The 67809-nt window shown below is 42.0% G+C and overlaps 1 protein-coding gene across 3 annotated transcripts; it reads left to right on the forward strand.

Moving 5' to 3' along the window:
• Positions 1 to 1302: 1302 nt before the first annotated feature.
• wipf2b (WAS/WASL interacting protein family, member 2b) lies at positions 1303 to 47143 on the forward strand. 3 transcript variants are annotated; one of them, XM_068013516.1, is made up of 9 exons: positions 1303 to 1539; positions 3048 to 3248; positions 27315 to 27447; positions 28505 to 28637; positions 29133 to 29255; positions 31686 to 32342; positions 39072 to 39281; positions 40993 to 41094; positions 43403 to 47143. In XM_068013516.1, exons 3-9 carry the CDS (start codon positions 27382 to 27384, stop codon positions 43441 to 43443), a joined length of 1332 nt encoding a protein of 443 aa, XP_067869617.1. In that variant the 5' UTR covers positions 1303 to 1539; positions 3048 to 3248; positions 27315 to 27381; the 3' UTR covers positions 43444 to 47143. The 3 variants fall into 3 exon arrangements, with proteins under 3 accessions (XP_067869617.1, XP_067869616.1, XP_067869618.1); XM_068013515.1 differs by lacking the exon at positions 3048 to 3248; XM_068013517.1 differs by lacking the exons at positions 1303 to 1539; positions 3048 to 3248 and adding an exon at positions 1563 to 1935.
• Positions 47144 to 67809: the final 20666 nt, after the last annotated feature.

Raw genomic sequence — 67809 nt, forward strand, 5'->3', positions numbered from 1 at the left:
TTGGGATTTTCCTTAATCCTACCCGCCAAGACTTTTTCATGTTCCCTTCTAGCTCTCCTAAGTCCATTCTTCAGTTCCTTCCTGGCTACCTTGTAACCCTCTAGAGCCCTGTCTGACCCTTGCTTCCTCAACCTTAAATAAGTTTCCTTCTTCGTCTTGACTAGCTGTTCCACATCTCTTGTCATCCAAGGTTCCTTCACCCTACCATCCCTTCCCTGCCTCATCGGGACAAACCTATCCAGCAGTCGCAGCAAGTGCTCCCTAAACAACCTCCACATTTCTGTCGTGCATTTCCCTGAGAACATCTGTTCCCAATTAATGCTCCCCAGTTCCTGCCTAATAGCATTGTAATTCCCCCTCCCCCAATTAAATATTTTCCCATCCCCTCTGCTCCTGTCCCTCTCCATGACTATAGTAAAGGTCAGGGAGTTGTGATCACTATCACCAAAATGCTCTCCCACCGAGAGATCTGCCACCTGGCCTGGTTCGTTGCCAAGCACCAAGTCCAACATAGTCTCCCCTCTAGTCAGCCTATCTACATATTGAGTCAGGAAACCATCCTGGACACACCTGACAAAAACTGCTCCATCCAAACTATTTGCACTAAGGTGGTGATAGAGCGTGTCCGATCCGGCCCGACCCAAGCCCGAATACTGGACCTGGAAGTGTGACCCGACCCAACCTAACCCGAAACCAACACATGTTGTCGGGTCCCGTCGGGTTCGGGTCAGGTAGCAGGCTTTTACTACTCTGTCAGAGGTGCAGTTTTTTTGGATGAGACGCGAAATCGAGACCCTGTCATAGGTGGCTGTAAAAGATCCTCTGGCACTATTTTGAAGAAGAGCTGGGGCATTATACCTTGCATCCTGGCAAATATTTATCCTTCAATGAACATGGCAAGGAAAACAGATCATCTGGTCATTATTGCTTTGCTGTTTGTGGGAGTTTGCTGTGCACAAATTGGCTGCTGCGGTCCCTGAATCATCTTACGCTTGCAAAAGTCCTTCGTTTGGGCTGAATTGTGCTTTGGGAGGTCATGAAAGGCGCGATGGAAATGCAAGTCTCCTTTCCTTTTACTCCTCCAGGGGCTAGGGGGCGGTGCCGCACTCGGTGCTGGCGGATGGCGACGCGCACGCGCACACCGTGCCCCGCCCCGCCCCGCGCTGCCGCCCGCCCGCGGCGTGCGCGCCCGCGTCGACGCGCCTCCCCGCCCCCCCCCCCCCCAGCCGCGGCGTGCGCGCCCGCGTCGACGCGCCCCCCCCCCCCCCCACCCGCAGCGTGCGCGCCCACGCTGACGCCCTGGCCGCCATTTTGTGGGACGCTGATGTGAGAGGGAAGAGAGGGAGAAAATTTCCGGGTTTGTTGATGAGGAAAAAGTTGGCAGCGGCGGCCGCAGCAATCGAGGAGTTTGGAGAGAAGCGGGTCGGAGGCTGGCGGGCACCGTTCGGGAAGCGAGTTAAACCCCCTTTCTTTCCCCTCCCTCCATATTAATAATAACCCCGAGCCGGCGCCTGAGTATGTGACCGGGGGGGGAGAAAGGTAAGCGAGCGGGAGAGGGCATGAAACGCAGCCCCTGGGCTCGGGGCCTAGTGGTGGTGGTGAATCCAGAGATTGGGAGCTGCATTAATGCATTGACATTCCTGAAAGGCCGCACACAAAATCTAAATCCAGATGGTTGGTGAATGAATTTGAAGGGAGAGGAATTTTAGTCACCTGGGAATCAGGGCTGAGTGTCAAGGCGGGCAGTGCCCTCTGGAAGAGGGTCACTCTCGGGCTCTGGCACAGACCAGGTTTGCGGGGGACTAGAAGATCCTCCTCACACGGAGAGCGACCAGATTTGTGTGAGGGAGGGCGTTATCTGCAGCTACAGGTTAAAGGATAATATGTGTTTCAGACAACATCTGGGGGCAACTCCATGCAACTTTCCTGTGATCGGTAGGAAGAATTGTCTCATTTTGCAAAACATTTATTTTCTGTTCTCTGCAACGTGGGTTGAAAGGGTAATGTTGGAAGAAGGGGAGAAATTGCAAATCTGTGAATCTCGAGGCCTGATTTAACACATTTATGAAAACTGTCAGGCTTCACTCATTATAGGGGTGAGACATGTTGCTTTCTGACCCACTGTGCTTTTTTGCAATTGGTTTGACACTTCGCTGTTGGATAGAGAATCCCTCAAAATCAGCCACGTCTTGGTGAAGAAATTTGTTTTTATTATGCTTGATAGCAATCATGACATTGAAAATATCAGATAGTCACCTATGCCAGTTAGGCATTGCAATTCTAACATGATCACCACCAGGTTTGTTCTTCCCTGGGTGGTGCTTACTTCGTAATCTGTATGTACATGTGACACTGAAATTGGAACCACCTATATGGTCTGTTTTGAGATCTAGGAGTGAGTATAGAACTGTCTTCCACTACTTTTTCTTTGGAGATGTTAAAATTGCCCTAGATGCCAACTTCAGAAGATCCAACTGTTAATTTGACATTGATTGGGATCCACTGTGTTAACAAAGTGATGGGCGGCACAGTGGCGCAGTGGTTAGCACCGCAGCCTCACAGCTCCAGGGACCCGGGTTCGATTCTGGGTACTGCCTGTGTGGAGTTTGCAAGTTCTCCCTGTGTCTGCGTGGGTTTACTCCGGGTGCTCCGGTTTCCTCCCACAAGCCAAAAGACTTGCAGGTTGGTAGGTAAATTGGCCATTATAAATTGTCACTAGTATAGGTAGGTGGTAGGGAAATATAGGGACAGGTGGGGATGTTTGGCAGGAATATGGGATTAGTGTAGGATTAGTATAAATGGGTGGTTGATGGTCGGCACAGACTCGTTGGGCCGAAGGGCCTGTTTTCAGTGCTGTATCTCTAATCTAAATCTAAAGTGAGTCTTAGTTTAAAAATTAACAGAAAATGGAGAGTGGAGATATTTATTTAATGGTTATGTAGTCAGATACATTAAACAATCTTGGAAAAGGTACTGTATAATAATTGCATGCTAAATTGGGAAAGGGAAAAGAAGAATCGTGCTAAATATTTTGTCATGTGTTTTAGGTGAAGTGTTTTCATCCAGCATTTATCCAATTTGTAAACGGAGAACCCAAATGGATATCATGATTTGTATATTATCACAATTATACCAGCTGTCTCTTAAAGAACAAAATCATAGAGAAGAGAGTACATTCTGGGGTGTACTGCACTATTCCTATAATCAGCAGTCAAGATGACAAATTGGATGGATTACAGTACATTGAAGTAATTAAATTATCCTGATTAAAAGTTTTAATTGTTTATGTCCTGAATGAATAATTAAAAATGGGAGAGATTTGCTATACGGTAATAAGAAGAAAGCAAACAGTTGAACTCTGTTTAAAGTATTGAAAATGAACAATAACAGACCAGTACCAAAGATTAAAATTGGGAAGAGTGGCTCTCCAAACCAAGAGAAATTCATCAAGGTAGCATCTTATTTACCCAATATAGAAAGCACATTCCCTTCCTGTAGGGTCAAACTGCATTTACCCAAGTCTAGAGGGTTGTGATCTAGTTTGGAATTATTCAAAGCTTAGAAATCCACAAGTGTGTACTGAGGTACTACTGTAGCTTAACTAGCTAAAATTGTGCAGTTTACCAGTATAGAGTACTGGTAAGCTTCTGACTGCTTGCCTGATAAGGTCCACTGAACTTTTGAGAGCACTGAGTCACAGATTTATCTGAAGCTGAAGGGGACAAATTACAGTCTATAGTGACAGGCCTATCCCTCCCAAGTGCCATCAATGAGTCAGGCTGGCTGATCAGTTGTCAGCGGTGCCCTGGATTATTGTGTATCTGCCTGGTTCAGGTGTCCGACTCGAGTTTGCCAATTCGGATTGACTCGGTTCCAACCTTCCATCAAGTGTTCTGCCACCTTGGAGCCAATGAGATCTTGCTTGCTCTGTTTCTAGCCCTAACTCACAGATGGATAGAAACTAGACAGTCATTGGATAACTGTAAATCGCAGGTTTCAGCACTTGCAGGTAGACAGCAGATAATAGGAGTAGCTCACGAGCACCATGGTGATTAGTACAACTCGTCATAAGATGTGAGTGCATTATTCTCATCATCTTGCCCACGGTATGGCCATACAAAATACTGCATCATGGTTCCACCAGTTGGAGGTGCAAATCTTCAGAAGCAACTGCTTCTCTGTCTGCAACCCAGTCTTGATGCATACTGAATCTTGGATAAATTGCTCCAGTCTCCAGGCAGTGCCCTCCAGCAGTTGTCATGTCAAGCCTGAAAATTTCCTCCTCATCTCTTTGGCATCACATATATTTTGAATGTCTGCCTTAAGTGTGATGGAAAGGCACATGTATGACAATTTGCAATGTGTCAACAACTTGATCCTAACATCCAAGCCCAGTATTGTACACCAAGTTTACCATCAACAACTGTTTAATCCAAGCTGTCTTGTGTGGGACTTGGGTAAAAACATATGTCTGATGTGAGCGACTGATTGCAGCCCTTGCTCTCTGCTACTGTTTTAACGTTTTTACCACAGTTCCAATCAAAGCTGGTTCACAGAGTCTCTCTTTGCTAAGAACCTAAGCCTGCTCTCTGGTTGCTTACTCATTAAAGACACACAACTGAAATATACAGACCAGTTTTGATAGACTGTACTTAGTCTACTCTTGGCCAGGATGCCAATAAGAATATTATAATTGGGTTAGGAATAGGAAATTCAGCTAGGATTCCTGTTCCTGATATCTCTCCAGCACTCTCTGTTGGAAAGTACATGTATAGTAGATGGATGAAAATGGCACACACTTGAACATGAAATATGGGCACTAAGGTCAAGTACCCGGAAGGCAAGCGGCCTCCTTCAGGAGAGAGAACAGAAGCTTATGTCCAGAAATAATAGAGTACAGTAATTATGACTGAACCAGGGCACTGTTTAAAATAATCATTGAGACCTGGGAGAAATGAATTAATAAAACCTCAAAGAGCAGGAAGTAATTTCACACACCACATTGAACTGAGAGGGAAGGGGAGAAGAAACACGATTGCACAACATCCTTACCAAACCCAACCCATCAATACAGTACCCTAAAACATGCAGATTCACTCCAGTGTATACACAATGTGGGAGAGGACTTAATGCACATACTATTTGAGTACTGAGAGCAGCCTGGGAATGCACTGTTCATTCACTCCCTTGTTTGTATAGTGTATGATGGTCCTCTGCGGTGACTTTGGCACTGCAATACTACTACACCCACTTCACAATTACTTAAAGCCTGAGAAATCGTGCTGATATGCATTCTGTATAAAACTGACAGACGTGGGTAAGGAGTGCTAATACATGCAGTATTTAAATACCATTAAACCTATATTCCTATTATTCCAAGTAATGTTTGAGAAGCCTGAAAACTACACTAATACTTCTATATGCCAAATGGGGTGAAGATTGGAACATTTTGTTCCAGTTTTCTCTGCTGAAGACACTGACTTGTGCTGGAGTATGATTATACAGGGCCAACAGCCCTTGGGTATCTTACCCAAATGGTGGTTCTTCACTGAGTGCAGAGTGTGAATGTTGACAAGCTATTTGAACGTGGAGAGTTTTTTTAGTTTTAGAGATACAGCACTGAAACAGGCCCTTCGGCCCACCGAGTCTGTGCCGACCATCAACCACCCATTTATACTAATCCTACACTAATTCCATATTCCTACCACATCCCCACCTGTCCCTATATTTCTCTACCACCTACCTATACTAGGGGAAATTGCTAATGGCCAATTTACCTATCAACCTGCAAGTCTTTGGCATGTGGGAGGAAACCGGAGCACCCGGAGGAAACCCACGCAGACACAGGGAGAACTTGCAAACTCCGCACAGGCAGTACCCGGAATTGAACCCGGGTCGCTGGAGCTGTGAGGCTGCGGTGCTAACCACTGCGCCACTATGCAGCTTCTCAGCTGAACCCGATGTTGTTCTTCCTCAACATTCATGCGTGCAGTTTCCAGCATGAGTTATTAGCTAGTGATCTGTAGCTGATTTTCTTTTTTCCTCCCTAGCCTGAGGGGCTGAGTTAAATTTCCACACCTGTCGGTACACTGCAACCAAATTCAATGAATTCAGACTGGGAATCGCACCTGGAATTTGCGAGACTGTACGCTGCTATCTTTTTACTAACTGATACATCAGGGAGGAATCAGTTTATGTTTGATTAACATTTCCCTAATTTATTTGATGCTCTGAGGGAGGTAAGTAAAACAGACAGCAGCCTCAAGAAGAGAAAATTTGGTGAAATCCCTCTTTAATCCCAAAGACTGCCACGTTAAACGTTTAAGATCATGGACTCTGACTTTTTGCATTTGGAAAGTGACAATATTGTACTCCAAATAAGATTATGGAGCTGTCGATGCATAAGAGTGTTTGCTTGTAGTAAAACTGATCCTAATGAAAGTGAGGTGGGAAAGTCTAGTGTTAGGATGCTGATGTCTGAGAAAACACTATACCAGGATACAGAAACTATGTTCATCCATTAATATCTAAGCCCATTTCTCAGTGAAACTTGTTTAGGCCAAATTGGATACCAGTCACAGTGTGTTATTTTAAGGAAGACTACACTTAGCTGTACCGGCTGAATGCAATTTATTTAACATGCTTAACATAACAGCCATTGTTGGTAAACACAGTAGCTTTAGCCAGCTAGCAGCCTAGCAAATGTGAACAGGGCAAACTGGTTGCCACTGCACCACAGAGAGCCAAGTTGTGTACTCCATGGTTCTCTTAATATCACTGGAAATAGTTATATTGGCTATGCAATATTTTAGTGCCAAGGGCAAACTGTCTGTTCTTAGGCTTCAGCTTACTCAGCCAAAGGCAGTAATACATTAGCAATATTTCAGGTAACAAGATGTTACAAGTACTTTAATTCAAGTGTACTGAGTCCCAGGGGTAAGCACAAGGGAAGAGAGTGGAGCTCTCCTGGGTATCCTGTGCACTCTCAGGGAGGCAGCTGCACATTATTTCAAGCTCACTCAATAAAATGTGTTAAGGAACCGAGACATACTAATTACCTAGGTTCAACTGCTGGTCTGTGTTGGCCTAGCCAATTTCAGTTAGGGTGATGGGAGTACCTCCAGGCTGAGTTGGTGCTGAAGAATATTCCTTTTCACTCTCTAGCAGTTTCTCATGTAAGTGCATAAGTGTGGGCTCTGGATGGAAATTGGGGATTACTCTGATGCCACTAATAGCTGACTAGCCCACTCACTTACTGTACAGGCTTCTTACTTAAGGATGGGCTCCTTGGCTTAGGTATAGAGAACTGTCACTATCTCTGGAGCCATACTCCAGCGTCAGCAGCTTTAAAACAAAACAGGACAGTGAACTGCACAAAGTCAATGACTACTCCTTTGGCAGGTTGTCCCACTTCAAAAAGTATAAGTCGGAAATAATGGAGGTGTGTAAGAAGGGTGCTCCAATTGTCATGGGTGATTTCAATCTGCTTTATTAACTGGACAAATCAGATTGGCAGAGGTAACATGGAAGATGAATTTGTGGGTGGCGCAGTGGTTAGCACCGCAGCCTCACAGCTCCAGCGACCCGGGTTCAATTCTGGGTACTGCCTGTGTGGAGTTTGCAAGTTCTCCCTGTGTCTGCGTGGGTTTTCTCCGGGTGCTCCGGTTTCCTCCCACAAGCCAAAATGACTTGCAGGTTGGTAGGTAAATTGGCCATTATAAATTGTCCCTAGTATAGGTAGGTGGTAGGGAAATATAGGGTCAGGTGGGGATGTGGTAGGAATATGGGATTAGTGTAGGATTAGTATAAATGGGTGGTTGATGGTCGGCGCAGACTCGGTGGGCCGAAGGGCCTGTTTCAGTGCTGTATCTCTAAACTAAACTAAAATCTGGGCCAGTGAGAAACCAACTCCTCTGTTCACCTTTAACGTTTCAAAATTGGCCACGTATTCTGTTTTTTTTGATCCAACATTTTCAGCCAAAAAATGTGTAGTCATATCATCTGTCAAAGCTTGCATTTGGCATCACTTTCACAGAAGGAAAAAGGGAATATCTGCAATCTGCAGGGAACATCCAGTGGCCTCATGCTTTTGCTAACTGAATGCAAATTTGAATGGTTTGGATACATGACATGATGAGTGTCACAGCAGTAATTTTAAAATACTATGAGAACACCACACAGATGGGCCCTGACACCCTATCATTTAACACTTAATTTTAATACAGAGTTGTGTAGTGCTGGCTTCTGATTTGTAAGATTTTTAGCTGTTGCATTGCTGGAATGGTTAATATGCATTCTTATAACTGTATTAAATATTATTGTAAAGAAATGTCTAATAGGATTGGTGTGGTACTAAGTCCTTGTGTGAGCACTCAATGCTACAAAGTGGGGACAAATGCATGTTCACCTCACCAGTATTCAATCTGAGATGCATCAGGTGGAGGCTTAGGTGTCTCTGAAAGTGAATATTAGAGAGTTGAATTGTGTCTTAAAAGCTGGTTACAGGGATATTGGTGACCTCTGTACAGTCCTGTGCACCTTCCGCTGTGGCTGCAAAGATAACAGTACAGGCAAATGAAGAGGGAAAAAAATATGAAGGAAAGGAAATGGGAAAATTAAAAATATCCCACAGTGGGATGGGGTGTGATTTTTTTTTTTTCTCTCCAGTTTGTCAAAGTATTACTACTGAGTCAAGTCATTCTTGCTTGTGCATGGTGCTGATTTGCTGTTTTCCTTCAGATTTGATTACTCTAACACACTCCTGGCCAGCCTCCCTTATTGAACCCTCCATAAACTTGAGGTCATCCAAAACTCTGCTGTGCATGTCCCAACTTGAACCAAATTCCATTCACCCATCACCCCTGTGCTCGCTGACCTATACTGACTACTGGTTAAACAGGGCGGCACAGTGGCGCAGTGGTTAGCACTGCAGCCTCACAGCTCCAGGGACCCGGGTTCGATTCTGGGTACTGCCTGTGTGGAGTTTGCAAGTTCTCCCTGTGTCTGCGTGGGTTTTCTCCGGGTGCTCCGGTTTCCTCCCACAAGCCAAAGGACTTGCAGGTTGATAGGTAAATTGGCCATTATAAATTGTCACTAGTATAGGTAGGTGGTAGGGAAATATAGGGACAGGTGGGGATGTTTGGTAGGAATATGGGATTAGTGTAGGATTAGTATAAATGGGTGGTTGATGGTTGGCACAGACTCGGTGGGCCGAAGGGCCTGTTTCAGTGCTGTATCTCTAATCTAAACATGCCAACATACATTATTTGGTCTCGCGCATGAAGAATGCCAACCCAAGCATGCTATTAGAGCCTGTCTGGTGTCCATACAACCATGCCATGGCATGTGTCTGTGATTTCTGGGAAGAGAAGAATTGCACTTTATAAAAAATAATGTGGAGTGAGAAACAGAATCTTTTATGGGAGCACAATTCTAGTACAGTGGCTTATTCTGCCTGGTTTGCTGTTGGCTGAGGACATTTGATGTGGTTTTCTGAATGATTAGTTGTAAACTGGATAATGACTATATGGTTATATTTAAGGTTTTTGTAAGTCCAGCATTATGGACTGGATTCAAGCCCTTAACCTTGAGGCAAAAGCGAAGTGCCCTTGCCTCCTGAACCACCCAGGCGCCACTTCTATGGACATTTGGGGAGAGTGTTTCATTTCACTTGGCAAACCTAAGTTCAAAATCACCTAAACTGTGGGGATTAAGGGACCTGCTTTCAAGTTCTGACTGAGGTAGGATTGGGGAATTTTTTTTCCAATTCCTAGTAATGCAAGCATATGTTACAAAACCTAGTGGATACAAAGATTGCTGGAGTAGAGTGTAATGTTCTGAGGTTGGGTTTAATATTCATTCGAACATTGTGGAAGGAGGTTTATGTGATGGCTCTATTTTTGAGTCCATGGGATACACTTTTCGCAGAACCTTCATTTACAAGTATAACTGAGCTCACTGTTAAACTTGTAACACTGTCTTCACATTAATTCTTGTTTTCAATTGTCTCTCTACTTTTTGACTTCATATGCTAAAGACAGACATGCTACTGACTGAGGGGCTGTGAGGCCAACTATAATCCCAGCATTGTCTCTTAACTGGAATCAGCCAACTTGGGACTGACCACGAATACATTTTGAAATATTCCTGATCATTTGGTTCAAATATCACACATTTTTGTGCATGTACCTACTAAGCCATCATTTTAAATCTTCTACAAGTCTCTTTCACCTTTTCTGACCTGTTTTCAGTTTAAAAAATCTTAGTACAAATAATTTAAACAGAAAACACGTTGGGAATCAATTGGATACAATATATGCCGAAAATATAGACTCAATCAGTAAGGATCAGTAAGTTCGCGGATGACACAAAGATTGGCCGAGTGGTTAACAGTGAGGTGGAGTGTCTTGCGTTACAGGAAGATATAGATGGGATGGTCAAATGGGCAGAAAAGTGGCAGATGGAATTTAACGCTGAAAAGTGTGAGGTGATGCACTTTGGAAGGAGTAATGTGACATGGAAGTGTTCAATGAATGGCCTGACACTGGGAAGTTCAGAGGAACAAAGGGACCTTGGCATGTTTGTCCATAGATCTCTGAAGGTAGAAGGGCAGGTTAATAGGGTGGTGAAAAAGACATATGGGACACTTGCCTTTATCAATCGAGGCATAGATTACAAAAGCAGGGAGGTCATGTTGGAGTTGTATAGAACTTTGGTAAGGCCACAGCTGGAGTACTGTGTGCAATTCTGGTCGCCAAAGGATGTGATTGCATTGGAGGGGGTGCAGAGGCGATTCACCAGGATGTTGCTTGGGATGGAACATTTAAGCTATGAAGAGAGGTTGGATAGGCTTGGGTTGTTTTCGCTGGAGCAGAGAAGACTGAGGGGTGACCTGATCGAGGTGTACAAGATTATGAGGGGCATTGTCAGGGTGGATAGAGAGCAGTGGTTCCCCTTAGTTGAGGGGTCACAAGTTTAAGGTGAGGGGTGGGAGGTTTAAGGGGGATTTGAGGAAGAACTTTTTTACCCAGAGGGTGTGACGGCCTGGAATGCCCTGCCTGGGAGGGTGATAGAGGCGGGTTGCCTCACATCCTTTAAAAAGTACCTGGATGAGCACTTGGCACGTCATAACATTGAAGGCTATGGGCCAAGTGCTGGCAAATGGGATTAGGTAGACAGGTCAGTTGTCTTTAATGCATCGGTGCAGACTCGATGGGCCGAAGGGCCTCTTCTGCACTGTATTATTCTGTGATTCAATATTGGAATAGGGATGCAAATTGGACAAATGTATTTCATGTATCCCTTATTGTATAGTTCACTTAACCTGCATGCATTCAGTGTTATAACTAAAGTCGGAGTGCTTTCTCTTCCTTTTCTAATTTTCTGTCCTGGAGGCAGTGATTCGTTCTGGGTCTGGCTCCAGGGTATCCTGACACACATTCTGGAGTGTGTTACAGAGCAGTAATATCGAAGGGTCGAGGACGCATTGATAAAGAACAAGCTCAGAGGAGTTAATCGACATCACAAGCAATTATTTTGAAATATGCTCCCAGTGAGTGTTTCAGATAACATAGGAGAACAGTGGCTTTTCTTTACCTGTTCTCTTCCCTTAACTCCAAGATGTAGATTGTTGCTGGGTGCAGTTGTTTGGTGTCATGCGCTCTCTGATGGCAGGCTTCTGTTTATATACTGCATGCTTTGATGAGTTGTAGTGATGTAGAATGATTTCACAAGCAGCAGTATCACAATTTATTTTTTCTGATACAGGGATATAACTTTTCCCCCTTATTTTCTTTCTCTTGTTCTCTGGTATACAGTTTGTAATATTCTATGGCAGCGTCTGCCATAGAAATGAGTGAGTAGAAATTCTGAACACTTCTTTAAATAATTTTTTCCCCTAAACACATTGCCACAAGAGACTAGTATAGAGTAGTTTAGTGTTGCTTCTTGTTCACAAGAAACATTTTTATATTGGCTGGATTCTGAATTACGTTAAACTGAACTGTTTAAATGAAAATGAATGGATCAACAATTTGAGATCGTTACTCCTCTTGAGTGCGGATTGGTTGTAGGACTGCGAAGCTATGCACTGAAAACTATGTTGGTTTATATTATCCAATTTTATAGTATCCCGTTGAACAATGGAACAAGAAACTTGCATTGTTCCATTGTAGTTAATTTATACCAGAGTCTGCCATAGAAATGAGTGAGTAGAAATTCTGAACACTTCTTTAAATAATTTTTATGTAATAGTGCATTCATGATGACTTAATGAGTAAAGGCACCACCCAGGATACTAAGCCCATACAGAAAATTCCAGATTTGATTCCCAATCTTTATTGAATTGACTGTGCAACAGGAAATGGATACAATATGCATACAATTAAGTAGTTGTAATACTGTAAAAAGAAATAATACCCTCATTATAACATACACTTCATAGTGCTTTGTAAAATTCACCAAGGATACTTTCTAATAAGAAATTATACTTATTAGTCACTGAGCCACTCTGAGGTCTTGTTGCAAAACTTTGTGGCCATGTGTAATGACATTCACTTAACCTACTTTAAGTATGTGGGAGAAACTGCTACTCAGGCACTGTGGTTTCCTAGCATTTGTCGTCTTGGTGATGTGCAGATTTGAGGTACCATAGTGTATAACATTTTTTACAATATTAGTCAAAAGAAAAATGACAGCCTGGGTGGTTTGGTGTGTTTGTTGGCAATTGACTAGATCATTGGAGAGCAGTACAAGACCTGACCATATGCCCAAGCACCCAAAAGTACTTTGCGTTATGTGAAGTAAGGTGTGTGTCCCATCCCTTAAGAGCTTCAAAACACTCTGTTTTGTGGTGGTGATGGCAGTAACCACCTCCCCCACCCCCCAATCTGTTAAATTATGATTTTCAGTCATGTCAGGAGGCATGGAACGGAGACAGTTATTCTCAGGTACATTCTAGTGATCGACAGTGAAATGAGATTACTGGATGCCTCTGAGCTCGGACTAAGATAGTGCGGGTGACCATAAAAGAAAAAGTGACTTTGCGAAATAGTGATGTTCAGTACAGATGATCCAAAGCACTTCCAGCAAAAGCAACATGGAATATTTCCAAAGCGTGGCAGACACCCAGAGATGCAGTTGCTGCGCTGATATTTCCTCTGCACTAACTCATTGAATTAAATATTGAAAATTGGATGTAGGAGCCGGGAAGTAGATATTTAGTTTTGAAATCCTAATTCTAGCAATGCCATAATATCTTGTATCCTGGTTTTCTCTCAAGATCTATGAGTTAATTTGACCTGGTGATCACATTTTAACCAAAAAGGCTCAGCAATTATCAGGCTCAGATTTTATCTATTGTGTTTGAAATGATGTATAAATATGTGACATTTTACAAGGCTGAGTGTTAGAGAAATTGATTTTTGAATGCTGAATCTGACAGCAAAGAGCACATCATTTTATTGTGTCTGATGTCTGCTTTGACCTTTGTCTCTTGTCTATTCTGTTTTGACTTTATTTTGCCATTCTGTAATTTTTCATTTGCCTTAGGATAAATAGTGGCCAAAGCAGTGGTGTCAGAGGTGAAGACTAATCTGCTGTCAGACTATATAGGAGCTATGAAAGTGTTGTGCTGTCAACTTGAAAATCCTATATCTGATTGAAAAATTAGAAATAATTTATAATAAAAATCTACCTGGTTTTAAAAATGTTAGGTGTTTGTGACAGTGTGGGACAGTTGTGCATGCCCCCAGGAATGAGATTGAGACTGGCCAAGCTAATTTTACAAACGATCCTTTCATCCAGCACCAGGAGAATTTCAGCGCCAGTGTGGGCTGGATTTGACTGCAGGTCCCTAAAGTGAAAGGCAATTCTATAAACCACTGAACCACACTGTCCTCTGAAGTGATGTATATTATTCATAATAAGAAAGTCCATGTGGCAAGTTTGTCAGACTTATTTTGGGTGCAGGAAGAATTTGTACTCTTAAAAACATAAAACTTTATGTTTGTGTAGGACTTTGTTTAATACGACAGTGGTATTGCCTTACTTGATAAGTTTTTTTATTCTTTCTTGGGATGTGCGTGTCACTGGCTGGCCAGCATGTGTTGCCCATCACTGATTGGCTTACGAGGCTGTTTCAGAGGGCAGTTAAGAGTCAGATGATAGTCTCAGTAATGATGCCATGAAACTATCTTTCAATTCCAGATTTTAATTAATTGAATTTAAATTCCACCAGTTGCTCAGGCCTCTGGATTACTAGCCCTGTGACATTACCAGTGCGCCACCGTCTTTCCCCCCTGGGGATGAAATGAAGATTCCTGGGTGTTGCCTTTGAGATTCGATTAATTACTTTAGCTTGTTCAAGGCGATGTATGAACTTAAAGAACTTGGGAAATGGCTGACCAAATAGCTGAATTACTATTTAAGATTCAGGTGCCACACCTTAGTGCTTGGTAGAATGCATTTCATATTGAGTCACATGATTGGCCAACCATTGGGTAAATGTGTACATTGGTTTCAGTTGCGTACGTACAGACTTTCAGTGTATTTATACTGCACGTTTAGTATCAGTGCTTTCACACTAAAAATAGTGTAACGTCAGAGTCGGGGGCCCAACCTGCAAAACATAATCTTTATATCCGTTTAGTTTGGCACTACGTGGATTGTAATCTGGTGTGGTGTCAAGTCTGGTTTACAAAGTGCATGGGGGTCCACTGGACTCCAGGTGTACTTTATAAACTCACCAGATTTTAATTTAAATATTTAGAGAGTAAGCCATTCCCCCCACCTTCTCGTGTTTGTACGTTTGTGATCCAGTGTGGCAGTTGTAGCTTTATTGCTTCATTCGAGCAATGAGCAAGCCTCTGTGATATTTAGATTGAAGTGAAGCTGTGGGACACATCAAAACCCACACTCCAGGCACCAGATTACCCACTGATAACACCACTGGAAATGACCTAGGTTACTACGTTGTCTTTTATAACAGTTTGATACTTGAAGTAAATCACGATGATGAATTTCTTCCAAGTATGACCAGGGTTTGTGAGTAAAGTTGAAATATATTATGTACTGCTTTGTGTTAAAGAATTTGTTGCAACAACAAGGAGCGTGATTGATTTTCTATGAAAGGTACGTAGTCCGCATGTCCGCTTTCACTATATTCTATTGCACAAGGAGGACATCCTTGAAGATCTAGGTTAGAAAATAAAAATCCTGTTGGGTGGCATGTCAATATCAAGTGAAATGTTAATGTCACAACTATTCATGGAGTCAGAATCAATCAGGTAGCTGAGAATAGCAAAGCGTAAGGAGGATTACTACTGAAGGTATGTGTACAACTAAAAAAATCTAAAACAAAATACTGCAGATGCTGGAAATCTGAAATAAAAACAGAAAATGCTGGAAATACTCAGCAGGTCTGGCACCTTCTGTGGAGAGAGAAACAGTTAACGTTGAAATGCTAACACTCTTTCTCTCTCCACGCGCTGCCAGACCTGCTGAGTATTTCCAGTATTTTCTGCTTTTTTGAATATAAAAATATACATTGTTTTGCAAAATTGAAAAAGGATTCTGTGTCATGCCAATAATGGGAAGTTGTTGCTTTTTTAAAAAAAAAAGCTGAGAAATTTATAGATCCATAAAATTACATGATATTCTTGGGTTGCCATTCACAAAAATGATGGATCTCTTTTTATTGCATTTGTCAGAAAATCTTTATAAATTTTTATGGTCTTTGTTATGTTAGTAGGTTGCCCTGCTGTTAAACTGAAAATTTACAAGATTTCAAGGGGAATTTTAATTTACTAACTCAGGGCTTGAGCAGTGTGTTTTCTTTTAAATACTGCCTCATTGTTCCCGTTCCCAATTTCTGTCCTCTACTGAAAGCAGTGACTCATGCAGGTGTATAGATCCACTAGTGACAGCTGCCCTCTGGTACCTCTCGTGTGGGCCTAGGCAGTGAATGTCAGCAGACGATGTCGCCATGGAAGAGGGAGAGGCGGAGGAGGTGCAATCACAGCCCAGCTTTATCCTATTCTTATCCAGCGTTCACACCCACAGTTCTGAACAAGAATCTCAGGATAGCAGTCAAGAGTGGGAAACTTTGCTGATCTTGTTTCCATTCCGTTAACTGAAAGGGTATAGAGACCAAATGTAGTGCAACAGTTGACATCAGCTAATTTAGCACATACTGCCTTATTAAACCTGAAACCTTCTGTCTGTGTGCTTCGTTTCACACAGCAGCATCATTACCAAGGGAGCCATGAAGGGAGCAACATATGATGGTGTCTTTAATCATAGAATAGTACAGGAGAGGAGTAGGCTACTCGGCCCATTGAATGTATGCTGGCTCTTTCAAAGAGCGACCCAGTTAGTCCCTCTCTCCATATCCGTGCAATTTTTTGTTCCTTCAAGAATTTATCTAATTTCCTCTGCAAGGTTACTATTGAATCAGTATCCACCACCCTATAATGCGGTGCATTCCAAATCCTAACCACTTATGTAAAAAAAAAAGCTTTTCCTCATTATCGCCTCTGGTTCTTTGGCCAATCACTTTAAATCTGTGCTGTCTGGTATTGACCCACGAGCCATTGGAAACAGTTTCTCTTTATTTAGTCTATCTAAACTCTTTATGATTTTAAACACCATTATCAAATCTCATCTCAGCATTCTTTGCTTTAAGGAAAACAACCCCAGCTGCTTCAGTCTATCCACATGTCTGTAATCCTTAGTCCCTGGAACTATTCTAGTGATTTCTTGTACCTTCTCCAAAGTCTTCATGTCCTTCCAAAAGTGTACAATTCTGTACTTGTCTGTGATAAAGTCTTTATAATAGTACAACTGATCATCACAAACATCCAGTGAATTATTTTCCATTCTTGTGGGCTGGTGGTGTCCCTTAAGGATCTATGTTGATGCCTCAACTATTCACCCTATTTTTTAATAACTTTGATGAGATAGAAAGTAACATATCTAAAATAAAAGCAGATGCTGCCTGACCTGCTGAGTGGTTCCAGCATTTCTTGTTTTTATTTAAGTAACATATCTAAGTTTGCCAACAGCACAAAGATAGGCAACATTGTAAGTCGTGCAGATGGAAACGTAAAATTAAGAGATATTGATAGCTTAAGTGAATTGGCAAAACTGGAAAATGGATTTCAATGTAGGCAAAAGTGAGGCCATCCACTTTGGACTTAAAAAAGGATAGAACAGGGTACTTTCTAAATGGGGAAAACCTAGAAACAGTGGAGGTCCAAAGACACTTGGGAGTTCAGGTACATAGATCATTAAAATGTCATGAGCAGGTACAGAAAATAATCAGAAAGGCTAATGGAATGCTGGACTTTATATCTAGAGGATTAGAATAAAAAGGGGTGGAAGTCATGCTTCAGCTATACAAATCCCTGTTTAGACCACATCTGGAGTACTGAGGGAATTTCTGGCCACCACATCTGAGAAAGGATGTATTACGAGGAGAGATTACACAAAATAGGGTTGTATTCCCTGGAATGTAGAAAATTAAGGGATGATTTGATCAGTGTTTTCAAGATGTGGGGAATAGAGAGGGAAGATAGAAACTATTTCCACGGTTGGAGAATCTAGGACTAGTGGGTCATTGTCTAAAAATTAACACTAGATCTTTCAGAAGTTAAATTAGGGAACACTTCTACACACAAAGAGTGGTAGAAGGTTGGAACTGTCTCACAAATGGCAATTGATGCTAGATCATTTATAAATTTCAAATCTGATGGACAGATTTTTGTTATCCAAAGGTATTAAGAAATATGAGGAAAATGTGGGTATATGGAGTTAGGTCACAGATCAGCCATGATCTCATTGAATGGCCGAACAGGCTTGAGGGGCTAAATGGCTTATTCCTGTTCTTCTGTTCTATGAAGAAATGGGTTTGGAATAAAGTACACTGCAACTGTGGGGAGAAAAGCGGTAATCTAGTTTTTCTGCAGCGCTTATAATATTTTGGGGTAAAGCAGATCCCTGCTAGAATGTTATTTTGGATGAACGTTAAAACAAAAACAGCAGACAATCTGTTTTTTGGAAAGCTCAGGCTGAATTTTGGGCATTCTAAACCCTATACATTTTTCAGGAGATTACTGTGGTCGCAGTCTTGGGACAGAACTGCCTGTCCTAATCACATCTTTCTTTTCAATTTTTGCAATGTGTACAGTTGGCCCTTTAAGGAGTCAAACTTGTTCACGATGGGCAAAGCTGGGTTGGCAGTTCTGTGTGACTATTTTGTGCATCAGTGCAGTAAATCAGAGGACGTCTGTACAAGACTACTTGATATCCAAACACAAGGAATTGTCCCCGATTTGTAAGAGATAAGTATATTGTCATTGGGAAATTAGCCATTTATTTGTCTTTGGCTTCTAGTGGAGCAGTGGGATTGGAGGAGGATGACGTGGTCAACTGTGTTAAAGGTTGCAGATTGAATGAGCAGGGGTAGTGCACTGCGATCAAAGTCATTTGTCACATACGATCTCAGCTAAATGACCATTCTCTATGTGTTACTGGTGACCTGTTTGCACATGTATAGTATTGTTGAGGATGATCCTTTTCATTCCTAATGTTTTGATAAGCATAAGTTCCGACCCAGGCCACTTCATGGTGATCGGGAGTACTCTAGCCTGGTGAACTGAGGCCAGTTGTAATGGGCAAGCAGATCAGCTAATTCACAAAGCCATGGAATTGAGCCTGGGAGCATCTGGTTTGGACAGTTTAATGCTATACTGATTTTTTACTAGGAGAGTTGTGAAGAACAATTCTGTAAGAATGACAGTATTACACTTCATGAGTAATTAAAATTTCTTACCCTTATTCTGAGCAACAACCTGTTAATCCAATCCCTGAAGAGGCGTTGCTGATACTTTGTTGAAGAGTTTTTCATTTTGTTACATTCATATTGTATCCCTTTCATTCATTTGCCACTTTAAACTGAAAGTCTTGCGTATTGTTTCAGTCCCATCTTCAAATAAACCTACTACCAATTTGGAGATGGAAAATTCAATGCCATATCTCTTCACCTTTCTTGCCTTCTTTCCCTGCCCCTACTGCTTACCCATTTTATATCTGGTTGCAGCATCAGATTGCAGACCCTTCCAAATAACTGTCAGAGGATTTTAGCAGACAAATTCATGCCATCTTGAGTGCTTCAGAACTTACAGCTCCGCTATTCAGTGTTACCTCTGTCTGCACTTGTATCTTACTCTGAGTGCAGGATCCACAAATGAAGGAAAAATAAAGGAAACATATTTTGAGTGGTAAAAGTTAAAGTAAATGAGTCACCAAATGCCTATTAGCAAAGTCAGTATCAATGCAGATATCTGGATTTGCAATTCAGACACAGAACTAAATCAGCAGATTCTAAACATAACTTGTAATTAGACCCAGCTAATGTTGATAGCCTTGATTTTTGGTTTGTAATGGAACGGTTGGTGATCTGGAGTTTTTGATATTTTATTGGATCTCATGCCACACTATAAATGGACAAATAGACACAGTGTTGTCATGTAAGAATTTGAAATGCTTGTGCATTATACACACCCAATGGCTGTTTTAAGATGATAGAAAGATGCTGATGGAGTGAGATGATCTGCCCTTTGGGTTCAGTGAACTGCTGCGCTCAGGACTGTCTTTTATTCCAGCTATTTCCTGTGCTGTCTGCAGACAAACTAGCTCACTTGCAGACAGATTCCATTGAGGATTCCAGCATTCCAGTCCCTGCTTCACATGCGCTTTTGAGGTTAGCAAGTGCTGTGCTTACCTTAACCTTAAACTTGCATGTAATTAATTCCCCCTCCACTCTTGCCCTACCCCACATTAAAAAAAAAGTTTTATAGTTAAAGGTTCTGTGCCATTTCTGTAAGATACCTGACATTGGCATGTTTCAACCCTGATGAGGTTGAAACATAGTGCAAACACTAAATGTGGTGAGGGTACCAGGCAAAGCAACATTCCATAACTCCACGCCTGACAAGAGGCAGCACTTTTAGAGAATGAGGAAATCAGTAAGGTGTGTAAATAATAGGCTGTAAGCAGCTTTAGCTTGGAGGGCTGGCGTTTCCTGCAGACAGGATTTAACTCATTGTGGTGGGGGTGGGGGGGGGGGGGGGGGTTGGTGGGTGGTGGGGATGCTGTAGAGGAAAAGAAACTGCAGAACAACACTAAAAGGTGCTGAAAGAGCAACATTTTTCAGTAATAGATATTGATAGCTTAAGTGAATGGGCAAAACTGTGGAAAATGGATTTCAATGTAGGCAAATGTGAGGCCATCCACTTTGGACTTAAAAAAGGATAGAACAGGGTACTTACTAAATGGGGAAAACCTAGAAACACTGGAGGTCCAAAGACACTTGGGAGTCCAGGTACATTAAAATGTCATGAGCAGGTACAGAAAATAATCAAAAAAGCTAATGGAATGCTGGACTTTATATCTTGAGGATTAGAATAAAAAGGGGTGGAAGTCACGCTTCAGCTATACAAATCCCTGTTTAGGCCACATCTGAAGTACTGGGAGAAATGCTGGCCACCACACCTGAGAGAGGCTGTATTAGAGTCATAGAGTTATACAGCACAGAAACAAGCCCTTCGGCCCATCGTGTCTGTGCCGGCCATCAAGCACTTAACTATTCTAATCCCATTTTCCAGCATTTGGCCCGTAGCCTTGTATGCTATGACATTTCAAGTGCTCATCTAAATACTTCTTAAATGTTGTGAGAGTTCCTGCCTCTACCACCCCTTCAGGCAGTGTATTCCAGATTCCAGTATTCTGAAAAGAAATGTAAATTTAAAAAGAGGCTGTGGTAACAAGCATATTTACATGCCTTTTTATTGAATTACTTGAGATACTGAACATTTAGAATAATATCTTATAGCAAAGGAAGAGGCCATTTAGCCCATTAGTACCTGTGCCAGCTCTCTGAAAGAGCCATCCACTTTCCCATTCCCTCATCCTTTCTCCATGCTCATTAATTTTTTCCCTTTTCAAATATTTATCTATGTTCCTTTCAAAATTCATTATGGATTGTGCTTCCACCATTGTTTCTTATAAAGCATTCCACATGTTAACAACCCTCATTGTAAATATCTCTTCTTACATTCTTTTGATGAATATTTAACATTTTTACTCTTCAGTTACAGACTCGCTAAGCAATGGAAATGGTTTTTCCAATTTAATACATCAAATTCGCATAATTTTGTACTTCTATAAAACTTCTTTAAATTAATTGTTTTGACAATTAGTCCCTTCCTTTTGGCTCAGTGTTCTGAAAGCATTGCAGAACCTGCATTGTCTGAGGCAGATGCAGTATCAAATGAACAACAGCATTCTTTCAGAAACCACAATGTTTGAGTATTCTGCTTGATCCTAGCACTTGATTCTGTTATGGTAGCAGCTGCTGGACCAGGAAAAAAATGTCTGTTCCCAAGGCTGGAAAATATTGAGGTGAGAATTGTTTGGAAGTAAAAAAAAAAGTAGGAACAGTGGCACAATCGCTTTTGCGATGTAGACAGGAAGGAGATTAAGATCTATTCAAGATACTACAGTAAAGGTTATGCAACTATATACTTGTAGAGGATTTACTGAGTGACTTGCGGATTTGCAACAGGACCAGGAATCCTGATTCTTTGTGCCTCCCTAACCCATGGGTGTCTAAGGCTAGTTTTAGCACCCCAGTTTGAATGACCGTTTATCTGAACGGGATTTCTTTTGATTATGGATGATCTGTAAAATGTCTCCTGCTCGGGATCTTAGTGAATTAGCTACTTAAATTTTTTTGACAACTTATCTCTGGTGTCTTTGCATAATATGCCATATTTGCAAATGTTAATCAGCAGGAAACTTCCTTTTTGTATTTAGTTATTAACAATTTTAATCTGTTTTAGCTGTAAAACTGCAAAGAATTAACTGCAGCGACCTAAGTAGCTTAAGTGCAGTTGAGATAAGAAGAGCCTTGAAATTCTGGCCTTGATTGTTTTCCTAAGTCAGTAATTATTACAGTTGACAAATCCCACTATATTAACTTTATATATCGATTTAGCAGATTTTTAAATGATGTCTGTTGTGATATTGTATGTCTTGTATTGCTCTAAAATACCCTCCATATACCTCTCTGCCTCTATACCTCGCTTTCCTCATTAAAGACTTATTTAGAAACTACCTCTTTGACCAGATTTTTGGTCAACTGAACTAATATTTCTTTTTGTGGGTCGGTGTCATACTTTGTTTTATAATGATCCTGTGAAATACCTTGAATCATTTTATTGCCTTAAAAGCAGTGTATAAATAGAAGTTGCTGTGTTTCCTTATTCATGGCATCTTTTAAATAATTCAAATTTCGAAAATGAATTCTCTGGATGGTGGTGTCACTGGCAAGGGTAGAAAGTATACTCAACCCTTATTGCCCTGAAAAGGTGATGGTACAGTTTGAGTGCTGAAGCTATTTCCACAATGCTGTTAGGTAGAGAGTTGACCCTGGAAAGATGAAGGCAAGGTGAAATGTTGCCAAGTCGGGATGGTGTGCGTCTTGTGGAGAGGGTGATGAACCTAACCTTGTCCTACTATGTGGTAGAGGTCCTAGTTTATGGGGGTACTGATGAAGAGGCCGTGACCTTGGTACAATGCATCCTCTAGGTAGTACACACTCTGGCCATGGTATGCCAGTGCTGGGGTGATGGATTTTTAGGCTGGTGGATGAAGTGCCGGTTGAATAGATTGGTTTATACTATATTTTGTCAGTTGAGTGTACTCATTTTACCTCCTTTTTGTTCATGTTTTTATCTATTTTCCTTTCGCTCCCTCCCTTGTTCACCTGTCTTCCCTTTAAAGGAGGGAATAAATGTCCTGCATCATGTGGTTGACACAGCTCAGTAAACCTCAAACTTTTTTTTATTTAAGCAAATTCAGTCAGTTCAAATTTCATTTTGAAAGAAGTGAATGTTGATGCATGTATACTATAATTTGAGGTTGTGGTTTGTGTAGTTTAAGAGGTAGGCGCTTAATTCCAGTGTATAACATCTTGTATGAACCAGGGACTGTGTGCACAAAGGGCTATGTTTGTGGTAGCAGATTTATTCTATGCTGTAATGAAACCTGTGCCTCAGAATTAGCTGGAAGAACTTTTTTTTACATACAGAAAATTCAGTGAGATTATTCTAGTTTTTCTCCAGGATTATATTTTATTTATTTGAATATTATTTATACTTGAACATGAGTTTTGGGCTGTGTGTTATTGTCTACTTTTCATTTCCTGTTTTGTTTATATTGTTAGTACTGCAGATTGTTATATTTTTGGTTTTGTACTGTCTTCAGTTCAGTGGGGTTTCTCATTACTGATGTGTTGATCTTGCCCCAATGCAATAGATGATCCCTAGCCAAAATCACAAAGAAATAAATATGACATTTGTGCACCAATGCATATAAGTATTTGAACAGTTTCTAAAGGCCTGATGTGACAGAGTTTGCAGCAAGTGCTTAAATCCATTTAGATTTTCCTTCTGGATTGGAATATGTAACGTGGCACAAACTTTTAAAAAAAAAAAGTACCAGTTAAAACTTTTTGAATTGTCTGAAACATTCTAAAAGTAGTAATTTAACTATCAAAAATACTGCCAGTAATGTAACCATTTTAAGCAATATAGAGTTGTGGAGTTTGTAGTTCAATTGCTAAATCTGTTAAAGTTTTTACGTGTCTAGTTATTCAGTGGGTGTGGACATTCGTTCATTGCCCAGACAAGTGGTCATTCATAAGTTTAAAAGCAATAATACACACCAGTGAATTATTGCTTAATGATTTGTTATGCTTGCCCAACTGAAATGTTTTCAAACAGCATGTTAACCCTGCATGATTAAAACAATTGAAAAGCCCCAAGAATAACAGCACCAGTAATGACTAAACATGGCTGCAATACCTATCCCAGTGCACAAAAAAATGCCTTTTGCAGATCTCCTAAAGGACATGCCCAGACAGCTAAAGCAGGTCACTGTAGTTTCATCACTGTTCATCGTGATGCTGCTTTGGATGAGCTTGAAATTCCATCGAAACAGCAGCTGTCAACAGATTGGCTGGATTCCAGACAAAGTGATGGAAAAACTGTTCCACAGCACTCTTGTTTAAATTCCTGCATACAAATATCCGTAGAGATAATGATTTTATGGATGTTTGACACTTGTGAAGAGCATTGGTTAAGGTCATTGTCACTGAAAAGTAACTACTCCCACACTGTGGGTTCATTTAACTAGCAGCTTGTGAGGGGATAAAGGCTAGTTGAAATCACGAGGACCTGGTTGGCAGTGGGTGAGAAAGCAAAGTTTAAAAACTGATGCAGTTTTCTGGGTAGTTCATATTCAGCTTAAAGGTAGTGTTACGGCCAGTTGAGGAGAGGGTCTCAGGCTCCTTTTTCACCCCTTCTCTCGTTTGACCACAACAGAGTTTATTCCTTTTATAAAACAGTGGTTGTGCTTACCACCTCCGTGATTGTTTGAACTTGTTCCTCTAACGTAATTGGAAAAGAACCAATCAGACAGGTTTTCTTGAGTTTAAACAAGAAAGAGATAAGTTTACTACACTTAACACTCTAACCCGATTTAAAATACTAAAATATGCCACTCATTCATGCGCACATTCACACGAGAGTCTCACACACACACACATAAATAGATTATAGAGGGAAACCGATTTGGTGGTTGGATTAAAGTCCAGAATAAATGGAATTTGAATAAAGTATGTAAGTCCAGTTGTCCTCGGCTGAAGTTGTAGTCTTGAAGTCCTCGCTGGGCCACGTACACTGTGATTGCTTGGCTTGCTTTGCTTAGGGTGCCTGAAGGCAGAGTGAGTGGTTGATTCTCTTCCCCTGGTTGCTAGTTGTAGCAGTCTGTAAGCTTTGGGGGGGTTCCCAGTTTCAGCCAGATCTTCTGTTGATATTTTCTGGAGAAAGAGAGCCTGCTTCGTTGCTGTCTTTTCAGATACTGCCTCTCTGCTGTCTATGTGACAAAACTTAGTTTCTTCAGAGCTGCGCAAGCAGTCACCTGGTTCTATCAGACTATTTAGTTTTTAATGAGGTTTTTTCTGGAATCTTCTCTGAAACTCAAGGTGCTACGTGCCCCAGGATGACTTTGAATGGCTCGCCTTGGGGATCATCTGGCTAATCTACTCAGTTAGCCAAAGCATTGTTCTGGCTGGACTTTGTTAGACTTTTCATCGCCAGTTCAATCTCCCAGTGTTTCAAATGTAAATTGCTTTGGCCATCTTGGCAGTTAGTTTTTAAAAGTTAACTTATAGGACTTTTCCATTCAAAGTCGAATGTAAGTTTCCAACTGATGAAATTAATATTTCCCATTTGCCACTTAGGATTTTCCTGACAGTAGAATATTCTCTCAACTACTGTTGCTCAGGCTATTACAATATTTGGGAGTGGATCCGTTAATTGGGGAAATGGTCTCCATGTGAATAATTGGAAGAACACAATACATAGAATTAATGAGTCAATAGATTGAGGATTCAAGTCCCACTCCAGATAATCTAGGCTGACTCTTGCATGCAGTATTAGCGAGCGTTATACTATCGGATGTATCATTATTGCTGCAGTGACTAGTTGAAGATTAATCTTCCTCTGAATCATAAGTACACTGTTATTTTATCTTTTTGCTAGATTATGATGGGGAAAATTTAGGAAAGGTTTCTTCACTGCTACCTGAGACGGGTTTGCTTCTTCCTGGTTTAATGTATATATAATACTCATACTCTGTTTTGGGTGTAGTTGTCATTTCAAATGTAGTTGCTTCTGCCTCTGTTCATGTGGTTTGGTTACGAACAGTTTCCTCATTAGATTAACGTTTCTTATGAAGGTGGGTGACTAGCCTGAAGCTGGTACCCAGACAACAACCTCAATCCATGTGAAATCTAATTTGATTGGCAGGTCTGTTTCTGCAAGAAGTAAGTGACTGTGGACCTGTTTTAATTAATTGAGCAATTTCTGTCAATCTTCTTTCCACAACTTGGACTTCAAAGAGTTGAAAAATATTTAACGTAGGCTGGCAGTCTTGATTGAAACTCGGGTATGCCCGGCAGCTACAAGCTAGGACTAGTGCGACACTGTGGAAATCCAATTTGAAGTCATAGATTTTGTTTCACAGACATTGGTCCAAACTGAAACCTCTGAAGTCTATGAGAACTTTGAGGCGAGAAGAATTTTGTAAATTCAGTGTGCCTTTATGATTTATATCTTTATTGTTTGACGTTTGACTTTTGTCTCCAATCAGTTTTACTTAATGGCCCAATAAAGTGTTATCCTAGATTATGTGTTCACCTTTGCTCACTGGTAACACTTGCATCTCTGGTTCAGACAATTTTTTAATTCATTCATGGGATGTGGGTGACGCTGACAAGGCCAGCATTTATTGTCCATTCATAATTGCCCTTGAGAAAGTGGTGGTGAGCCGTTGTCTTGAACTGCTGCAGTCTGTGGTGTAGGTATACCCCCAGTGCTGTTAAGGAGAGTGTTCCAGGATTTAGACCCAATGACAGTGAAGGAACAACGATATAGTTCCAAGTCAGGATGGTGTGTGACTTGGGAACTTGCAGGTGGTGATGTTCCCATGCGTCTGCTATCCTTGTTCTTCTAGGCAGTAGAAGTTGCAGGTTGGAAGGTGCTGTTGAAGAAGCCTTGGCAAGTTGCTACAGTGCATCCTATAGATGGTACACACTAGCCACGGTGTGCTGGTGGTGGAGGGATTGTGTGTTCAAACCTTGTGGGATTTGAGCACTCCATTGCAGTATAAATGGAGTGCTGATTTGTTTTAAGTGCTGTCTTTTAGATACAAAAGCTTCCATGAACATATTTTGAAGAAGAACAGAGAATTCCCCAGGTGTCCCAGCCAACATTCCTCTCTCAACCAACAGCACCAAAGCAGATTAGTTGATTATTTTTCTAATTTGCTGTTTGGGTCTTTGTGTGAGTTGGCTGCTGTATTTGCCTACAAAAGAGCAGTGCTATACTTGAAAAATAATTAATTGACTGTAAACCACTGTGTACTGAGGAAATTGCACAAATGCAAATTCTTTAATGAACTTGGTTCGTGGTTGTAGCGTCTCATAGTGTTATTTATCTGTTAGAGTAATGGAGAGTCACGGCTTCCATTATCAGTGGTAAAAACAGCTTATTGTTTCCTTAGGGCATGCTACTTCCCAGGAGAGGAGTGGAGGAATTTTGAGGGGATGGGGTGGGTATTTTGAAATACCAATTGATAATGCTGTGGAGTAAATCTGTACCCTGATTGCACACAATTTACATATTTTTCAGGTATATGAATGACCCAGAACACTGTGTGAAATACAACAGAGACTGAATCAGCAGGCAGTGGGAAAATATGCCAATACCTCCGCCACCGCCACCCCCACCTGCTGCACCCCCTCCACCCCCAAACTTTAGTCAGGTAAGAATAAAAGTATGGGGACACTGTCTGTGACAGTTAAGGCAATTGTCAGTAATTCGATTTTGGTTAAAAATCAGCACACAAGTTAAGTCTTTGGTCTTTCACATACAGCCTATATTACTGCATCAGTTAGAAGGAGGTGGAATGTATGTGTTGCATATCAATACAGGACTGCATAATGAGGGTGTGTCCAGACCTCTTGGTGCACCTCAACATTTTGATCAGAGTACGTTGTAAAAGGTCTTTAGCAGATATAGGGCTGGATATAGTGGAGCCAGTGGGGTTGTCAGAGCCAGACCATAAAGGCGGTGGGAAACCTGCCTCAGCCATTTGGACCCCCCCCCCACTCCCTCAGCTCTACTAAATGTCACCCTGGCACTTAACTACCCAGTGACGGGAACCCCGTTCCTTTAAGGAGGGATCCTGGCTCCAAGAGCTGCTGGCCAATCAGAGAGCCAGCAGCTCAGTAGTATTGGCAGTGCCATCAGGAGCGGTGGCCACTGACGGTACTACAGGAGTCCTTGGAACCAAGCCCAGCACTGGAAACGCAGACTTCAGGTAAGTGAGGCGGGGTTGCTAGGTCTGGGGGGCGGTGGTGGGAGGCTGGGCGTTGAGTGCAGGGATAGGGTGGTTCAGGGAGGTGGGTTGTTTTCCACCGGGGGCCCTCTGTGGGTCACAGGTTGCCCACAGAGGAGGCCCACCCCACCCTCACCCCCTCCCCAAAAGCTCGCAGAGGTGTCACCTCGTTTTACTGGATGATCTTGCCGCGTGGCCGGGAGGCGGTGCCCTTAACTGGCTGATGGGCCTCTTAAGGGCCTCAGTTGGCCTCTGGGCGGGAAGGCAGTCGTCGGCCTATCCACCCCTGACTTAATTGCGGTGCGACGGGCCCTCCATCTCCCCTTGCAATTTTATGGGCCCCCCACCCCCACCTCCTAGACGGTTTCCAGAGGGCTCATTAAATCCAGCCCATAGTTTTCAGTTGTAATTTGCCAGGAGCTTTGAAGCAAAAGTTTTTTTTTATGTATCTTTTTTAGTTAATTTTAATCCTTTTAAACAGGCAAATACAGTTACAACTAAGTTGACCAGAGACGAACAGCGTAATCGAGGGGCACTCTTATGTGATATCACAAAGGGAGCCAAACTTCGAAAAGTGACCAATGCAAATGATAGAAGTGCCCCAATTCTTGAAAGTAAGTGTCAAAAGTAAAGAGCAGTGATGTTTCTAGGATTTCAGTAAACTATAATGTGAGTTTGTGACATTGTTGTCCAATGTTCACTTAAATTCTATGAAAACCTCAGCAGTACAATTACTGATTTTGTCTTTTCAAACATAGGACCTGTTTTGAGAGAGCACTTTGAGTTGTCTAAAATTATGGTGAAGCACTGGTGCTTTCTGCTTAGTTTTGAAGGCAATTTGAGATGATGAATTAAAAGTGCTATATAAGAACTGTAATGTACAACAGTAAAGTTTATTGGCTTAGTTAATTTTTTTGTCTAATGTATAGTGGCTCAATCCTGGTGACAGTGGTACAGCTAAGTATGTTATTTTAAATTGCTTGCTGCTTTATGCCTGGACTAAATGTTCATCACTTGTGCTGCATCGTATGTTGTGTATCCATATGAAATCCATCAAAAGGCTAATTACCACTGTGCATATTTAATAACATCTTTTTCTTTATCTACAGATGTTAAAGGAGGAGGAGGACTTGGTACAGGACCTGTGTCTGGAGGGCCAGTCCCATCAATGGGTGGTTTGTTTCAGGGTGGAGTTCCTAAGCTTCGTCCAGTAGGACACAGAGACAATTCAGGTACTTTGGGGGCAAGCACCTTTCTTAGTTTAGAGAGATTCAACTGGATGATTGTTGGAACGTGGACTGTAGTACTCTTTGTGATAACTGGTTGTCAATAAAAATGTTCTGATATTTGTCATTGAGAAGATTTTAAAAAGAGAAAATAATTTCAGCTCTCCAGCATACCACTGAGCCACAAACTGGCCAGGATTGATCAAAAGCCACACCAAGTACTTGTATGCATGATCCTACTGGCATTAAGTACAGTTTTGAGGGAATGGTGCACTGTCAGAAGTTCCTTCTTTCAGATGAGATGCTAACCAAGGCCCCCATCTTCGCTCTCTGGTGGATGTAACAGATTCCGTGGCACTATTTGATTAAGAGCACTCGAGTTCTTCCTGGTGCCCTGGCCAATATTTATCCCTCTACCAATATCACTTAAACAGATTATTTGACCATTTATCTCATTGCTGTTTGTGCGACTTTGCTATGTGCAGATTGGCTCCTGTGTTTCTTGCATTACAACAGTGAATAGACTTTTTATAAAAGTACTTCGTTGCCTATAAAGTAATTTGGGACATTTTCATGTTGTGAAAAGTGCATATATTATTACCATAGTTTTATATTCTAGTTAAGTACTGAAGAGTTACACCTTCATTTGGAAAGACCTGCCAGTTTTCAATAGGCCTTACGATACACTGTAGCTAGTCCTCCTAACTACAAACGCAAAATACTGCAGATGCTGGAAATCTGCAATTACAAGAGAAAATGCTGGAAATGGAAAGAGAAACAGCATTAATGTTTCAGATTGATGAAAGGTCATCACCCTGAAATGTTAATCCTGTTCTTCCTCCATAAATGTTCTCTGACCTGCTGAGTATTTTCAGCATTTTGTCTTTTTAGTCCTGGTTACTGTTGTGTGCAGGAGGGAGGTGGTGGCAAAGCATTAATGTCACTGAACTAGCAATCCAGAGGCCCAGGCTAATGCACTGGGGACACAGGTTCAAATCCTACCATAGGAGCTGGTGGAATTTAAATGTAATTAATTAAAAAGCTGGAATTGAAAGCTAGTCTCAGTAATGGTGCCATGAAGCAATTACCAATTGTCGTAAAAACCCATCTGGTTCACTAATCTCCTTTAGGGAGGGAAATCTGCTGTCATACTTGGTCTGACCTACATGTGACTCCAGACCAGCAATGTGGTTGGCTCTTAACTGTCCTCTGAAATGGCCTAGCAAGCCACTCAGTTGTCAAGGGCAATTAAGGATGGGCAACAAATGCTGGCCTTGCCAGCGATGCCCACATCCCATGAAAAGAAAAAAAAAAGACTCCTGGGTTCAAAAGTCAGTTTTGCGTCCAAACCATCACTCCAGTATTTGATTCCTAGCATCAATTAACTTTAAATCAGACTTTAATGAGACTTCCCTCAATGCACTGTGAAATTAAAAATGTGTGACAGTTCTCATTACATTCTGTTACATTATCACCTTGCGTTAAATCTGCAGTGCCCCACAGTCACCGTAACTAAAGTCCTGGGAGGTGAAGCTACATTTCATTAAAGCAATCAAGCTTCTCCATTGTCCACATTGAAAGAGTTAATTAATATTTTGCAGCAGTGCGGGTAAGAATCAAGCTGTGCCGGATTTGTGCATTCAAACTGTTGACCTGTGTTTGGCTCCAGTTTGCCTGCCAGTCATCAAACCAGAACTGGGTAAAGGTCAACAGCATGATTTCGCAGCTGAAGTACTTTAGATTTTCTCCTATCTCTGCTGCAAAAGAAGTCAATAATGTTAAAACTGAAGCAATGAAGGATGTAATTATTTCAGTGGATTTTTTTCAATTTTCTCCCCCCCACTCAAAAGCTGATAACTGAGAAAAACAACCAGAATTTGCGCTCCTGATTGCTGTGCAGTGACTCCAGGTGCAAAGTGTACATCTGTGGGCATGGGATAAGGACAGAATCGCACTCAAATATGATGCCTATGTGGTTGAATAGTCAGCCAGGGCTAGCTATCCAGAGTGGTATTAGAAGAATGGGCACTCCTCCCCTCTTCTTTCATCTTTGTACAGTGTTGACTGCTTGCTGTAGTATGATGTTGATGGCTCACTCAGGCACTTTTTCCAAGTGATCCTTGACAGCGTCTGTTAACGAGCTTTTTGATTGCAAGTATATCATAGACCAATTCTGTCTACAGTTGCCAGCGTCGTACATGCCCCTGCAGTAGGGGTCAACAGATAGCATCCCCTCTAACCCTGGGATCTGCAGGCCAATTGTAGCTATCCTACTGCTGACCAGATAAGTGCATAGTCTGGGACTGAAGCTGGAGTCTTTCTAGTTTGTGTCATGCATTAGGCATGGGACACACTCACTAAATCATCAAGGAGCCTAGAATGTAGTTTTTAAAGTATAGCACTTTGCATTTCAACCACATATCCCTTTTATTTCAGATTCTGCATCCAGTAAAGCACTACATCCACCTAGTTCAAGAGCTAATGCTCCTCGACCTCCATCTAGCAGTAACCGCTACAGTGATGAGTCTGATTCACAGAGTAAGACGTCTCCACCAGAGCTTCCAAGAGTTCATCGACCTTCATTACCAGATCTTACCAGCACATCCCGCCCCAGTAGTGCTGGAGGTGTGAGGCACAGCGCATCAGCACCACCGCCACCACCTCCTCCAATTGGAAGACGTACAAATCCGCCTCTGCCACCTGTGCACAGCAGCAGAACTCATTCCAGTGGACCATACAACAGAGAAAAGCCTTTGCCTCCTACTCCAGGACAAAGGACTCCTGGCAATAGAGATGGACCTCCTGCCCCTCCTTCTCTCAAGCCTCCCCCATCACCAATCAATCCTAGGCTTGGTAGCATTCAGAGCCAACCTTTGCCACCCCCACCCCCACCTTACAGGCAACCTCCCCATGTACATAATGGCCCTTCCAGTCCTGGGAGTGAGGCTGCCCCGGAATTGCCACAGAGGCACAACTCGTTATCGCGTAAGTCAACGGGAGCAATGCGAGGAGTTGCTCCTCCCCCTCCGTCTCCTTCACCCTCCCAGAACCGACCACCACCACCTGCTAGAGATCCGCCAAACCGAGGTGCAGGTAAGAGCTTTGGGTATGTGTAATATATGTCAAATGCAGTGGATGACTGATGAAACTCCGGAAGAATCATATTTTATTAGCATTAGTAGAAATGGTATCTTTTGTGTGTCAGAAGCCATTTGAAAATGGGTTGATTTTTAAAAGCAGGCTTTATCCCTGGGTTTGGGAGAGAAAATTTCAAATCGGGTTCCTGATGCTGACCCTTTGATCAGTATTGGACATGTATAGACATCAGATGAATGTAGCATCAGGCTGGGCTGTGATACCCTTCCTGGCCAAGTAACTTTCCAACACTCATGGCTGCTTAGGGGTTGCTGGCAGTTAATGGACTGTGCACCAGTCTGTGTGTGACTTGGGGGAGATGGGGGGAAAGCTGAATCACCTGTTTAAATTACACACTTTGTAAAATGGTGAAATGAGCATACAGTAACAGCTTCAATGTTCTTAGTGGTAATGTCTTTATATTTCTTAATATGTCATCATGTCCAGTTCATTGGGCTCCCAGAATATTTAAAGAGGATCCCACCATAAAATAATTCAAGAAAGTAAGGTGAAGGCCCATAGTTCAAGACGGAAAGAGTATGATGAAGAAGTAGTGATCAGGTGACACCAAGCTTAGACTTAAAAAAAAATACTTAATTTGCAGGAATAGGGGAAAACTGAGACAGGTAAGAAGTTTCTAACCTAAAATAAATGCAAAATACTGCAGATGCTGAAAATCTGAAATAAAAACAGAAAGCGCTGGAAATACTCAGCCGGTCAGGCAGCATCTGTGGAGAGAGATGCTGCCTGACCTGCTGAGTATTTCCAGCACTTTCTGTTTTTATTAAGGAGTTTCTAACCATTTTGTAGTCCGAGAAAATGAGTTGGGATAGGAAAGAATGCCGCAAGTTTTGATTTTTGAGTATATATAAAAGACAAGTCGTAAATTCTACTGTTAATGGCCAGAATTTGCAGTTCCCTTTGAGAATCTTAATTTGATGCACAGAATGTCCATGTCACAGGGCGCAGACTTCAAACTACTGCCATTGAAAATAAATACGTTTACTCTCTGGAGTGATTGGAAGCATTTCTATTTTTAAGCCACAGGTGATGAGTATGGCTGCAAGGAAAAAAAAATCAAATTTGTTGTCAATCACGTCAGAGAAATTGTTTATGTTTAGAGCTGGCATGTGGTGGCATGATGTGCATCAGAACATAACTCCTGGTGACTGCCCATGGGGAGCTGTTACAGCATCTTTGGTTTGTGCCCAAGCAGAATAAATATGGCAATATTTGTTAGTAACTACGTCACTGGAATTCTTCTGCATGTGTGCAAAAGTAAAGAATGTTGCTGATTCTGTTTGTTCATAATTGATCCAAATACAATTTAAGAAAGTTTCCAAGTGTTTTTGTTTTAGTGAAATGATTCTTGTGAGGGCAGCACCAGATCTCTGGTAGATTTGGTCACTGAGTTTTAGATACCCCCATTATAAATAGCACTGGAGAAACTGCAATGTAGATTAATTAGGTTCTTACCAGGATGAGTGGTTGCAGTTACAAGTAAAAACTTGACCAGCTTTTTTTTATTAGGGTTGAGAGGTTGCTTAATGGAGGTCTTCAAGATTATGAAGAATTACAAGATAAATTGTGATTGTTTGCAGTGGTTGGTGAGACTATAACAAGAGGATAGAAATTTAAAATCAAAGAATTAAAGGGGAAACTTAAAAAAAGTGTCTTTACACAGAGATTGGTTGCAAAGCTACTTGACAAAGAAGAACACTGCAGATGTATGGAGAACAGGTGAGAATAGTTTTGACTGAGGAGCTTCATGCGCAGAAAAGCACAAGCATAGGCTTGATGGGCCACATGGCCTTTTTCCATGCCAGAGCATTCTATGATTCCATGATATTTAGGACGTTATAATTGGAAGCTACTTCTAGCGCGAAGCGTAATCAACACATGGAATTGGCCTGCATGCAGAGCATTGGATGGAAAAATTCTGGGATCATTTAGGGGGCAACTTTATCCTATGATGATGGGGAGAATGGTCAGGGTCATTCGGACTGGCTGAGTTAAAATGAAAACAGGTTGCATAATATAAAGGGATTTGATAGGTTTCCTCTGGCGGGGGAATTCAGATAAGATGTCATTAATTTTAAAATTAGAGCTAAGCATTTAGGAGTGAAAATCACCAAGCACTTTTTCACATAAAGGGTAGTGGAAATTTGGAACTGTCTTTCCTAAAAGGCTGTACTTGCTGGCTCAATTGAAATTTTCAAAACTGAAATTGAAAGTTTTATTGTTAGATAAGAATGTCGAGGGACATGGAAAAAATGCTTAACAGGCTGTTAATTGGAGGCAAGCGGGTTCCTGGCTTCCCCCGCCCTCGCTTTGAAAATACCAGGAAATTGAGTTGAGATATTGATCAGCTATTATTTAATTGAATGGTGGAACAGGCTCAATGGGCTGGATGGCCTACTTCAGTTTTAATATTTCTAAAATGGAATTTCTCTTCTGTATTTATCTTATCACCTTTTAGATTACTTTTTGTACCTATGCACTTGTCTTTAGTGATTTATGGGCTGGACACCCAAATCTTTTTTCTCATTCTCAGTTCTTAGTTCTTAATCTCTCCTCATTCAGAAACTATTCCAACATGTCTTTGTTGAATCCAGCACTTCCCCGCATTGAACTCCTGCTGTCACAGTTTTGCCCACTCACTTAATCTGCCTTATATCTATTTTTAACTTCATGCTCCCATCCAAACAACATACTGTGCCTCCTCACTTAGTGTCATCTACAAACTTGGATGTATAACAACAACTCTTTACTTCTACATCTCACTACAAATCTCTGAGTAACAGCACTAGTCAAATCCTGCCAATCAGGGTGCACTCCCTTTATCCCTGTTCTAGATCTCCTACCTCCTAACCCATGTCACTGTGTTACCTCTTTTATTTTTGGTAGTAATCTCTTATGCAGAACCTTATCAGATACATCTGGAAGTCTGTGTAGACCACATTCATGGACACTCCCCTATTCACCACATTAGTGACCTCTTCAAAAAATTCACAGATCAGACAGACTAGACTTATCCTTCACAAATCCATGTTGACTCTCTCTGTTCAGCTCATGCTTATTCAAGTGTTCAGTCAATCTGTCCCTGATGATATCTTCCAGTTACTTCCTCACAACCAACATTAAACTGACAGGTCTGTAGTTTCCTGGTTTCTTCCTCCATTATTAAATAGTTGTGTAACATTTATAATTTACCAATCCAACGGGGCAGTTCTCAAACCTGCAATTTCCTCACCTATTTCTTTTAATACCCTGGGGTGCAAGTCCTCTACTGTGAAAACATTTGATGATGATGGCAGATTCTTTGCAGGCGAAGATCATGGGAAGGCTTGTTTCTGTGGTAGTTGGCATGATCATTGGTGACTGAAGAGGCCAATTCTTGATCTGCAGTCTCTTGAACAGTTGGGACACAAGAATTCCTGGTTTGGAGGGACTCTGGTATAAGCAGATTTCTTCTATTGTCTGCGCCTTTCTTCAGCAGCTGTGCATCTTTTTGTTTGGAGCTTGTAGATTGCTTTCCTGGTTGTTGTGCACCAGTTGTCTCTGTTGGCAGCCTCCTGCTCCCAGACCAATTGGTCAGTGTCAGCCAGAGAGAGCTGTCTTTTCAGCTGATCTTAGAAGCGTTTGTGCGGTGCACCTCAATCTTGCTTACCGGAGCATAGTTCGCCATAAAGCACTGCTTTTGGCATTCTGGAATCCTCCATGTGTAGCACATGTCTTGCCAGATAAAATATATTAATGTAACAAGTCTGCTATTTCTTGATAATCCATTATAGTTACACCTGCATCTGTCTTTAATGGCTGACCTTCCCTGTTACCACTCACTTTCTTGTTTCTTCAGTCGATGATCAAACATCACTACAAAAAACATGCAATAAAAACATATGTTTAAAATGCTAAGCATATTCAGTACTCAGGTAATGAAGAATGCTGCATTAACTGTCACATCCAGTTATTAAGTCACTGAAAGGTTTTGGAAAAGTATCATAATTCAAAAATTGGACTTGCTTGCTTTGAAATTTGGAAATAACCTTCGAATTAAGATTACAATTTCTGTTACTAAAGTTTGAACAACTAAAAATTGGGTGTGCAACTCTTGATCTACATTCTCTCGAGTCACAAAAGATTTTCAAGAATAAAAGACAATTATCACCTGTCTAATCTGTTGAAAGACAAAATAGAAGGACTTTTACAGTCTGCATAGATCTGGCTCAATCCCTGGTACCACAAACATGTTGAAGGGTCATAAATTTACATCGCAAGCCCCAGAGCCTGATCCTCTAATTATTTAGCAGGGTTTTTGTTAAATAATTAATATAGGCAATATAGTGTGGCATCTAGTAGCCCTAGTAAAACTGGAGTCAATGAGAATTGGGGAAAACTCCACTGATTGGAGTCATACCTAGCATAAAAGAAGATGGTGTGGTTGTTGGAGGTCAATCATCTTCATCCCAGGACATCACTGCAGGAGTTCCTCAGGGTAGTGTTCTAGGCCCAATCATCTTCAGTTGCTTCTTCAATGACCTTCCTTCAATCATAAGGTCAGAAGTGGGGATGCTCGCTGATGATCGCACAATGTTCACCATTCGCAACTCCTCAGATACTGAAGCAGTCTGTGTCCATACGCAGCAAGACCTGGACAACATTCAGCTTGGGCTGATTAGTGGCAAGTTATATTCGTGCCACACAAGTGCCACGCAATGACCATCTCAAACAAGAGAATATAACCATCTGTCCTTGACATTTAATGATATTACCATCGCTGAATTCCCCCCACTATCAACATCCTGGGGGTTACCATTCACCAGAAACTGAACTGGACCGGCCACATAACTACTGTGGCTACAAGAGCAGGTCAGAGGCTGGGAATTCTGTGGCGAGTAGCTCACCTCCCGACTCCCCAAAACCTATCCACCATCTACAAGGCACAAGTCAGGAGTGTGATGGAATACTCTCCACTTGCCTGGATACGTACAGCTCCAGCAACACTCAAGAAGCTCAACACCATCCAGGACACAGCAGCCCACTTCATTGGCACCCCATTCACCACCTTCAGCGTTCACTCCCTCCATTACCTACGCACAGTGGCAGCAATGTGTACCATTTACAAGATGCAGCGCAGCAACTTGCCAAGCTTCCTTCGACAGCACCTTCCAAACCCCCAACCTCTACTACCTAGAAGGACAAGGGCAGCATGTCCATGGGAACACCACCATCTGCAAGTTCCCCATCCAAGCCACACACCATCCTGACTTGGAACTGTATCGCCGTTCCTTTACTGTCGCTGAGTCAAAATCCTGGAACTCCCTTCCTAACAGTACTGTTACCTGTGTTTCTGGGATGAAACTTTATCAATCTTTATTTGTGTTCATCTTCTCTACAGTGTTCTTCATATCAACTGTTCTTTCCCTGTATTAGACTGAGATCCTTCAACAGTCAGTATTAGACGGCTTAATCTAAAAATGACTTCACCCTAAACAGAGGGCCTCAAACATTAGGGCTCCATATGCTAACCTAGAAAATACGCGAGAATTTTTAGTGAGCTAAAGGCCATTTATCCTAACAATCTCTTCCATTTTTGTTAGGTAAATTCCTCCTTACCTGTCTTCTTAATGTATCCTCAATTTTGGTTCACTGCAAAAATGCATTGCTTTTCTTGAATTTATTTGCGCTGTCAATTTTGATGGCCTTCCCTGGTAGTTGATTACAAAATACATTTAGCTTTAATTATATAAAAACTGATAAATTGGACAAGTGGCTTTCTGTTGATGGTTCGAAACACAAGTTTGCCAACAGCTTTTCAATTGTGTCTTACTCGAGGGAATGAGTGCTTTTAGATGCTCTTGTTGTGTTTTGGTCCCAAGAATGTTTTTTAAAGAGAGTCTGGATAAACAGGGACAGGCCAATTCCATTCCTGTTCCTAGACTCTTGGACCTGTTACAGCCGTTTTTGTTTCTCCAAACATCCAACTGTAATAAAGCTGAGTTATCCACCATAGCCACCCTCACAGGTCTTGTCACTTTCCCAAAATGGTTACATTCTTCAGAGCAAACTGTGGAAAGTGACATTAGTGGAGGATGTTAATTGTGTGTCAGTGGTTTGATTATATGCAGATGTAGGGTGTTAATTGGGGTCTTAGTTGCACACCTATAAGCAGGCACTCACTGAGACTGGTGAAGGGTTTGAGTGAGGAGCTACATATTTGTAATCCTTTTACACTGAACAATAAATATGAAACTGAGTAAATATAGGCTCCAACATTATCCTTCCATAACGAGCTTTCTGGAATTTAACAGGGGAGTGCAGTATAATGGGGGTCTGAGGTATGATATGTATCTACTTTTCTTCTTGAAAATTGCTTGTATCTGCAAATGTTGACTGCTGCATAGGAGACTGTACCGAGAAAGGAAGTGAAACACAAATAGAATAACAATACTAAGTGATCATTGACTTGCATGAGTTTTAAGAGTCCAGTTTGATGGATCTCACTCAGTTCATTTTTTGAAATCAATCAATCCCTTTTGTCTACAGTGATTACTATCAAATCTTGCAGGGTTAGCTCTTTCTGATTTTTGTGCAGTTATATGTAATGATAAGCCGCTTGTGTTAACTGGTTTCTCACGTGGCACTTGACATAATTTCTGAAGGATTTCACTTTTTCCTGTGCAGCTCCCCCACCACCTCTCCCAGCAATGCGGAATGGAGCTCGAGAGGTCCCTCCCCCTCCACCGCCGTACAGGACACCCTCTTCAGATCCTCCAAATCGAGGGAAGCCCCCACCACCACCTCCAATGCGGACTCCTGCACCCCCTCCCCCACCTCCGCCTATAAGAAATGGACATAGGGACCCTGTTGGATCGTCTTCCAAATCGTTTATAGGTAAAAGGAGGGGGGAGAAATAAATGACAAACTGCTGCTGTTCTTAAATCTGCTTTATCGTTCATTCAGCAATGGGATTGTCAGTGACTGCAAATTGTTGGCTACATTCTTTCAGAACAGATAAGTTCAAGATGTTTCTATTTTTTTTCTTTTCAGTAGTTCCAATCCAAATTCTGAAAATTGGCCCAGAATGAACTTTCCTTTCATTTATGAGGATATCCTGAAATGTTTTTGTGGCAGGAATTCCTGTCTCCCACTGACTTGTAATATTTATCCTTGACTATATTGCTCCTCCCATCAGCGATTTTAATGCACACGAGATGTAGCCTATTTAAAAAGTGTGCAGTTTCCAATACTGTAGTCAGATGCAAACAGGACACAATTGACACCAAAGAATCAGAAACTTGTAGTTTGTCAGCTTTAGATAAGAACAGACATGTTCAAGCATATATTGCCCTATTAGAAGTTTTACATGTTTTGTTTTCACCAAATTACTCCTCCATACTCCCTCCCTTTCCTGAACATGCTGACTCCTTCCTGGGGTTTAGATCTATGCAAGCCTGCAGCTTTCTGCTATCTTGCTCACGTATCCATTCTCCAAGTGTGACCCTAGACCGTGCCAAGCAGTTAATTCATTGTAGCAGGGATCACAAGTCTTCACCTAACATCCACTCACACAGTTTCTTAATCACTCGATTAATGATCAGGGCAGGGCGCTTTAGCTGATTTTTCTTTCTCATAAATTAAAGAAACAGAAAAGTCATGAAAATATTAGTGAAGAATGGAAGGAAAAATTCTGTTCGTGGATTTAGTTTCTTTTTTAAGCATTATTCTTTCACCTTCTCTGGATGTCCTTTACCGTGTGGCATTTCCTGGCTAGGAGGGTAGGAAGGTCCTTCACTCATACCACTCAAGCCATCCATTATGAGAGAGCCATCCAGAGTGAATTACCCTCAGAGTCTGTCCTCCCTTCTTACTGGAAGGTGGTTGGACCCTGCTCCCAAAATTTCCATGCTTGGCATTGGCCGCTGATATCAGTAACTTACCATATGGGCAACACAGACAGAAGCCTGTGGGCAGCAGACCACTGTGCCAATCTAACAACTTACCATATGGGAAATCCAGACATGGGCCTATGCTTATTTAGACTTTCATGTTTCAAGCTGGTATTACTGCTGTGGGCTCGTGTACCTGAGACCTGATTAAAATGGTCAGGCTCCATTTCACTGGAGAATTCTTAACATAATAGGGTTGCCATCTGTTCAGTTTTGGATTGGGCAAGTCTGAAACTCGGACTCCAAAAAAAACACTTTTTCATAACGTGTGTTTGTTTTCTAATGTGGAGGTAATAATTATTGAGGGTCATTGGTAGACAAGGAACTCCAGACTTCCACTTCCTGACCTCCTCCTGTTCTGCTTCTATCCAGTTTTGTACTTAGCAAAAGTTGGCAACTCCAAGGGAAGCTGCTTATAGTCGTGTCTTGTAGTCAAGCTTAGAGGGTGTTAGTGCTGTTCAAATCTTGTCTTCTAGCAGAATTCCATTTCAACAAATTGGAGCGGACCTGTTAGTAAGACCTGGTGGTGCTCAATTTCCTGAGTGTTAGAATTTTCTGATCAGTTCATCGCCTTCATTCACCCAGGATGCTGATAACTTGCATCGACTGTGTATTTTTTTTTTAAAATGACATTTTAAAAATTCTCTCTTCTTTAGATGACTTTGAATCAAAATATTCATTTCATCCAGTTGAAGACTTTCCGGCACCAGAGGAATATCGGCATTTCCAAAAAACATACCCAAGTAAGATGAACAGAGGTGAGTCCCTCCTGTATGCTGTTGGCATGCAAGGATCCAAACTTAAAATGATTAGTTATTTGTCGAATTTACCATCCTTACGAACATGAAGGAAATCAGTCTTCATTTTTTTCTCAGGACACCTGTTCTATAGATACCAGCGCTAGAAAAATTATTTTACAAATGTGCAACTGGTGATGTGTTGGCTTACATAGAATTATATAGAGTTTACAGGAAAAGGCCATTTGGCCCAACTGGTTTATGCTGGTGTTTATGGTCTACATGAGCCTCCTCTCATCCCATTTCTTCGAACCCAGTGGTATATCCTCTAATTCTTGATCCCTCATGTTATCTAGCTCTCTTTTAATTGCACCTATGTAGCTAGCAATTGAATGGCAGCTATGAAGGAGCAAAGGAAATGAATAATGTCTGATTAATCTGTCGTGTGGTATGAGTTAGCTCCATGGCCCATAATGTTTCAGTGACTATTCATAATATATATAAAGAATTGACCTTGTGTAACACTCATAAAAATTGCAACCATCAGTGTGTTGAGCGAAGAGATTGATAGGAATGAGTTTTATATTGCCATTGTACCATGAAATTTTTTCTTTGTAGAATGTATTGTACAATTGGTCACCACTTAATGCCTATTTTAATGCTTCTACATTTAGAGAAGTATCATTTTTTAAATTTGAGCAACGCAGACAATGCAAAGCTGAAATATTAATACATTCTGCAACACTCTCCATTACCTCAGATACTGTAGAAAACTACATATACAACATACATGACATAGAGCCAAAATACCTTCCTTGGGTGACTATTCAGCAATCCTGATGTGAAGGCCTATCAATTATAATGTGTGTCTATTAAAATCTTGCACAAAGTTGATGCAACAGTGATGGCTACATGACGGCACTGCTAGTAAAAGAAGGCCCACCACCATCATCTTAGGGCAGTCAGGGATGACAATAAATTTGACTTTGCAGCGTCATCCACATCACAAGTAAAAAAAACAAACAAATTTACCCAGAATGGTGACAGTGACATAAGGGAGCAACTTCTACATAGTGACTGCACACACCAGGTTATAAAGGAAAGCAAGGCAAATGGAATTGCCAGATCTAGTCTCTTAAAGGTCTTGTGTATTTTTAGAAATAGAGTAAGTTTAGAAACTGAAAGTCTGGAACTAGTAATGGAGTAGAAGCTAATGGACCTATTTGAATATGGCAGATTTAAACCATAATGCTTGATGCACGTGATGTTCAATTGTACATTAGATCCGAAAATATTCTAATTGTATTCATTTTAGTGATAGTCTTAATTTCATCCTTTGAATATGTTGATATATGCTAGCTCCTCGAATGACCCTGCTGATCAGTGCCCAGTGTGGTACTTTGCCAGATAGACTCAAGTTCAAATTCTGGACTAAGCTTAGTTAATTCTTGTCAGCCAGTACAATAGTTGAGGTGCTGCAGTTGGCCTCTGCCCATGCACTGAAGGGTGGAGGAAGATTTATATCCAGTGAAGCTTCTGGAAAGTGTATGGGGTAGAAATTGAACCTTGCTAGTGCCCATTTTACTGGCCTTATTTCAGGGACTAATATCTCATGCCCCAAGGGTGCCTGAAAAGTGTCTGTTCAAAATTGGTTGGGGCCATTTTACAAGTGTCCCTGGTGGCTGCCTAAAACAGGCCCCTCATTTGCATATTTAAAGCAGTTAATGCCTGTTTAAGGTCCCTTCACAGAAATTGGCTTGCTCTGAGCAGGGAAGGTGTCTGGCTGCCCGGCCCAGGATTCTTAAGCAGCTGCTGCAGCCTAAGCAACGGCCACCGACTAAAGGCAAGATTCAGAAAATATATTTTTTTAAAAACCTTCCTGTGGAGCCACAAGAAGCAAGTGTGCTCCCTTAACTCCACAGTTGTTGCAATTACCCACCCATTCACCCCATTGCCCATTCCAATCTTGCCTTATTCGTTCTCAAATGTACGATCCACCTCAGTTGAATTGTGTTTGTGTGAGCATCTGATTAAGACAGAAGCAGGCTAGGCCCTCCAAGCCGAATAACCTGCCCACACACTCATTCTTGGCTGACACATGATTGGCTAGTTGGGTAAGTATCAGAGTGGAACCATTCCCCACTGAAATTCAGTGTCTTCAGGAAGGAGGGGAAGGTTGTTATAAATTGTTCATCTAGTGCAGAAGCTTCTTGGATGAAACACTGCAGCTCATCACCATAAGGCTTGTTTAATCTAGTAAATTCTGCCCTTCTCTTTACTGTTTGCTGAGGGTATTTGCTGAACCGTATTTTTTTTCCATTTCTTGCAGTTGTTCGAGGGGCGCCACCTCTGCCGCCTGTTGCAAGGTGATCTGTGACTGTGTGGGTTTGGCTATTCCCCTGCCTTCCCTGTTGGAAGACTAATGCATTCCCTTCCTTTCTTTTCCTGGTGTACAGCTTAAGATCCTTATCTACTTCACTACGTTGAGGCAGAACCTCTTCAGATCTGCTTAGAGCATGCATTCTAATCTGAGATTCCTGAGTTTCAGATTGCACAACCTTTGACCTTGATCTTTCAGCTCCAGGAATTGTCATTGCAATTGGACTGAGCAAATGAAAAGTTGACTGGAATGTCATGATTATTTTTTTAATGTGAGGGGTTGTAAGATGTTTACAGCTACCAGAGATCCAAGAATGGCATGTCCAAGTTTCACTACAAATGAAGTTAAAACACATGGAATAATGTGGGTTTTGTTTGGTGTATATTAAACGGTTAAACTTAATCTTTGTAAATGGATGTTGATTTTGAAAATATCCTTGGACCTCTGGTAGTGTGATAGAATCATGGAACACTATTGGGTAAACATAGACCAGTTGGTAAGACTAAAATTCCCACAATACCTGTATTTTTTTGAATTTTTATTCCAATATCTAGCTGGTCCTTGCCTTATACACTATGTCATGTTGTTGGTACCAGATTTATTATAATGTATTTACTCAAGTACAGGAGATATAGTAATCATTGTTATAATTCTTTCTTCGTAAGTTGTACAGAGCTTGTGAATTAGGTAATGGTGGGGTTGATGGAAGACACTACTTTCTCAGATGACTGACTCGCTTGTTTTGATTGCTTATCCTATCCACAGCAAAGGTTTCATCTTTTGTTTACTCTGGAGCAGCAGAGCTCATGTTGAGGGATGCTGTCTGAGTGTAGTCATTTACCAGGCACAAGTAAAGTCTCTTCTTGGCACGCGCTTGGTATGCGATGTCCGTCACCAAATCGGGGTGATGTCTCCTGGTACGTGCTAGGTACGAGCGATGTGAAATGCACTGTGCATTTTTTTTTAAAGCTGTAACTTCTGGCCAAAGCACTTTGAATTTGGTGTTTTTTGTGTGTTTGTCTGTAATGTGGTACTTTCACGCTGTTCCTGGGAACCCTGTACACTGTTCTCCTACAGTCTTCATGTGCGGTGCTACAGTACCAGCGAGTCTAAATCTCTCTTGATAGGAACAATGGTAATTTCTTCCATAGGTAAATATTCTTTCTTCCCCCACCCTATTTTTTCCTCTCTCTCCGCATTGTATGGAAGTGGGGTTTGCATTTAGATCCAAAATCCTGTCTGAGAGAGATGCTGAGCAATCTATAGAACAGTTTGCAGTTTTCCATACAAATATTTTGGCAAGATTATAGCAAATATATAAAGGGGGCACAGAGTATATAGAATTGTACCAATTAATCGATTTATGATCAATTAATCAGTTCATTTTCTGTTTTTAAAAATATTTTAATCAATCAGCTGTTTGTTGAGCCAGTCTTTATGGATATGGTCCGATATTATATTCTCACTTGATTGAGTCATTCAGATCCTGTAGAACACTAATGAGATTGCTGTAATAACACAGAGTGCTGAAATGGGCTTTGTTTTGTGCCTAACCTGCGTACAAGGCCGCTGGTTTACCGTTTTCATAGCAAAATGGTGGACTGTGATTCCCGGAACACTGGTAGAAATCCTGGAAACTCATGTCATGGAATTTGACTCGTTCAATCACCATAAAGCAGAATAACTTGTTTGCTGGAACAATTAGTTGGCACAGCCTAAAAGGTATCTTTTATATATTTTTTTAATGTCTTAGCATTCATATAAATGTTGTTTGAACGCACCTACCTTAATAAGAGACAGGAGCCTGCATTGGTGCTTTGCTGGGTTCATTTGATGAGTGTGGAAAAGCCCATATCACAAGTGCTGCTGCAGGTATCAGTGGATCAGGCTGTTTCTCATGAATACAACACACCCAGCAATGCAGTTACTTAGAGCGATAGTCTGTTGTATCTGCATCAGTGTTTGAATGTGTAGAAGATGCAACATAGCAAGGATCTGGCTGCCAATATTTTAAAACTTGAAACATGTCCATGGAATGTGGAGGAGAAGCCCTCTGCTACACGATCTCCTGAGTGGCATCAGCTACCTATATAGACTGTGTGTGGATCTGCAGCATGTGTTCAGAAGAACGAGTGATATTTTCACACCTGTATGTAATACTTTTTCCGTTTCACATTTGTGAAATCCTATTGGCAGGTACTGTGGAAAAATGCACTACATTGTGTTTCATTGTGCATGGGACAATTTTATAAGATTTTGACTCGCTGGTGTGTACAGTAGAAAATGCACTTGCAAATATACTCAAGCTTATCCTACAGTTTAAACGTGACAGCAGGATGGTTTTCTATACTGTACAAGTGCATGCAATTTAAATACTACAGAACTGACCCACCATGCTTTTTTTGTCTAGGTATCAATGGACCCAGTGTGTTTGTATTCGCTTCTGGCTGCGGTTTTGATAGTGTAGTCAAAGTGAAAATGACCAGTTCTTGTATAATAATCATTTGAATCAATAACGCTAGTGACCAATTCGCAGAATAGTCTGGTCCAGTACTGGTGTGATGTCTTTGTTTCTTGTTGAAAATCTGGTACTTGTGTTCTTAATCACCCAGCGCACACTAAGAAAACAGTCAATGCACTGTGCAGGAAGCTGACTGACAGACAGGCAATGAGCAGGCTTTGTGGCTTTTAAAACTCAAATTAGTTTTGCAGCATTTGCTGCAAGTGTCATAGTGGTTTTGCCAGTAGTCCCCAGTACAAGGCTACCAGACTGAGATCTGGGATTTGTAATACAGGTTTGAAACGTGCAATATTGGCACTGGAACTGACATGTACAGTAATGCCAGTGCCGGTATGTGTAATACCATGCCAGTACCCTCTACATATAATGCCAGCTTCATTACTGGTGTACATAGCACCAGCTCCCTAATGTATGGTGTATGTATTATGCCAGTCCAATCAATACAGGTCCAGTATTTGTATAATTATTTTTGGTTTTGTTTTTCTTACGTTGCGGTTGCCACAAACATTGTGCCTTACAGAATGTACCGGTGTTTCTGTGTTGCTTTGTTTTGCTCTTTTACGTGCGTGTGAGCGCCCACACGCACAAATAGGACAGGAGGACTTTTTCCTTCCATCAGACGTTGCCTGTTTTGAGTCCTGTGAATATTACCATGTGTCTGTCGCATGAGGCCGCCTGTGGTGGGTTACTTTTTTTCCTCCAGTAGCTTTTCCGTCAACATGGTGGGTACTCTGCATTCGAAATATTTTTAAACAAAATTAACCTCATTATTATTAAAGTTCTGTTTAGCTGGATTAATTTATTGTCTTGATTTATATTTCATTTTATGGTAATCTAATAGATTTCCTGTCCCCCTCCTATGGTTGATCTGTGCAGGGTGTTGGGGTAGTTTCTAACTATGGGTCTGGAATGTGCTGTAGTTTCCCCTGCTATGCAATTCTTGATTGTGAAAACAAAACTTTATAATCACGTTTCTTTAAATGGTACAGCAGCCTCTTCTGTGGGATTGAAATACATAGAAGAAAAAAAAGGACTCAGAATATGGAGATTGCAATAACTAAAGCATTAAATTCCCTTGTGTATTGCTGTATCATGCAGGCCAGCTGGACTTGGTTCTCTGTTAATTATCAAGAAAATTGAAATAAAAATAATCACTTTAATTTTTCTTATCTTGAGTGTTGAGGTGTGATTTACTGTTAACTCAGTTGCTTCTGTTCCATTTCTTAGGTCAATTTCTATGTGACACTAGATATATGTGTTTTACAGAAAATAGCACTACTCTTCCTTTCTTGTGCATTCTGAACTAACAGGAATTATCACTTCATAATCCCCACCCAATCACCAAAAACATGAGGTGAGAGAAGAAAGGCAGGTATATCTTAACTCGCAGCAAAGAGTCCTTCGCAAATCAGACTATTTAGCTGCACACACAAAGGGTCTATACTTTTGTTTTTTTGCAACCCTTATTAACTAGCATTTATTTCTTTCAGCAAGTGCTCCAACTTGCATTCTCCCACTGTGAAGCAGGTGGAAATAATCAGATCTCAGTTCCATTTCTACATTTGCCCTGTGGGGAAATATCACAATGTACAGTCTGTCATAGCCTTGCTTATTAGAGGAGAGAAACGTACAGTTCAACAATGTGGGGGGGAAAAAAATCACTTTTGCCTTTTTGAAATGCCAGCAATGTCCTTGCATTTGAATTCAGGATTTTCAAATTGATGAATGTCTTCTGCTGTAAGAAAGGTGAGGAAGCTTCGTAATCGCAACTGCTTCGAGAGACCTGAGCTGCTGCCATAGCAGCAGTTCAGTAGGTGGCAAAAGAAAACAAGTTACCTGCTGTGTCAGACAGAACGGAAATCCTGATTTGAAAGCTTCACTTTTGAGAAAGGGATTTAAAGGAACCATCATTGTGTCCAATTGTTTCACTGAATATTCTGTCAATATAATGAATGGTCATTTCAAGAACTCAACCTTTAAATGTTCACCCAAAATGAGATGGGTTGCTATCTTCAGACTGAAAATAGATTTGATGGAAATTGCAATTTTCTGGGCATGTCCATGAATGTTAAATAATCACTGAAGATTAAGGCATCTTTAGTAAATTGCACATTCTACATCGCAATAAAGCCAGAAAAGGGTTATCTTTAACTTTCTTCTTAATTTGAGTTTTCTCTAATATACAACTTGTATTAACAGAGCAAAGCCAAAAGACTTGCAGGTTGATAGGTAAATTGGCCATTATAAAAATTGTCACTAGTATAGGTAGGTGGTAGGGAAATATAGGGACAGGTGGGGATGTTTGGTAGGAATGTGGGATTAGTGTAGGATTAGTATAAATGGGTGGTTGATGGTCGGCACTGACTCGGTGGGCCGAAGGGCCTGTTTCAGTGCTGTATCTCTAATCTAAAAAAAAAGCGTAGCACTTTATTAAATCAGCAACACAATTTTGCCACTTGCAGTCCAGAGTCACCTAGTATGAATAATTCAGTTGTAAGGAGACTGGGTGATAAGTGGGTTACAACATAAATCCTTCCTGGGGCTTTGATTCAAATCCAGTTTAACGATAAAGGTAAAAGTTTTATTTGCTGTCCATAAGTACTTTTTAAAAATTATTTATTTGGGCGTGGGGAACATTAGCAAGGCATTATTTTATTGCCATCCCTAGTTGCACTGAAGTGTTGGGTCAATCTCACGATGTGGAATTCAACTCATGTAGAGGTGGTAGGTCCTTTCTCTTAAGGGCACTGGTGAATCAGTTGCGTTTTTCTGACAATCCAGCAGCTTTTGTGGCCATTTTTTCTTGTGGTAGCCAACAAATGGCCAGATTTATTCAATTTACAACTTGTCATGAACTTAATCTCTGGGTTGCTAGTCCAGCACCCATAATCACTAGACTACCTCTATCCTCTTATCCTTTTGGAGAGCTCCTTAGTGGGTGTGAGTTTAAATTGCCTACAGAACAGCACATGTGGTCTCATTGGGTAAGACTAGAGGATGGTGTGTGAGGGAAGGTCACACTAATGCAGTTGTGGTGTGAATGGGCTTTGAAACAATAGTGTGTTGTACCTGAGCTGAGAATAATTGACACAGAAAACAAAATGTAGAAATGTTATATTCCTCAGGAAGGAACCAAGGAGGGAATATGTGTACTTGGGTACAAAACAATTACGGCCAAAATAAATATACATATTAAGAATGTCACTGATGCATAAAAGCATCTATCACATTTGGCTATCTGGTGTGGATTACCAGAAGGTCATAAGTTTATTGGTTAAGAACACTGCCCATTGCCAATGCTTCAGATGGTAAAAGCAGTTTTTGTGTAAATGATGCAGTGATGAAACATGCTATTTCATGGACAGAAAAAAAAAATAGGGCTCCCAATCCTGATTAATATCCAGTGACTTTTGGAAAGGGCACATGTGTGGGTGTTGAGTGTAGACAGAAAACATGTCCCAAATTTTCTACAACAGTGACTACACTTTGAAAGTACTTCATTGCCTATAAAGCGCTTTGGACGTCCTGAGATCGTGAAAGGCGCTATATAAATGTAAGCCCTTCTATAATCTAATATTCTACCTCAAACACCTTATTCAAACTCCAGGAGCCAGATATGTATTTCTGTTGGCTTGCTTGGGTGAAGTCATTCTCCTATTGGGAACAGGCCTTTTTGATGCTGTTAATGATTTTAACGCTGCATGTTCCAAGCCCCTTCAAAATATATTTTTGGTACAGAACTGCTGAAGCTTTTAGTGTGGCACTTAATACAGTACTGCTAAAAATGCTTATTTGTCTCCAACTGAAATTACATTAAATATTCTAAAATGTCTTGTGCTGAGATAGGAGAAAGATGATTAAAGAAGCTGAGAGCTCCTGGTTCAGTGTAGCCATTAGTAAAATCATGTCATTATAACAGAGCTGTGCGAGCTGAGTTTATTGAATGAATGTGGACTTTGACCATTCATTAATAACAATTCTGTCAGTTCCTGAATCACCAGAATTCAGTGATTTTTATCTACTAATATGCAATGAGGTTCAGAATTGACAGTCTGTTGGGACATGAGCTTGCCTTTATTAGGCGCTTGTGCCTTTTATATCCTGTATTTAAAGAGTGCACAAAATATATCTCTTAATTATGAATTGTTGAACAAGGTAGACCTTTGATTTATGATCATCCTTTAAATGGGTTTCAAAATATGTTTTATTGCAAAGCACAAAAGGAACACTAATACTCCTGAAGGTGAATATCATGAAAGAAAATTAATTCTCTATTTCAATGGAATTATGTGAAGGCGTAGTGATTTTGGCTAGCTTGATTCCAAAATATATACAAGTATGTACAAATATGTGATATAAAAACAAGAATTGCTGGAAATACTCAGCAGGTCTGGCAGCATCTGTGGAGAGAGAAGCACAGTCAACGTTTCAGGTCAGTAACCCTTCATCGGAACAGTTTTGATGAAGGGTCACTAACCTGAAACGTTAACTCGGCTTCTCTCCACAGATGCTGCCAGATCTGCTGAGTATTTCCAGCATTTCTTTTTTTTATTTCAGATTTCCAGCATCTGCAATATTTTGCTTTTATTTTAGTGTACAAATATATATCTACCTCTTGATTTCATAAAAAGTATTTCAATTGAGACCAGGTGTTAATTAAAAAACATTCTTGCAATTCATTCTTAAATAATACCAATTTGGTTTAAACACCAAATACGCCAATAAGTGCTAAAAATCCTGCAGCATAATCTGGAAGTGGTGTGGTGGGGCGGGGAATGAATTGATTTCCTGAAGGGGCACACTCACAGGGTACAGTTCCGTGGGTGCAAGCCAGTCCATCTTCCTCACCTGTCAATGCTCTGAAGTCCACCTCTGTTACACTGTCCCCACTTGTACACGTGTTGGTTCAGCTCAGTTGGTAACATTTTCACCTTTGAGTCACAGGTTTCTCATTTCCAAGCTGCTTTCTAGGACTTCATATAGTCCAGACTAATGCAGTAGAGGGAATAATGCATTGTCTGAGGTGCCATCCTTCAGACGAGACATTAAAACAAGAGCCCCTGTCTGCCTGTTCGGGTGGGTGGGGCTTATTCATAAGGAAGGGGTCTCCCACAGTCTTCGCCAAAACGGCTCCTCAGAAACACTGCCATAAACAGTTTAACTGGTCAGTCACTTCATATAGCTGTCTGTGGCATCTTTCTGTGTGAAAATTGGCTGCCATGTCCATAAACAATTACTATATATTTTTTTTAATGGCTGGACATTGTGTGTCAGCAGGGTACTTGACAATGAGAAGGAATCACAAAAAAAGCTTGATCCTGCCCTTATCTGAGGTCCACACACATGCACTTTCTATCAGAATTAACTGGATATAGGTGAGTAGAAAGGTCAATTATATTGATGTAAGCCATTCTAGCTGAGATCAGCTGACTCCGCACTGAGAATTGAACACACCACCCTGCTGATCTGTAGGGCTCAGTTCTACATTGGGCAGTATTTTTTTAATATAAATTACTTCCTTAATTTGCAGTTATAGACTTCTTTTGCTTGGAGTCTGCTTTTTTTTGGCTAATCTTTTTCCTCACCCTTTTTCTCTTCCACCCCAGAATTCGTCAATATCTGTTAGCCTGATGAGAATTACACAACATACAGACCAACCAGGCGGGGCCAAGCTGGAACCTGAACTGACTAGCAATTCTCTTTCATTTGAGAAGGCCTCCACATGGTCTTAGCACCGTTAAATTTACAACATACCAGTGAAAACAAAAATCTTAACTGTCTTACCAGGTATAATGTACAGCCAAATCTCCCAGAATTTTAAATTAGACGATGTAGATTACTGATGTGTTTATATGTATAGAGAACCATTACATGAAATGGTTAATGTGGCCCAGGAGAGTGAGAAAACTTTAAATCAAGGCAATGGCATATGCTCCATTGAGAAACTGACTTTTTTAATGAAACAATCAGGATAGGGTTACCTATCCAAAGGATGATGATTCCAAATCAAGATGAACCTCCAAAATTGAAATTAAAATGATCTAGAATATGAATGACTGAAAAAGTACTTGAGGATCTTTCAAGTCCAGGCAATAATATGTTATATAAAACAAATGGGTTGACATTTGCGTGACAGAATAGAATGAGATAGATACATAATGCTGATGAAATAATGTTTAATGACAGCCTTTTATATTTATATTCAGAGTATCAAAAGAGGGTGCTGTATTGGCCATTGTAAATTGTCCCTAATGTAGGTAGGTGGTAGGAGAATTGAGGGAAAGTAGGGAATATGGGATTAATGTAGGATTAGTCTAAATGGGTGGTTGATGGTCGGCACAGACTCGGTGGGCCAAAGGGCCTGGTTCGGTGCTGTATCTCTCTATGACTCTAACTTTAGCTTTTAAGTGTGTTTGTTAGCAATAGTCATTTAGCAAAAAAGAATACCAGTGTTTTAGCTGAAAAGGAGATTCATCAGCAGAGGCTACAATCTGTCTTTGTTCGCTCAGCTTTTAGAGCTGCCATAGATCTCTCAGCAGTGAGACATCGATGGACATGTTATGACCAAGGCCCTGCAGCTGCAAGGGTGTGCCGACTGTGGCCTAGATACTGGAGCCAAATTGAGTGTCACAACCTCTTGCTCTGTCTTGGCCAGGATACACCCATGGTTGATACATCTGAGATTTATGAAATGTATGTGTTCCATGGGCTGCATGTTTAAAACCTCTTTTGTGGCTGCAGCGTGGGTAAAGGAAATTAGAGTGGGAGGATGCTTGTGCAGCAATGTCATAAAGCTACGACTTTGGCATGTCAGTTAGGCCAGCATTTGCAGGAGCATTGTCTGTGGCCTGAGCTGTGCACTTTAAAATTGAAAGGAGTAGGAATGGGGTAGGTTTCCTGCTCCTACTATTTTAACACCCCCCCCCCCCCCCCCCCCCCCACCCCCACCGGATTAAAATCCAAGCCGATATTGCTGCTGTTAGAAACACAACTTAAGGAAAAATCTTCTGTAGGTATAAACAGATGGATAATGAGGCAATTCAGCAGATATACTTCTAATGCATGTTTCAAGACATTTAAAAATAAAAGGTAATAATATAAAATTGGTACATCTGACTACAATTCACACTAATTTTGTCTAAACCCATGTAAGGTACTGTATAGAAGTAAATAATATGTACAGCACAGAAACAGGCCATTTGACCCAAATAGTCTATGATGGTGTTTATGCTCCACACTGTAATGTATAATATTACTGTATAATGAGGAAGAAGGGGAAAGGAGGAGGCAGCCTGGGACCCCTTCACTCCAGACAGGCTGTCCGCGAGCAGATACTTGGACCCCTTAAATCTCGGTCCCACATCACAGTTGCTCCACAATTCCCCACCTATCAATCCATCTTCAACGTAACGTGACAACATCCTCTTGGTCAGAATCCTGCAATGAAAACCACCAACAAAAAGCTATTTCATAACAACTTTATCCAACAACACTTCCAATAATTCATGTACAACTGAACTATTCACCCTTGTGCATTCCTTTATCGCATATCTCGTAGGAGCCTTTGCTTGGCTTTGTGCTCCATATGCAGTGCTAGCCCAGTGGCTACAGCATAACTGGAGGAATGTTGCCGACTTTTACTGAAGATGACCCTGGAAGTAAAGCGTAGCTACCTGACCTGAACTCGACCAGACCAGATAACGTGTCAGATTCGGGTCGGGTCTCTCTTACGGGTCCAGCATTTGAGCTCGGGTCGGGCTGGATGTGGACAGTGTTGCCTTGCTCCGGGAAATAATCTTCAAATGACCATTCAGGACGCCAAGGCGGGAAATGTGCAGTCCGGACTCCACACTCTGCAGTAAAGCCTGGCCATCCGACCAAACCCGATTACATGCGTCGGGTTCGGGTCAGCCGCGCATTTAAAAAAATTAAAGGACTCGGGCCCTGTTCAGGTTGGCTGTTGTCGGGCCCGGGTCAGGTTTTAATTTTATACCCAAGCCAGGCTTTACCTGGAAGACGACCTCAAGCAGCTCTGGGTCTTGTGGGCCCAGCTTCAGACTACATCAATTTGGCATAGGCAACAGCAGTGTGGGCTGAAATAAAAACAGTGCTGGAAATACTCAGCCGGTCTGGCAGCATCCGTGGAGAGAGAAACAAGAATTAATGTTTCGAGTCAGATATGACTGGTTCTGTACAAGAGTCATAACTTGGAGCCAGACTTAGGGAATTGACCTCCCTGGCCACCTGCTCCCATTCCCTTCTCAGAGAGTGGCTTAAGGGACTCCTGGTCCCCTGTGGAATTGTGGCCTCCTTTCAACCTCCATCACAAAGGCCTTCAGCGCCATGCCTGAAACCCTGGGAGCCCTCTCTCTGGCCTATTGCTCAATTTGCTGTCCTCTTCCTTCCAGCAAAGCCCCCCTGCTGAGCATGCAGCCAGTCAGCAGCATGTTTCGTGTTGAGCAGGTTGCACAGAGTTTGCGTGCTGCCTGCCTCAATGGAACCGGGTGCGGGGTAATCACGCTTCACAATCCCCATGCCTGATATCAGGTATAATTTAATTCTCCAACCACCCCCCCCCCCCCCCACCCCCCAACACTCATCCGCATTGTCTGGAAAAAGCAACCTGTTTAGAACAGATTTTATTACACTGAGCTGGATGGACCAGTAATCGAAGAACAAGTAAGTCAACCTTGTTTTTTTTAAAGTTTGAGATATTGAATTGTAAAAAAAAATAATTACAGTGAAAAAGAATGGATAATTAAAGAACAAGCTTCGACTTCCTGTAAAATAAACGTCACTGGCTTCTTAGGAAGTAAAAGAGGCACAGCAATTAAATTACTAACAACTACTGTGAAAATCTACCGACAAACAGCTTGATACTTCTTAAGAAGAAGGCGTTAACCTGTAAACAAGTGCTTTTTATACTGTTGGAAACAATACAGAACAGGGCCAGATCTATAAATAATTCACGAGGAATTAAACCAAATCTAGTCATTGAATTATGTGGTTTAAAATATATACATTGTTCACTGAGGCAGTGAATTGAAATTGGGATTGCAGAGACAAAATAAAGAACTGCCCCATAAAATCAAATCACGGTCACTTTTGGGAAATTCCATTCTCTGTAAAGAAAATCCTTATAAGAACATAAGAAGTAGGAGTAGGCCATTCAGCCCTTCGCGCCCACTCCACCATTCAATGAGATCGTGACTGATCTACTTAAATACCATTTTCCTGCAGTATCCCCGTATCCCTTGATGTTTTAATATTGAGAAATCTAGCGATCTCTGTCTTGAACTTATTCAATGACTGAGCCTCCACAGCCCTCTGGGGCAGAGAACTCCAAAGATTCATCACCCTCTGAGTGAAGAAATGCCTCGTCATCTCAGTCCTAAATGGCTTGCCCCTTATTCTGAGACTGTGTCCCCTGGTTCCAGAGTCCCCAGCCAGGGGAATATTTATAGCACAATCAATTGAGGAGCTTGGACACTTTGGATTCCATAGTTTGTGAAATACTATAAAAAGGTGCCCATCAAAATGGATGAAATGTTGGGTGTGATTATGTGTACAATTCTACCATTCCTGCTCAAATGAAAATGAAGCGGCATCTAACTGCAAAAGTTGGTGCACCAATCCAAAAGCTGTTCTAAAATTTTCCCACAAATAAACCAGTCAAACAGAAGAAGCAACTGGTGCAAAAATACTAATTAAGGACAACAGCAACACATGGATAACAGTGTGGCCAAAACCCTAATCATTCTAGCTGTGATGGAGATGATCGAATCAAAGGAGACAATTGTTGAACATCAAGAAATTTGCAAGTAGGCTCCTGATTAGTCTGGGTTCTCGGTTTACCTCTGATGTTTTAAAGGAGCATAAGTCAAAATTCAAGTGAAAATTGCCCAGGTATGTTTTGACTACAAAAAGCAGGGAAAACATATATAGAAACATAGAAAGATTTATGGCACAGAAAGAGTCCATTCAGCCCATCGTATCCATGCCAGCTGATAAAGAGCTATCCAGTCTAATTTCACCTTCCAGCTCTTGGTCCATGACCCTGTAGGTTATGGCACCTCATGCATAACTAAGCAGTCCAGTTACCACCCTTTCAGTCTACTCAATCATTTTATTTTACATTTTTTATATTTAGAGATACAGCACTGAAACAGGCCCTTCGGCCCACCGAGTCTGTGCCGACCATCAACCACCCATTTATACTAATCCCATATCCCTACCACATCCCCACCTGTCCCTATATTCCCCTACCTATACTAGGGGCAATTTATAATGGCCAATTTACCTATCAACCAGCAAGTCTTTGGTTGTGGGAGGAAACCGGATCACCTGGCGAAAACCCACGCAGACACAGGGAGAACTTGCAAACTCCACACAGGCAGTACCCAGAATTGAACCCGGGTCAATGGAGCTGTGAGGCTGCGGTGCTAACCACTGTGCCGCCCAAAGTCATGGAAGATGTCATCAGCAGTGCTATCAAGCAACAGTTACTTACCAATAACTTGCTCACTGATGCTCAGTTTGGATTCTACCAGGGCCATTTGGCTCCAGTCTTTGTGACAGCCTTGGTTCAAACATGGAGATAGGAGCTGAATTCCAGAGGGGAGGTGAGCTTGACTGTTCTTGACATCAAGGAATTCTTGCAAAATTGAAGCTGATGGGGATCATGGGGAAAATGCTCCACTGGCTAGTGTCCTACCTAGCACAAAGGAAGATGGTTGAAGGCCAATATTTCAGGCCCAGGATATCACTGGGGGAGTTCCTCAAGACCGTGCCCTAGATCCAACCTTATTCAGCTGTATCATCAATGACCTTCCCTCGATCATAAGGTCAGAAGTGAGGATGCTTACTGATGATTACACAGTGTTCAGTTCCATTCGTAATTCTACAGATAATGAAGCAGCCCGCATGCAGCAAGACATGGACAACATCCAGGCTTGGCCTGATATGAGGCAAGTAACACTCATGCCACACAAGTGCCAGGCAATGACCATCTCCAACAAGAGAAAGTGGAACCACCTCGACATTCAATGGCATTACCAACGACAATTCCACCATCAGCATCCTGGGAGTCTCCACTGATCAGAAACTTAACTGGACCAGCTATATAAATATTGGGGCTACAAGAGCAGATCAGAGCCTGGGTATTCTATGGTGAGTGACTCACCTGGTTCTCCAAGGCCTTTCCACTGCCTACTAGGCAAAAATCAGGCGTGTGATGGAATACTCTCCACTCGCCTGGATGAGTGCAGTTCCAAAAACAACTAAAAAGCTTGACAGCATCCAGGACAAAGCAGATCACTTGACTGGCACCCCATTCACCAACCTAAATACTCATTCTTTCCACTGCTGGCTGCAGCGTGTACCATCTATAAAAGGCACTACAGCAATTCATCAAAGCTTTGATAGCACCTTCCAAACCCGTGACCTCCGCCACCTACAAGCAGGCCCGGGAAAACACCACCACCTCCAAGTTCCCTTCCACATCATACACCATCCTGGCTTGGAAGCATATCATTGTTATTTCATCAGCGTTGGGTCAAAATCCTGGGACTCCCTCCCCAACAGCACTGCGGGAGTACCTTCACTACACAGACGGCAGAAGTTTAAGAAGACGGTACACTAACACCTTCTCAATGGCAATTAGGAATAGACAATAAATACTGCCCTCGCCAGCAACATCCACATCCCATGAATGAATAAAACAAATTGTACAATGTGCTGCCTGGTTATTCTAGATCGCTCTCGGCACATTACATTTGTAAAGAGATTTATTGATTTGCTGCCAGATTACATGCAAAATGTCAGAGTTAAAGCAGTGATGGCAATATAGAACCTCTACATGTATTTAGTACCATCAGAACAACACTATTGAAAGATAAGACTTGCTTGCATCGTGTTTGGAAAATGAATGAATGATGTAGAAGAATATATAATGAAAATAGCCAAGAAGAAGAAAATATCACTATGGAAACAGCCAAACTGTTTTACAGACATCACGATTGCCACAGTGGGAAGCTGCATACTTTTTTGCCCTTTTACACGCCATTTCTCCAAAAAGTATATTTCTGTTCTATCAATGGCAAAATCATCTCGTGATAAGTTAATTTTTGAATAAAGAAAATAATTTATTGAAGGAGCCATCCACAATTATTTTACAAATATAATACTGATGTTCAGATCTCAAGATGACTCCTGGGCAGTCAGCTCTCTAGCGAGCTCCTCACTGGAGACCTCTATCCTTATCCATCCGCTGTTATCCTTTATCCTTTTCCCCTCAATCTCATCTCTTCCACTGTTTAAGTTCCCGACTCTTATAGAGGGTGCATTTTAGCCCTAACTACAAGTTAACCATTAGTTCAAACCGCCAATGATTGCTAGTTTAAACTCCCATTCCCCCAACCGTGCCTGTTCTTTGTTTGCAAGCATTGGATCTTTTCTCAAATTTGGCTTCCAAATTCCTGGACTTCTCTGGATATCAAGACTACGCTTCTGCACTGAACCATACCATAAGACTTCATTGTTGTGTCTGATCTGCTGCTCTATTGCTTATCTTTTGAAGCAACTTTGATCAGCTTACAGTCCTTTCTCCAACACTGGTGTTTCCTTCTGAGCCTGTCATTGAACTACTGGTTCTACTTGTTTTTTCAGCTTCAGCTACAGTCTGTTCCTGGCCAGAGATTCACTTGCCTGGACTGAAGTATGTTTCTCTGCTGCTTCTGGATATTATGGTGATCTCCAACTTCGCCATCATCTTTCTGTCCCACAACCGATTCTGCACATCTCCTGGATCTTCATTCTCACAGAAATACCTCCCAGAATGAGTCCTCCAATACTCTACCCTTCAAATAGTTTCTGGACCACTCACCCACCACACCTGTCTCTGAACTTGGACAACAGTGCGTCGCTGCTCCTTGCCGACTCCACTCTACCTATGTCAACTTTATCCCACATGCGTCTTCTGACTTTAATTCAGGCTCCCTCCTATTGTCTCCTATCTATTCCTGTTTCCTACCAGGTTTTATGTATCCTAATAATCGCAACATAACCAGGCCTGTGTAATTTGAGTTTTCTCTGTGCCCATTCATGTACATGAAGGTGCTAGCTTTCAGATAAGACATTAAACCAAGACCCGGTTTGTCTTCTCAGGTGCACATAAAAGATCTCACGGCACCATCTGAAGAACAGCAGGGCAGTTTCCCCAGTGTCCTGGCCAATATTTGTCCTTCAACCAACACCACTAAAACAGATTACCTAGTTGTTATCACGTTCTTTCACACTGCTGAAATGTCTTTTTACTGGTATGGAGTCTGATCAATAGTTCAAAAGAATGAGTGAACAATTTAAAAAAAATTTTTAAAACCTATTAGTTCTGAGCATTCTGCAAAACATAAATATAACAATATTTATAGTTAGCATAAGGTCTACATTTTAAAAAAATGATCACTCTTCTCTATAATTGGTCAGTAGATCCCCAGATAACGGTGTTAAAAGTAGTCTAAGAGGCAGCACATTATAGCTTGATGCATTATTGCATGTTGCTGGAGCAGGATCTCTCACAGCATGGGCCATTAGTTCGATTTTATCCTGCACTCTTCATACTTGAAAATGTTTTTGCACCATAATTTGCTGGAAGTGCGAGCTGATGATGACGCAGTAAAGGTAACAGGGTATCTAGGAGCTCAGTGAGAGGTGGGACCAAAAACCTATCTCCTTAACCAATGAGATTTAAGGATTGAGAAAGAAACAGAGGAATGACGAGGTGGAAATAGTGATTAAAGTCAAATCAGGTAGAGAATGAGAAATAAAGTGAGGGAAAGAAAGATTGAATTAAGAGAGAGAAAATACAGGGAAAAGTGAGAAAATATATTTTATATTTGATGTATTTAAAATCTCTGAGAACAATTCACTACCTGAAGAAATGAGACTCTACAGTTTCAATTGTTCCTTTTCTGGGCCAGAAAGGTTGCTCGGCAGTCATTAACAATTATCACATATTTGCACAATTAATTACCAGATTTTACTTTCGGTAGCGAGTTTAATGGCAATTAATGTGCTAATCCAGCATGTTCTCAAAAATAATGGGAGGCTAAGGGTGAGATGTTGTTTGTGCAAAGTAAACAGTGAAGTGGCACAAATTGACCAGCAAGATCTGAAGATTCACAACTCACAGCGCATCTCTTAATCCCATGATCTCGTATGTCATTGACTCAATAAACCGATTCGATCATTTGCTAATATTAAACTACTTTAAGAGAAAATTAGAGTGCCAAGGTATTTATCTGAGTTTTGTGAATTAGTCATTTTGTGTTATTACACCACAAAGAGCCCCCTTTCCTTGTTCCTCTGCCTGTGGTTATTTTGTTCATGTATTATGTGGTGAATTATGGGATTTTTATAGCCTATTGTGTCAAACAGAGTAGGAGCTTATATAATTTAATCAAAGCTCTTTGTATTACTTATATGCTGGAATCAATAATGTTGTCTTTGACTGATTTCCACCATAAATTCCTGGATTTGTTTCAGGTTGGTGGATGCTTTAATTACATACCGGAATTCTTTTAAAAATTCATTCTCAGGATGTGGGCAACACTGGCCAGGCTGGCATTTATTGCCCTTCCCTAGTGCCCTGAGCAGGTGATCGTGTACCCTTTTCTTAAACCGCTGCAGTCTGTGTGGTAAAGGAGCTCCCACAATGCTGTTCGGTGGGGAGCATTCTTGTAGTGGTTTGATGTAAGTGAGTGGCTTGCCAGGCCACTTTAGAGGACAGTAAAGAGTCAACCAAGTTGATGTGGGACTAGTGTCACACAAAGGCCAGATCAGGCAAGGACGGCAGGTTTCCTTCCCTGAAGGATATTAGTGAGACAGTTGGGTTTTTGTAACAATCTGACAGCTTCATAGTTACTTTTCCTGATGCCAGCTTTTTAAATAAATGAATTGAAATTCTCAAACTGCCAGGATGGGATTTAACCTCTTCCGAGGCACGGCAAAATAACGAGTAGGTAGTTCAGCACATCAAGCCTGTTCCACCATTCAGTTAGATCATGACTGATCTGAGCCTCAACTCTACTCTCCTGCCTTTGCTCTACATCCCTTGATATCTTTGCCGAACAAAAATCTATCAGCCAACTGGCTGAGAATCATTTTAAGGAGAGAGTTTCAGTTTTCCATTACCATTTGTGCTTTCTGATTTTTATTCCTGAATGGTCTGGCTCTAATTTTAAGATTATGCCCCCTTGTTCTGGATTAGCCCACCAGAGGAAATAGTTTCTCCCTTATAGCATTTTAAACACCTCGATCATACCCTCCATGATTCTTTCCCGGAACACCTCCATTTCCTCCAACCTCCAATACTGAAGCCTGAAAAACCACACAAAGCATTCGCCCCCACCACACGCCCCCACTACTGTGACTCCTCAGAGAAGGACCTGCTGCCTCCTATCTGTCAGGAAATTTTTCACCGTGAATGCCCTCCATCCTGCCCTTCGCTTAAGGTTAAACAGCAGCCTTTCATGTGGAACATCAGCATGAACTGTGGAAGTAGAGTGATGATAGAGCCAAATTGCCCTTCCTCATTCTAAGATTTTTACTGTATTAAACCATGAAAGTGTATCTTGAACTACAGCAATTATCTCACCAGAATTAGATGAGATGAGCTCACTCCTGTGAATACATTTTTTTTTGGAAAATGCACTGCGGTTCTTGAGGATGGCTTCATTATGCTTTAATCCTTAGTGTTTAGCCAATGGCAATCACTGGGTAACTGCAGACCCAGCAGTTTCGTATCAATACTGGATAAAACAATGGAATTGATTTTCAGGAGCTAGCTTAATGACTAAGCACATGATAATATATTAAATTGTAATCAACATGGATTAAGGAGGGGAAGATCCTGCCTAACTAACCTACTTTGATTCTTTAAGAAGGTGGCATCCCTAGCAAACTGAGAAAAAGTGTATAACACATTGGTCGGGATTTTACCAGAAGCAACAAAGTCCTGATGTCAAGACCTAAAGCGGGTGGTGTGACTGCGCGGGCTTGGGGACGGGGGCAGAAGTGGAGCAGCAATATTCTCAGGGCTGTCCAATTAATGGCCAGCAGGTGTGGGAGCCGACCAGTTAGGAGGCACAAGTGGGAGGAAGTACTGGCTCAGGCAAGGCTGGTGCCAACTTTAAAAGGCAGCTAGCAGTACTTTCAAAGCCAGTAACTCCAGAAGAAATGGAGAGGGAGCCCAGTCAACTGCAGACATCAGGGAACAGCAGAAGGCAGAGCAAGGACGGCGCTGCAGTTCTCTGATGCCTCGATGTATTCTTGATAAGCAAGGGGGTGAAAGGTTATCGGGGGTAGGCTGGAATGTGCAGTCGAGGTTACGATCAGATCAGCCATGATCTTATTGAATGGTGGAGCAGGCTCGAGGGACCAAATGGCCTACTCCTACTTCGTATGTTCATATGTATGTATGTGTGGAGATGCTCCTCCGGGCAGAACAGGCTCAGACAGAAGTCCTTTTTCCTCAAATGACAGGAGGAGACCGACTCGCCAGACATAAAGGGCATGGATGGAGATAGCGGAGGAGGTGTACAGCCGTGGGGTGGTCCCACGAATGTGACTGCAGTGTCGAAAGAAGGTCAATGACTTGATGCATTCTGGCAAGGTGAGTGCAGTGCATAATATTAAGCTTGCAACCTTAAATATAATTAAAGATGAGTATGAATGTAGCGAAAGGGGTACCCACCCAGTCAGCGGCAATGCCTCTGCATCAGCATTGGCCGCAACATGTACGGGACCCTCTCTATGGAGAAAACCAGTCAGTCAGAGTTGACGTCTGCAATGCTATTACTGCATGACTGCATACAGGAGGCATCCCTGTGGCACACTGATGGACAGTTAGGTTGCAACAAACATAGGCGTGGTGCATGTCTATGGTGGGCAAGTAACAATGTACATTTATATGATTTCAGATCAGAGCTCACAATGTGAGAGCGAGAGCAAGGACTGAAGATGGCGTCCTATACATGGCAATCCTCAAGCCAATGGAGGAAGAGGCATTGGAGCTGAGAGGCCTTGAGTCATGGAAGACTATTGGTGATGGTGGGACATGTGTGGGGCCCAGAGAGAATGAGTTACTTAATGGATGGATGCAAGAGACCCTCTGGCGAGCACAAAGCAAAGCGCTCATGTGTGTACCACTGGCCACATAGAGCTCCAGATGATGAACAGTCAGAAGGACGAATTGAATGTGCATTGCCCTCTCATTAGTTTTCTCTCTTTCTCTTGCAGGTTATGGTCAAGAACAGCCAGCTGCAAAACTGCGGGGCAGCCCACTCTGAGGTCTCCTCCCCCTCTTCCTCAGAGGATGTTGTGCACACTCCAACAGCACGGATACTCTCACATCAGTGGGTAGTCGTGCACGAGTAGCAAAGGGGTCACAGTCTGGTAAGCACAACACAGACGCACCTGAGCATCTGACGGAGGCAGCGACAGTTGCGGCCAGTCACGCTTGGAGGACTGTAGGAGGACCCGTCGATGCTCAACTTCAGGCTGATGACATGCCTCTGCAGTCATCAACAAGGTGGCTGATGCTGGAGCTGCATGAGGTGTGTGAAAATCTGGCGGAGTTTCCAGAGGCTATGTGCACTCATGCACAAACGATGGAGGAGTCTATCTGGCATGCAGTCATGTCTCTGGCCTGTGCATGCATGGCATCCTCCACTGAGTGTTGACCATCATGGAGAGTCACATCCAGAAAACTACACAGTGGATGCCAGAGATGCGTGTGGACCTGCACGCCATGGGTTCAGTGGAGCAATGGCTGGACGAGAGGGGGTGAGATGCCTGAAGTCATTGCCAGGTGCTCAAACTCCTCAGGTGAGCAGGGAGGGACAAGTGTGCCCTGAAAAGGTAGAGGAGCAGCTGCCTGGGGACTCCTCTCAGGATGCTCCTCCTGTTGTGGACGATGGATCTTCATCCTCTCTGACGGTGACACCAAAGCCCGAGGAAACTGCAATGACAGAGGCAGCTCCTGCACCTGTGCAGGAGGCCCCCAATATGCCTGGGCCCTCAAGGCCTCAAGTAACTAGAGAACGATCACCATGGCCATCGAAAATCACGGAGCAGAAAAGCCTGCCTCCACCTCAGCTGACAGCACCACATAGGAGCACCCGCATGAATGTGAGAAAGTCCACCTAGCTGCACTTGGGTTTCATGGGGTTATATTATGTAGTTCAATGTCATCTTGCTGTTTATTTGTCTTTAACGAAATCTGATATGCTGCAGCACAAAATAATCTTTTACTCATTTATTGCAGTACTGGACCATTAACAGTTTGATGGGTGTGATGGGAAGGACCACACCTCATGAGGTTAATGCATTTCCCATGCTGTGACCTTGTGATGACGGGTCCAGTGAAGTGGTAAGGGCATTCAAGGAAAGGGCAATAGGGCTATAGAAGATGCAAGATTTATTTGATTGCATGGGTGTGTATGGAAGGCGCATGAGAGTTGTAAGCCTCTCTTGCGCGTATCTCATTGCGCCTTGCCTGTGGTCCCTCGAGATCTTTATCATGTTCTACCTTGTCTGCAGTCCCCTCCAAATCCTCATCCTCGGAGGAGGCATCGTGCTCCAGGATGTCCTCCTTGTTCAAAGCTTCTCCCCTCTGTAGTGCCAGGTTGTGCAGAGCACAGCACACCACTGTGATATGCGAGACCCTTGCTGAGGTATACTGAAGGGCTCCACCAGATTTATCAAGGCATCTGAACCACATCTTCAAAAGCCTTATGGCCTACTTGATCGTCACTTGAGTTGTTCCATAGCAGCTGTTGTATCTCTCCTCTGCATCTGTGTAGGGTTCCGCACAGGCATAAGGAGCCCAGTCTTCAGTGGGTAGCCCTTGTCACCCAGTATCCATCTTGAAGGCACAGGGGGTGGGGGGGGGCCCGAAAATGTTGGCACCTGGGACTGCCTTAGTAGGTCTTGGGAACCTTGCACAGACCTGAAGGATCCGTTTGCAGCAGTTGCAGACCAGTTGCGCATTGAACAAGTAGCCCTTCCTGCTGATGAAGGCTGCTGTCTGGACTGTGGCAGCCTTGATGGCCACATGCATGCAATTAATGACACCCTGAACCTGGGAGAATTCAGCGATGGCCTCGAATCCTATAGCTGTCTCAAGCTGACTGTCGGATCAGTGTGAAACCGCACGTATTGGCCAGACCTCTTGAACGTGGCATTGGTGGCCATCGTGATGCAGTGAAGAGCCGCAGACTGGGAGATCCCACAGACATCTCCAGAAGATCCCTGGAAGGATCCCGAGGCATAGAAAGTCAGCGCCATGGTGACCTTCACCGACACAGGCAATGGGTGCCCACAACTTCCCATAGGGCTCAAGTCTTCCTCCATCGTGGTGCACAGCTTGGTGACCGCATCCCTGGAGAAGCGCAGTCTTCCGTGACAATGCTGCTCCGACATTTGCAGGAAGCAGAGTCTCTAATGGTAGACCCTCTCTGGTGGGTAGCACCATCTGCGCGCGCCTAAGAGGCTGGTTGCATGCCCCAAGCTAGCGAGAAACATAAAGGCGGACTGTAAAAGCTTCTTTAGGTACGTGAAAAGGAAATGATTAGCTCAGACAAATGTGGGCCCATTACAAGTGGAGACAGGAGAATTTATAGTGGTGAACAAGGAAATGGCAAAGAAACTAAACAATTACTTTGTGTCTGTCTTCATGGAAGAAGATACAGAAAACCTCCCAGAAATACTAGGCAACAAAGGGACTTGTGAAACTGAGGAACTGAAAGAAATTAGCATTCGTAAAGAGGTAGTACTTGAAAAGTTAACTGGATTGAAGGTTGATAAATCCCCTGGACCAGATGAGCTACATCCCAGAGTGTTGAAGGAGGTGGCTATAGAGATAGTTGAAGCATTGGTGTTTATCTTTCAAAATTCTATAGATTCTGGAAAGGTTCCTGCAGACTAAAAAGTAGCAAATGTAACCCCACTATTTAAGAGAGGAAGAGGGAGAATGGAGAACTACAGACTTGTTAGTTTGCCGTCAGTAGTAGGGAAAATGTTAGAAACTGTTATAAAGGATGTGATAACTGGACACTTAGAAAATAATGATATGATTAGGCAGAGTCAACATGGATTTATGAAAGGGAAATCATGTTTGACAAACCTGTTGGAGTTTTTTGAGGATGTTACTAGTAGCATAGATAAAGGAGAACAAGTGGATGTGGTGTATTTGGATTTTCAGAAGGCTTTTGATAAGGTCCCACACAGGAGATTAGTAAACAAAATTAGAACGCATGGGTTTGGGGGTAATATATTAGTAAGGATTGAGAATTGGTTAACAGACAGAAAGCAGAGAGTAGGAATAAACGGGTCATTCTCAGGATGGCAGGCTATTGTTAGTGGGGTACCATAAGGATCAATGCTTGGGCCACAGCCATTCACAATCTATATAAATGATTAGGATGTGGGGACCAATTGTAATATTTCCAAGGTTGCTGATGACACAAAACTAGGTGGGAATGTAAGTTGTGAGGCAGATGCAAGGAGGCTTCAAGCGGCCTTGGACAAGCTAAATGAATGGGAAAGACATGGCAGATGGAATATAATGTGATTAAGTGTGAAGTTATCCACTTTGGTAGAAAAAATAAAGACAGAATATTTCTTAAATGGTGAGAGATTACGAAGAGTTGGTGTCCAAAGGGATCTGGGTGTCCTTGTTCATGAGTCACTAAAAGCTAGCATGCAGGTGCAACAATCAATAAGGAAGGCAAATAGCATCGCAAGGGGATTTGAGTATAGGAGTAAAGATGTCTTGCTGCAATTGTATAGCGCCTTGGTGAGACCGCACCTGGAGTGTTGTGTACAGTTTTGATCTCCTTATCTAAGGAAGGATACACTTGCCAAAGAGGGGGTGCAACGGAGGTTCACCAGACTAATCCCTGGGATGGTGGGATTGATTTATGAGGAGAGATTGAGGAAACTGGGCCTGTATTCTCTAGAGTTTTGAAGAATGAGAGGTGATCTCATTGAAACTTAAAAATTCTTACAGGGTGCGACAGGGTGGATATAGATAGGATGTTTCCCCTGGCTGGTGAGTCTAGAACCAGGGTACATAATCTCAGAATAAGGGGCAGGCCATTTAAGACTGAGATGTGGAGGAATTTCTTCATTTGGGGTAGTGAATCTTTGGAATTCTCAACCCCAAAGGGCTGTGGAAGCTCAATCATTGAACATGTTCAAGACAGAAATTGATAGATTTCTGGAGACTAATGACATCAAGGGATATGGGGATAGTGTGGGAAAGTATTGTTGAGATAAATGATCAGCCATGATCTAATTAAATGGCGGAGCAGGCTTAATGGGCTGAATGGCCTACTCCTGTTCCTATGCTCCCTCTGCACTCTCCTCGTCGATGCCTCCTTCCAGCCTTGTGATCATGGTGCCCCTCTGGATGCTGCAGCCCTGCACCCAATGGCTGCAGCTCTCTCACTCTCTGATGCTCCTCCTCACCAGACGTCTCAAAGCCTGAGCAAATTGATGCACTCACTCTAAAGGCCTCCCACCCCACTCCTTACTCTGTACAGACAGGTAGCAAGTCAAAGAGGACAATCGACCAGAATGCCTCCACTGTGCTTGCCAAGTTTGGGTTACCTCCACATTGCTACTGCCGCTGTTTACTGGCTATCACCCTCCCTACAATGCTACACTACCTCTCACAATGGCTGCAGCCAAGACTGACCCTCTGCTGAGCTTCTACCTCCTTATAGTTGGTGAGGGTCTGAAGCTCTGTTCTTTGCACCCCTCGCAAAATTCTAAA

This window comes from Heterodontus francisci, chromosome 33 (assembly GCF_036365525.1).
Source record: "Heterodontus francisci isolate sHetFra1 chromosome 33, sHetFra1.hap1, whole genome shotgun sequence".
NCBI classification, from domain to species: Eukaryota; Metazoa; Chordata; class Chondrichthyes; order Heterodontiformes; family Heterodontidae; genus Heterodontus; species Heterodontus francisci.

What these genes read in the sequence shown, in the direction of transcription:
- wipf2b (XM_068013516.1), top strand. Translation starts at nt 27,382, where the DNA reads ATGCCAATACCTCCGCCACCGCCACCCCCACCTGCTGCACCCCCTCCA. An exon ending in AAGTGCCCCAATTCTTGAAA is followed by an intron (nt 28,638 to 29,132) that starts GTAAGTGTCAAA and finishes CTTTATCTACAG; the next exon opens with ATGTTAAAGGAGGAGGAGGA. An exon ending in CCCAAGTAAGATGAACAGAG is followed by an intron (nt 41,095 to 43,402) that starts GTGAGTCCCTCC and finishes CATTTCTTGCAG; the next exon opens with TTGTTCGAGGGGCGCCACCT.